At 38.1% G+C, this 60,948-nt stretch overlaps 1 protein-coding gene across 1 annotated transcript; it reads right to left on the bottom strand.

Annotated features, from left to right (window-relative positions):
- Window positions 1-2,948: 2,948 nt before the first annotated feature.
- On the bottom strand, window positions 2,949-26,181 carry NAF1 (nuclear assembly factor 1 ribonucleoprotein). Its single transcript, XM_005149003.2, has 8 exons — window positions 25,929-26,181; window positions 21,080-21,221; window positions 18,431-18,524; window positions 15,963-16,045; window positions 14,793-14,953; window positions 10,914-10,965; window positions 6,531-6,636; window positions 2,949-3,645 (listed from the first exon to the last, which is right to left on the bottom strand). Exons 1-8 carry the CDS (start codon window positions 26,156-26,158, stop codon window positions 3,236-3,238), a joined length of 1,278 nt encoding a protein of 425 aa, XP_005149060.1. The 5' UTR covers window positions 26,159-26,181; the 3' UTR covers window positions 2,949-3,235.
- Between the last annotated feature and the right edge of the window lie 34,767 nt (window positions 26,182-60,948).

The raw sequence follows: 60,948 nt of genomic DNA, 5'->3' as shown, positions 1-60,948 counted from the left end.
TGGTTGGAAAGGGCACTGAGTGACATGGTTTAGTGGAAGCCGTTCCTGTCCATGGCAGGGGGGTTGGAACTAGATGATTTTAAGTATTCTATGATTCCATATTTCCACTTATCACCATAGCAAATTCTATTACTAAGGATTGTGTGCAGATTCAGCAGTCCATTTAAGTTAGAGTACGTGTATCACTAAGTTCACTATACAAGAATAACTGACTGTAGCTTTAACTTGCAAAGAAATATAAAACAGAACCTGGAAATAGCTAAATATAACCTACAAACCCCCTGCTTCTTTCTGGTTTTCCTCTGTGTGGTTCAAAAGGTCTCCACGAAGGCAAAAATCCCTTCTTTAAAGAACATTTGGTATAAAATAATTCTCAGGGCTTTTTTTTTTGTTGCTGTTTTTTTCTAAAATAAAAAAGGAAAAGAAACCCTAAAAAAACCCCACCAAACCCTACAAAAAGCAAACAAACCCCCCCCCAAAAAAACAAACAAACAAAAAAAACCCCACTTTTACATTATTCTCAAAATAAAATTTTACAATACAAGATGTTTTACTCCTCCAGGGAAAATGACAGCAATTGAGAATTTCATTAGCATTAGTCCCCAAACAACTAATAAAGGAACAATTCTTAAATCTTCTTTCAACAAGTGAAATGGAAGCAGTCATTATCTTCCACAGCAAGTCCAACTTTTAGCACAGCATGTGTATCTTATATATAAAAATCTGTAGGATAATGAAAAAGCACAATAGCACAAAAGAAAAGCTAGGCTTCCTGAACACCAATAATTCAGGTTGGATATTCATACTTTTAGCATCTATGACAAATTCTCTCTGGTGGAAAGACAGAACTCCAGAGGAATGATAGCAATGACAAGAACAGTTAAGGCTGGGATAGCTTTCATACTGCCTGGTCCACCTCTATTCAAAACAAGACTAAACTGGATATTACATCATACAGCCCCTTGTCCAAAGCCAGCTTCTGTGGACCATGCATTCTACCATTTCTCCGATCAACCTGTGGCAGCTTAAGCTCCCCCCCCTCCCCACAGCACTTGTCAGAATTTTCCTTTAAGAGACTTGTTAGCCCTTTTACTGTTACCTCCAGGAAAAGTTCAGCCCCTTCTCACTGCTGACTCTTGCTCAAACTGGAGCTTAAAGCCAGCAAAAGTACCAGTGCTGGTATTTAAATTTGTTTACAGATTTAGGAGGAACGTTATTAAGTATGTGATTATAATTTTCATTTTCCCATGTTACCATAGTTACAGTCTTTATACAGTCCAATAGTTTACAGCATCCATACTTCTATTTATAAACCTCAGCCTTTTGAGAAATCATAGCCAACCTTTCCCCTAAGCCTCTGTTTTTCCTGGAGTCTCTACTCTATGTCTTTTCACTCATTCTATGCCTTAAGCTTTCTCTGGAAAGCAGCCCATGAAGAAATGCTAAATCCCATGGGGGAATAACTAAAAATGTTACAGAAGTGACAGGACTTTATTACACTCTCCAGGCTGAATCTGAAAATAGACATCATATGAGTCATAGAGAAATACTGGCCTACGAGAAAATACTATACTGAAGACTCACATCTGACCCATCACAGTCCAGAGCCTAGTAATCCCTGCTACTTTTGGCACAAGCAGAGAGCTGGTGGGAGTCACCTCTGAAAACTCTGTCCTGGATTCAAAGTTTTTCAGATGTTGACATTACTTTACTCACCTTTGAGAGAAAAGAATAACCAAATAAGAAACACTTTCTTGAGGTTTTTTACAGGCTTCTCAACTGTATCTCATCAAATGAAAGCAAACTACTGTAAAGTTCTAACCTCCCATTACCTCGTAAATCCTGCCGCTTTTCCTCCAGTCTGATTCATCTTGGACCACTGAACAGCAGCAATTTGAAACTTCTGTACAGCAGTTGTTTGCCATAAAACCCAAAAATCTATACAACCTTCTCACTTGCACACCTTTTTAAAATCTGCATGCAGTGTAAGGATTTCCATTGTAGTTAATCAGAGCCACTACCACAAATACTAGAGAAATACAGTTGCAGGACTGTCTTTTGGACAAGTGGAGGTTATAGCAGGCCATCTTTGGTTGACAATCTCCTAATTTCACAAGAGACAGTTTTGAATGCAAAGACAACAAATAGCAATCTAGTACTACCTGCATTCAGGATGCAAATTTAACCAAGGGCGTTATGAAATGGCAGATCTTCTCCCCCAGAAGGTCTGATAACTTCTTCCTAGAAAGGCTGACTGCATACTTTATGTATCTGTGGTCATTTCTGCACCAGCAGCAAAGACAAGCTAGAGATGTTATGCTGGCTTCAATTTTCCCATAATGTAGAGGTTTATATCATAAATTAATTGCAAAACATATAATCAATAATCTATATAATAACATTATGTATTATATATATTATATATAAATAAATATATAATATATATATAAATATAAAAATAAATATATATAAATATAAAGTATATAAAAATATATATCTATATATAATATAGATATTATCAACAATCAATATAATCTATAGCTATTGTAGGACACTAAACCTGACAGAGTAATTCAGCTGCTGGACCAAATTCTGATCCAGCTACCCCACCTACTTAAAAAAAAAAAACCAAAACAAACCAAAACCCAAACCAAACAAACAAAAACAACAAACCAACCAAAACCATCCAGCCCCAGTATTTTAGTTAATATGAAATTAATGAGAAACTAAAAGTTGGATAAGAGGAACTTATACCTTATATAAATAGTGGCACACGTAGCTTAAAATTTACGTCCCAGGTTTTCAGTTTCCATGCAAGTAGACTGCAAACTTTAAAAAAACTGAGAAAAATAGTTCAGTATAGCAATATACAGCCACGCTAAAATATTTAAGTACAGTTCATGTGACATATCCTCACTTACATAAACTCCTAATTTTTTTTACAAAGATTTACACCACTATATACCAGTCTCCAAAAATTTTTATTTATCATCTCAAACTTGCAGATCTTAGGAAAATAAACCATTATTTAATATTCAGTAATTTTATAACACAGTTTTCTTTTTTGAAACAGAAACCATATATAAAGGTTTCTATTGATGTCTCACAAAGTATCAAATGCTGCATTTGTCTGTTGCAGAAAAATGAAGCATCTCCAAAATAAGAAAATATAGTTTTCACAACCTGCTCTTCCTCCCTTTAAGCTGCAGTGCTCTGTATGGACATTTAGAGAAACTTAGTAAGGTCTGAACTGAGGATGGCTATCTGGTGGAGGTGGAGGTGGTGGCGGTGGAGGTGGCAGAAATGGGTATGGTGGGTTGTACATATTCGGGCCTGTCCAAATCACATTTGGATTTGAAGGTGGAAGGTGGAATTGATGCGTATCATTAACAGAACCAAAAACTGGAGGAGGAAAGGGATACGGTCGCATCGTTGGATTTTCTTTTCTCTGAGGAAACACTGGAGATTCCTGAGGTATTCTGCTGTCTGAAGAGTACGACTGTGTCACTCTTACTTGTGGTCTCAAAAATCCTGGATGGCCTGATGGAGGAGTAAATGGATCCCTGGAGGACCCTCTGCCACGATACCCCCTTGAATAACTCGAAGCAGGCTGTTGCACTGGTTGATGAAGTCCTTTATTCTCACCTTAAAAACAAACACACGCACACACACCCCATTTTTAATATTACTTTGTAAAGGTTAAGTTTAGTCCTTACAAATCTTTCAAGCTGAAGTCAAGGAAATTTACCCAGTAATCTTAAATAATAGTGGCAAATAATACATAAACAACCAAATAATGATGGCAACTCTACTGTTTAGAAACTCATCTTGATTTATTTGAGTAACAAAAAGGATGATCCTGAGGGCTGCAAATTCAGTCACTAAAAAAGAAATTTCACTTTCTTCCCCTCCAGGCATTTTTTATTTATATTAATGAATTACAGGAACACTCAAACTGTGAGTATTTTAGGAGCCAAACTGTTGAGGATTTTGGAAGCTTTGGTTTAAAGCAAGATTTAAAAGCAAGACATTTTAAAACTGAAGATAAATCAACACTGCATTGCACTGAAATATGCAGCTTTCAAACCTGAGTTGGTATTACAGTGCAGACACAGGACACAAGAAATAATTCAAATTCAAACTAATAAAATTAGCTTACTCTATCAGAAAAAAGGCAGCCTGTACTTTTAGCCAGTCAGCTTTCAGCATGTCACTATAAGCATGTATTTTAAGGTTCATAACAAATGTACTGCCACTTTACACAAGTACTGTAAGAGTATTAATGGGATAAGTGCTATAAAACTAAGTGCACCAAAGTATTAAAAATATTGCAAAAACCTGCTAAAATATTCAAAAGGCTGTAGAATTTAAACTGAAACCAGGGGCTGTAGTAATAGGACAAGGGGTAATGGGTTTAAACACGGGAGGTTCAGCTTGGATATAGGGAAGAAGCTCTTTACTATAAGGGTGGTGAGGCACTGGAATGGGTTGCCCAGAGAAGTGGTGAATGCTCCATCCCTGGCAGTGGTCAGGGTTAGGTTGGACAGTTCCTTTGGTGACATGGTCTAGTGTGAGGCATCCCTGCCCATGGCAGGGGGGTTGGAACTAGATGATGTTAAGGTCCTTTCCAGTCCTAAGTGTTCTATGATTCTATGTTCTCTAAAGGATTTTAGGGCTAGAAGTAAAAAGATATTTAAGAACATAACACCATTTCAAAATCAACAAATTTTCAGAATCTGTGTGGACCTAAACCTTGGCACTATACAACACAGAAATATCTGCACTTTTAAAAAGCTAAGTCTGGAAAGTTGGCTGGATGCTGGAATTCCTACTCATTTTTATGGTGGATTAGGATTTAAGAGCCCTTTGCATGAATATTTTTGTTCTTCCTTCTTCTATCAAAAAGACTAGCAAATCATTTTTAATGTACTCAAGAGTTTTATGAAGATGCAAGCAAGCAAAACTCCAGCTGAGGCGGTTTGTGCCTCAATTTGCCAGACAGCCTGTTGTTGAATTGCATAGCCAAACTAAATTGAATACAATGTCAATTTATACCTCATTATTTAAAAAAAAAAACCCAGCAAATCATAATCCATACTCCTCTGACAGATTGAGAAAGTTCCTCTAACTGTATTCTCAGTTATGAAACATAGCTCGGCAACAGCCTCACCAAGCCCCAGGCAAAGGCAAGTCTACAGTAAGCTGGCAGAATGAGGATACAGTGGAAAACATGCCATATGCTAGGTAAGTAGAAACCAGGAGAGAAAATAACCATTAGCAATGAAGGTAAAGTATGGCACAACTCAGATCTTTCCCTTAAAGGAAAACTGTCAAAACTACAGCACAAAAGCCAGCCCAAGAAAGATCGCAGCTTTCTTTAAAGGGTACAAGGGAGGAATGTACAGTAGACAGAATAAAAGGGTTAATTGACTTAACAGATGAAGAGAAAAGGGGTTTAGCAGGGCACATCTAGCAGCTTTACAAAGGAAAAGCAGGAAACTCACAGGAGTCAGTCCAAGAAATTCAGTGGGGGGAAGCACTGTGCTGCAGACAGTTGAAGCAACCTGATATTGTGACCATTAGAAGAAGAGGAAGAGGGTATGAGAATCAGCAGTATTTGAAAGGTGTGGTAGGAAAAGCATACAACCGGAGCAGACCAGTGAGAACAAAGAGGGATGTGATTTAAATTATTCAACTAAAATGGCAACCAAACAGAAAAGAAAATATTTTGTCAGTAGAGAGATGTAAGAGAGGACAGATAGGAAAATTGATTACTGCAAACAGAACAGCTGCAAGCATATACCTGGAACAGATCTGTCAAGAGTAGGAGAAAGGAAGGTAAAGATAACTATGTATATTATGAAAAACTGTATTTTAATAAACTACTGTAGGATTGTTTATCTAACAATTGTGTTAGGTAAACAGAGGTTCTCAGTAGGCTACACAAGTAACAGTTACTTTAAAGAAACATTTACATGCCATGGGTGAGGAAGAACTTCATTTTCAGAGGAATAAATTCTGTAAGACTTGCATCATGTGCCTTCTCCCTAACTGGAAGAAACCGAAAGGTTTCCAAATGTTGCACATGGCTTATGTCTATCATCTCCCTGCACTCACGGGATTAATCTGAACTTGGGCCGCCATAACCCCTGCAATAAGCAAGCTCCAAATTCCAAAATACAGCATCTGTTTTCCTCCGTGTGTCAGCCAATACTGCTGAATCTCTAAGTATCCTGCTCCTACGCTACTTCCCTTTCACAGTTTAATGGAAAAAAAAACCAACAACCAAAAAAAAACCACCCAAAAAAAACCCCAAAAAAACAAAACCAACAAAAACCAAAAACCCTACCCCAAACATTTTCCTCTAACAAAAAAAAATGAAAGGAATGTAGTCACAAATTCATGAACTTTACTTTGAAAAACACAGAAATACTGATTAACTGTATGAAAGCTCAATAATTAAGATAAGTATCACTGTGTATATCAAGCTCAGTTTAACAGATAAAAATTCTCACATAGTATTCACTCACTTGATGCATTTGTTTCCGATCTGAGTTTCTTCCTCCCTTGACTCTGAGGCTTCTTCTTCTTCTGCTTTGCCTCTTTTTCTTTTTCATCATCACTGAAATCCAAGGCCTGGTTAAAAAAGAAAAATTGGAGAAGGGGGAAGAAAGGGATGGGTGGTGAAACAAAGCCATATAACGACTGCAGAGAACTTCAGCACTAGCAATAAGTCATTATTTAGAAAACAATCTATGCTGTAATGAGCTTACAGGAAGGAATACTAAAGCTGCACTTTCCTACTATGCATTCAAAGAGCCAAAGTGCATTCAGCTGACTTCTCAACACAATAAATGTATTAACGCTCCACAATCTTTTCGTAAGATAATTACAGAATACTCAGTTATTTCTTCCAATTTTCAAAAAAAACTGCAATATTCAAGTACCAAACACAAATTTTTGATTGCCTATATATTCGTGAGAAAAAAAAAATGGATATCTGAGGGAGCTGGCTAGTTATTGCCAAGAAAATGTTTTTGAAGGCCAAACTGCAGAGTAGATTAATTAAAACATGGATTTTTAGAATAAGTTAAAAAAATTTTGGTAACCAATACTTAGAATGGTGAAACTGCATTAAAAAAATCTCTAGTCTAAAACTGTCACTATACTGGAAAATCCTGTAGTATATTTAATAACACTGTTCCTATTAAACAAGCAATAGCAATGTTATGCCGAAGGAATTTTCAGCTTTGGAGAATGTTGTTATTCACAATAGATTTAATGTCACTGCAACATTTTGTTACTGTTACACAAGTTACCTTTTGAATCCTAGCTTACATTTACAATGAGGAAAGTTGTTAGTAAAAGGAAATAGATCTGTCAGCATTAATGAGGTCCCTGAAAAACAGCTTGCTCATATGACTTAAAGGGGTCACCCTGCCTTTCCCAATTCTGAAAGGAAGGGCTTTGCTGCTTCCTGATATATCTCTATAGTATATACAGAGCAAGGATCTCAAAACCACTGCACTAAAGCAGTGCTAAAAAAGAGCAAGCGGCTGTGTGGTTCTAGGCTGTTGGCTGGGCTTAAACCACGACAGCCACACAAAGTTAATTCTGAAACACTTTCTCTTCCATATAACTGAATTAGAATTTTACTAAAAAACAACAAAAAAAAAACCACAAGGAATACAAGATGATACATGCCATGTAGGAAAACATTTCACTAACTCCTGCTTTTTCTAAGGACTTCACAATAAGCCATCCTCCAGTAGTGCAGAAATAAAATCAACAGGTATCTTCTGTTGCTAGCTAATTTCTACATAACTTTTCATAAAAGTCACTTCACAGAGAAACTGCAGTTATCTGCTCCTGGTAGCCTTTCAGGATACAGATCACATCCTGTGACCCCAAAGACAAGGGCAGGAGACATCATATCACCGAGTCTCCAGTTAAACTGGGCTAATTTCAAACCTGTCAGAAATTAAACACTTGCCATCTACCTTAAAGGAGAAGAATAAAAAGGCCTAGCATGGATTGATTTAACATTCACAAACAAATAAAGCTTCACAGTACCACAAAAAGAACTGACTCCAGCAACTGCATGCAGTTTATCATGCAAGCTGGCCAGAAAAGTTATAGAATCAGCTGCCAGCTGAGGGCATTAAAAAAAAGCCTGGCTGTAAGACACAATTTCAAGCATCAGTAGCATAAAATTTCATCTGCACCCTTGTCAACAACTATTACCTTCACAGCAAAAGCTACTTTGTATCAGCTCACCAGCTGTCACAGTTTGGGTATTTTAGCGTGAACTATAACTGCTAGAACTATCCAAAGATTATTCTAATTAAGGATCACAAGTTGTTAAATCTGGTGTTTTTTCCAAAACAGAGTACAGATGTATCACAAACAGCAGACACAGAAACAAGTGTCAAACAGCAATCAGATTTACCAACCCCTGGCATCTCTGATTTTGTTTAAGCTTCCTTCAGCCCTATAGCAAAGTTGGACTAAATGACTGCTGTAGGTACCTTTCACAGAATCCCAAGGGTTGGAAGGGACCTCAAAAGATCATCTAGTCCAACCCCCATGCAAGAGCAGGGTAACCTAGAGTACCTCACACAGGAACTTGTCCAGGCGGGCCTTGAATATCTCCAACGTAGGAGACTCCACAACCTCCGTGGGCAACCTGTTCCAGTGCTCTGTCACTCTTACAGTAAAGAAGTTCTTCCTGATGTTAAACGTGGAACCTCCTATGCTCCAGTTTACACCCATTGCCCCTTGTCCTACCATTGGATATCACTGAAAAAAGCCTAGCTCCATCATCTTGACACCCACCCTTTACATATTTGTAAACACTGATGAGGTCACCCCTCAGTCTCCTCCAAGCTAAAGAGACCCAGCTCCCTCAGCCTCTCCTCATAAGGGAGGTGTTCCACTCCCTTAATCATCTTTGTGGCTCTATGCTGGACTCTTTCAAGCAATTCCCTGTCCTTCTTGAACTGAGGGGCCCAGAACTGGATGCAATATTCCAGATGCGGCCTCACCAAGGCAGAGTAGAGGGGGAGGAGAACCTCTCTTGCCCTACTAACTGCACCCTTTCTAATGCACCCTAGGATGCCATTTGCCTTCTTGGCCACAAGGGCACATTGCTGGCTCATGGTCATCCTCCTGTCCACCAGGACCCCCAGGTCCCTTTCCCCTTCACTCCTTTCCAGCAGGTCAACCCCCAACCTGTACTGGTACATGGGGTTGTTCTTCCCCAGATGCAAGACTCTACACTTGCCCTTGTTGAATTTCATCAAGTTTCTCCCCGTCCAACTCTCCAACCTGTACTGGTCTCGCTGAATGGCAACACAGCCTTCTGGTGTGTCAGCCACTTCTCCCAGTTTAGTGTCATCAGCGACCTTGCTGAGGGTACACTCAGTTCCCTCATCCAGGTCGTTGATGGAAATATTAAACAGCACTGGTCCCAGCATCAACCCCTGAGGGACTCCACTAGTCACAGACCTCCAGCTAGGTTCTGTGCCACAACTCTCTGCCTTCTTCCTTTCAACCAGTTCTTGATCCACCTCACTACCTGATCATCAAGCCCACTCTTCTTTAGCTTATCTATGAGGATGCTGTGGGAGACAGTATCAAATGCCTTACTGAAATCAAGAAAAACCACATCTACTGCTCTACCATCATCCCTTCACCTAGTTACTTCCTCATAGAAGGCTATAAGGTTGCTCAAACATTACTTCCCCCTGGTAAAACCATGTTGGCTGCTCTTAATGACCCCCTCATCCTTGATATGTCTAGAGATGGTGTCAAGAATAAGTTGTTCCATCAGCTTTCCAGGGATGGAAATAGTCTAGTCTATCCTAAAACTTGTTTAGGTCATACACAGAAAAAAAAAAAAAAAAGGCAAAAACACACCACCCCAAAACCACAAAAAAAAAAACCAAACAAACCCAACAAAAACCCAACAAAACTCAAAACAATCCAAAAACCCCCCACAAAACATAACGCAGAAACCAAACACCAAAAAAACCCACAAAGACAGATCTCTTTAGGAGACTATGGTAAACACAAGGCTTCCAGAAACCTCAGCTATTTTGGGTAAGATAGGCTTAAAGTAGAAATTGCAAGGAAAAGTGGCTCAAGTGTTGAGTCAGAAAACAAATCTTATGAAAACACTTCAATAACAACTACCAGCCTTGTGATTTTTACTGAAGAGAATAGTTATGAAAAGCATAGTTAGAGTGGAGTTGAAGAGCTCTGGTCAGGAAGCCTGGATTTCACTGAAGAAATTTTTACAGATCCAGAGAAATTATCTCAGTGGTCAGCATAAGATCTTACTTCTACATGATCCTGTATTATTGCCTTTGTATGGAAGAAGCTGTCCTAGGAAACCGTACTCAGAAGCCATTCAAAGAATGCAAGAGAAGTTGTCAAGTCAATCTAACAGAACAGACAGCTGAAACACCCCAAGTAATACTATTTGCAGAGTACTAGCAGGCCTTTGAAGACAAACAATTGCTTGTGCAAGATAAAAGACAAAGCTGCAATCAAAAGAACAGCAAGGACAAAATTTCACTAGCAGAAGCAAATGTATTAGGCAAGAAGCCCTTCAAAGTTGAACATTCAGGTTGCCAAACATGTCCTCAAAGGACCAGAGGAACTAACAATAAAGATATACATTTTCCCAATTGCAAAAAGCAAGTAGAAAAAGGCAGGTAGTACTCTCTACACTGATTGTGCGACATCCAAGAAAAGCATGACTGTCTTTTCAATTAAGAGGCACATTCAACTCTTGCCTGCATAAGAAAAATAACCTTATTAATTAGCTACTCTGCACAGATATTTTTCTACATATATCTTGTGTAATCAAAAGAATAAACAATAAAAAAAACCCACAATCCCATAGTTACCTCAGGTGGTGGCTCTTGGTCATTTTTCCAGGATGCATCTGAACCTTTTTCCCTAAAGAGAAAAAAAACAAACCACAAATTAGGCAATCAAGAGGAATGGAGATGGTGTAAGGAGGCTACAAAACATGTCTTTGAGTCATGTTGTAGCAATATTCCAAGTTAGAAATAATTTGCAAGAACTGTACTGTAGTTAAATAGGGTAACACTTTCTTCAAAGTATCAGATCTCCTAAACAAGGACCTGCCTGTTTCTAAGAGACATTTGTTTTTTGTGTAATTTCTAAGTGAGTACTAATGTATGTATCAACTTAAGACTTCACTGTGTATGTCACCTGAAAAAACTTCAATGTTCAGTGAAAGGAAAAATGCAATGAAAAATGTTTGGTGAAGACTGAACATTTCGTACAGCTTATATTAAGCTTAGGTCAATATTCTCTCAACACAGCCTATTGAATATAAATTGCTCTGAACCTGAATTGAGGTTGTTCACTGCAACCTTCTTAAGCTAATTGCTGACTACAGTCACAAGCATTCTCATTCTTCTGGTTTCAGAACACATCTTCAATTAAAAGGACAATGAAATAGTATAGTAGGACACAGGCATTAAGTATAACTATAGTAAATGAAATCAGAATCAAAAAACCTCTAAACTTGGCTTACAATTCTATTAGGACAGTATTAGCTAGATAAATAGGTTTTATCTTCTATTCTGTCGTAAATATAAAATTAAAAAGGTAAAAAGACATTTAAGGAAGAAAAAACTCAATTACCTTCCCTGACAAGCACACAAATTAAAGTGGTTTCATTTATTTGACCCATTACTAAGAACTTTGCTAAAAATCAAGTAAATTTTTTAGCATGAATTTGTGGAACAAATTTAAACTATGCTTTTAAAATTTTGTGGAATGTTTTTCCACACTGCTTGTGAATTTAATATGTTTTGGTCTGAAATGTTAAGACAGACTCCTTACCTATGCAAACAAACTATATAAAATAATGCAATACTAAAAATTCTTACTTGAACCATAGAGTTTAAGGCAATCCTGTTCAGTGTGAAATGTCATCAAGCAGTGCTCTAACAACCAAAGGGTTTTTTATGTATACATGAGGTAGGCAACAATCAAGCAGCAATAGCTACATCAAAGTACAGAACCATTAGCTTTAAGTAGCCTGGTCTGACCAGGTCCTTTGTCAAAGGCTGCCCCTGAGAATGCTGGCAAGTCATCTGGAGGTACTTTGTGCCTCAACCCAAGCAAAAAACTGAAGTTCAATCTCCACATATCACTAGAAAACCATAAAGACACACCACCTTTGTGGTTATGTGCAAATCATATTAGCAAGCAAGCCATTTTAAAGTTCAATTAGAGAAAAACATTACAGAGAGGAAAGGAAGACGAGGGCTCTGTACCAGTAATTTCTCAGCTGCAGAAAACCCTCTACCTTTGCAAAGATGGAAAATAACACCTTAGCATCATTTTTTATCACTATTATTTTGAACCAAATTCTTTGCTTGTCCCTCTCATCTTGTTCTTTTGGTGCAATAAATGTCTGCCAGAAATACCACAACATGTAAGGAACTCTTGAGACCTGTGGTTATTAGGCAATATATAGTACAACTGACAGCAAAAATTTAAACCTTGTAAGTTCTTCAGGCAGCTTATCTCACTCTCCCAAGGCAGCCTTCCCCATTTCAGCAAAACACAAAATACCTTTCATGCTGCGAGATACTTCATAATCTTTTGCAAAGCACAAAACAGTAATTCTTTAATTTCTGATCTAAGACACTGTAAGATCTGGAAGTCTAAAAAAGGTGCCTTGGAGGAATCACGAAAACACATGAGCTTCTTTAGAATTACTTCGTGTTTCTGGCAATACAAAACAAACCTATTTTTTTTTCCAAACAATTATTTTGCATTCAAGTTTTACACTACATTACCATTTATTTTGCTATAGAGTGTAAGACTCAGGGCACTGCAACTTAGTACAATGCAAGCAGACTGCATTCCAGATGTCAGGAAATGCTTCAAAATTAAGGTTTCTTTCAGATCTTAATCCTGATCCCTTTCTTTTTTTGAAGTACCATAACAATCTGGTCTGCACAGAGCCAAACAAAAAGCACAGAATAAAAATCATTGGTCATCAAATTTGCAATATGCTAATGTCCAAAACCCTTCTTGTGAAGCACTGAGCAAAGATTAATTTTTCTACTAACCATGGCATTTTGGTTTCTTTATATTGATATTACAGCACAGGTCAGAAATCAAAAATCTTTATTCTTTTTCAGTGACACCTACTCTGTGAAATGGGAGCTTCGAGAAACAGCACCATTGCCTCACAAAACCTTAATGAATTTTACTGACAAAACTCAGATATAAAATATTGTTTCTGTGAAATGTAACAAGTCAAATTATTCAGAAACTATGGCTTACATCAGATTTCACATGCATTCACACTGCTCATTTTAACTCCGGACAAGAAACAATGCCTGATGCACTGTTCAACTGTGCTGCTTAAGTCATGCAAGTTTGCAACGTCTTACCTACTGTTTAATTTTGTACCACGTATGATAGTGAAGTACTACCAAAAGACAAGTAGTTCCCAAAACTACTTGCAAAGCACATAAAAGAACTAAAACATGAATGTGGCATCTCAGATGCTGAGCATGACAGCTACTGATGTAGCAAGCAGATGATTAGTCTCTGCAGTTACTGTGCTAATCAACAAAGTTTAATGGCACCAATCAAAGACCAGCTGGCATCAAAATGCTACAGAAAAACAAACAAGCAGCAGAGTGAGAAAGTGATTTATTTTAGTCTTGACTGAAAGGAAGACTTCTGCTTCCACAGAAATGGGAAAGGAACATCCCTCCCCCCAAAAAAAACAAAACAAAACAAAAAAAACCCACAAAAAAAAAAAAAACAAAAAACAAAGCAACAAAAAATTCCTGCAGGCCTGGCCACACAGGCATGGCTAAAGAAAAACTTACTCAGCATGAGTACTGACAGAGTTACGATTAATGCAAACACCAATATTATTTGCTACAGTCAGACAAAAAATTTGCAAATCATATGAGAACTAATCCTAATAAAACAGAGAATAAGTCACTTGTATGACTGAAGTTTTTTAACCTATGGGTATTTCAGACCATTATTTATTAATAATTAGAATACTAATGCCTAGCAGTCATTTACGATGCTTTATTTCTGAATCTGTATACATTTCCTTGTAAACAACAACAAGTCCTATTCATACATGCTGCCTTCCTTAGCAGACTGGGAGACTCACTGCTGGGAAGTTCCTGAGTATCTTACTACATTGCCACTTCAATCTTCTTTCCCCCATCCCTCATTTACAGCAGGTAATTTTCATATTCCAACTTGTTATATTCCAACTGTGTATTTATTTATAATTAAATTTCAGTTCTTGCCTTGTAACATGAAATAAAAATAGCAAATAAATACAAACTTGTTCAGAATTTAAACAAGTTTATTTAAGTTATGAAATTAAACAAGAATCTGAAGAACAACACAGCTTCCAAAACCATCATGTTTTTATGTATGTGTGACGGTGGGGCAGGGATTTGTCAATGATATTTTAGGTAACACAGCAGCATGAAAAGAAAGAACACTTAAGATACTGAATTAAATAAGAAGCTCCTAAAGTTTAGCAATTATAACACTTTAAAAACTTGTAATTCACAGCTACTCTGAACTGTTCTGAAAGGCAAAACAGTACAAACTTATTACAACACAATTGAGTATTTAAAAAAAAGTTTTAGTGCCAAGCATAGTCCTACAGTTTCTCACTCAAGGCTAAACTGTAATCCAGTATCTTAACTACATCCAAAATGCATTACAATCATATTAGAATTCATACTCACTGTTTAAGTTTCTCTGCAAATATATACTGGGTGAAGTCCTCTACTGCTGGAGCAAAATACATGCTATCTTGCACATTAATACCTTTTGCTTTGATATGCTCAGAGGTGTTAAATCTTATCACATAAAAAGGATGTAAAACAGGACCAAATACCTCAAATATCTGAAACACAAACAAAAGTAAAATGTCTACATAAACCACCAAGAGTAGATAGTTTCATTGTAGATACTCATGAAACTTTAAGATGCTTTGTTTTAAGAAGTGTAATATAGTTGCAAAATGCAGCAAATAAAAGTTACTTTCATGTTTTAGTTTTATTATCACATTTTATTAAATAGTGTATTTCCCCAGTTGTTTAAAGTTATAATGTGGAAAAGTTCTCACATGCTAATGTTGCCTTTACACAATTACACTGCTGCTTACACTGTCTGCTTCCTCTGCTGCGGTAATCTTTCCTTTTGTCAAATCTTTTTCTCTACTATGCTTTCAAATCTCGTACATTGAAAAGAATCTTCTGATCATTCATTCTTTAAAGTTCAACTTTACAAGATGCCTTTATGTCAGTTCCCCTCTCTTTTCCCCAGTTCCGTAGAGAATAGAGAATTCTGAGATTTTTGCACAGAACATCTGTAATTTCAGGCTGAGTTTTTGTTTCACTCACATGTAGCATTCAACGATATTATAGTAGTAACCATTCTAGATGACAGCTTTCTCTCCCAATAAACATACAAAACTCAATGAAACATCCCTCTCAGCAAACATCTTCATTATACTTGCATAAAACAAACACTGGCCTTAAACTGGAGCACCAAAGCTTAGATACATAAATATTCCCCATCTTTCCTGAAACTTGACTCTAATTTCTCCAATCTTTGCTCCCATCTCCTGGCAACAAAAGAGCACAGTCATAATACAGCTGAAAGCAAGCTCTCCTTCTCCAAAAGCACTCTCATGAGCTGAAACTCATTACATATTGTAATTCATTAGATTTTTTTCTTAAAATTTAAAAAAAAAAAAAAGATTATTATAGCAAGAGTCAAAAGCACAAAGATAAAATGACATATCAAGAAAACATCTTTAATTTAGTTGATTTCAACACTACTTGTTGGAACATTAAAAAAAATACTTTTAATTTTATATTAGAATAATATATTTTTTATTTTATACACACCTTTCCTGCTACTTGACGATCTTCTTTAAATATTATGCTTTCCTCATTTACAGGAGGTAGGCCACGCAGCGATTCAATTATTACTAAGATGGAAAAAAAAAGCAATTAGAAGTTTGTTTCAACAGCAGCATGTAGTTAATTGCAAAGAAACATAAATCATGCCATTATTTGTCTACTAAAGTTCACAGAGATCCTAAAAGGACACAGAACCATGTGCCTCCTCCATTAAATACATGATCTGATATAGAGCCTACTTCAGTTTTAGGTTTTCCAGATTCAGACACAAAAAGAGCTTATTCTTCACTGACATTTTAGAATAGGTTACTCTTCCTTGGTAGTAGTTCACACTTATTGCTTTAGTTTACAGAAATACTGAACATTTAAATTCAGCAGGAATTACATTTAAAGCTGTCAATACAGTGGCCTAGTAGCACTGCACTCAACAATTCCAACTCTGAAGGTAATCTTTTCTACATCTAAAAAAAACAGAATGCTCAATTAAGCATTCTCAATGCCTCTCCATCAGCAAATAAAGTCACTCAAGCACTTAGTGTCACTCAGACTCCAAAAAAACTAAGAAGATTATCATTGCTAAACTTACATAACAGGATTTAAAGCAACAAACACTTCATCAAGCTAAAACTCAAACTTTGCTACTATTCAAGTCTGCAAACAACTTGACATGCCAAGCAAACCTGTGACAATGCCACAAGCTTAATAGTTCACTGAATCTCAAAAGATTAGGCAAATCAGTTTATTTTGTATCTACCTATAACATGAAATGTAGGGAAAGAACCCAGTGTGTTCCTTAACCTTCATGAAAATATCTTTGAAAAAAAAACCAAACAAAAAAGCAAACAAAAAAAAACAAAACCACAGAAGCCCAAACAGAACACAACAACAAAAAACATCACCACCACCACCAAACTAAAACACAACTCTCCAAACCAAAATCTTCTGAAAAATGTCATGCCAGTCACATGGAACTCAGGAGAAGCATTATCACCTACAGCCTATTTGAATTCTCCTACCTCAACCCATCCAAAATCCTCTGATTCTGCTCTTCCAGGGCACAAAGTTCAGTCCCAGGGCAAGTTTCTCATATACACCAAAGCTGCTTATTGCCTAGACTACAACCTATACAGTGATTTTTCTTTTTTTTTTCCCCATTTCTCTAAGTACTCTGAAGCAAAACATAGCAAAGTTCTGTTAAATTCTGATACAGTCAGCAGTTCACAGAAAAGTGCTATCATCTTGGTTTTAACTAGTAGGAAGCAAACATGAAGCTATACTGTCCCAGCCTTAAATTCACCTCATAGTATCAAATACCCAACTTACAGGTATCACATGTTGCAGAATGATGAACCTGGAATCTTGCTACAGAGAACAGCAGAGATTTCCAATAAGTTAAAGGGACAGAAAGTGTTCAGAATGCTGATCGTTGTGCTAAAACAGTATCTGTGGTTTCCAAATGAGACCTCAACTCCCCTCATACTAGATACAAACATGGTATACACAGGTATCAATTTAGTTCAAAAATGAAAAAACAACCCACACGTAACTGGCACAGTCCCCAACACGGCCACAAATCTATTGAAATTGAGGACACTCAGATACCTGTTGCCAGAATAACTGAAAATAAAGGAAAACACATAGAAAGAGCAAGTCATAAAGTGAGACAGTAAAACCAGAAAAATAACACAGGTATCTTGCACAGTTTTATAGACAATTACTTTGAAAGCAGTTCAAGCAAAACAGAACAGTTGAAATAAGCTTAAATACAAACATACTATGCAAGATTCTCAGCTTCAGCAAAACTTTGATTCCTTATATCAAAAACTGAGGCTTCAGGTAGATCTGAAAAGATCTTTAAATGCATATCACCTGCAGCTAAGCTTATATCCATTGTATCTCAGTCTCAAGCATGTTAGTCATGCTGTCCTATGACTGCTGACACTGGCAGCTTGCATTTAGTCAAGGTGCCAATAGTGGGTTGAGTATATATATAAAATAAATAAAGAACCACCTGCACTGCTAAACAAACAGTCTTCATATTAACAAGCAAACACTTGGCACTGCACTGCATCTGTGCATTCAGTTATGCACCTCCTTCAAATATACATGTGCAACTGCAAGATTTTCTTGTAACAGCAAATGTTCAATCTTATTGTTGTCAGAATTAATACAAAGATCATAATAGGTGAAAAAAGTCTTTTATAAAAAAAAAGAACACCAAAATCACATACAAGCACACGCATAAGAATTGTAGTATCTTAATTTTTAGAAGATGTAAGCCAGCTAATAGGAAATTCAATGCAAATGTCATTTAGTAGTCTGAGTTGTCATTCAGCAACTATGTTACCCCCCAAAATAGAATGACACTATGAGGGAACAGTTAAGTACACAATTCATGCAGAGATATATAGAAATTATTTTAATTAAAACCAGAGCAAGCTTATATTGTCTACCTAGCTTCTCAATGATGCTGGAAACTGTCCCAAAGAGCTTCAGTTCAACATCATCGGGCAGAACTATTGTTAAGTCTTCAACAGGAGGTAGGTCCTGAAAAATATTAAATCAATGTTCAGAATATAATCTCATCACACTAAGACATTCATCACTTTAGCACTGCATAAATTTGACAATCAGAAAAACCTCCTAGCACTTTGAAGATTTAATAAAAACATCTAGTTTGATTTATCTTTCAGAATAATTCCAAATGAATTCATCTTGGGGGAAAGTCACTTTTGAAGACACCTTGTCTATTGACATGCTAGTTTACATAACTCCATTGCAACTAAAGATAGAAGCCAGCTTCAACAGGAGAAAACCGAAAACTGATAAACATTTTATTCATTTTTTTGACCTTCCAAGATAGATAAATTAAGTTCAACATACAACACAACAGTAAATCAGCAATTAAAAAAAAAAAATCAGACAACTTGTAACCATACTCAATGCATGACAGAAGGAAAGCATACACAGCAAGAGATAAAATAGCACGAGATATGTTAAATGTATCACATGTTTTGACAAAACGGTGTCTGTCCATTTATGCCATGACTCAGACCTTATGATGTAAAGATCATATGAACCCACACAAAAAATTACTTTTAGCTAAAAGTTGTATTTTGGTATAAAAGGATAATCAGAGAACAACAAAACAAACAAAAAAAAAACTACGTTCAAATATCCAAACAATACGCTGGTATACAAACAATATCAATTTAATTTTTTTTCCTGAAATTTTAGCATCAAAATGTGCTATCAAAGGCTGATTAACACTGAACTCATCATCTACCTCCAGTTTACCTACAAACTAAAATTTCTCTGTATATATACTGCTGTGAATTCAAAATAGAATAAAAAAGTAAGGACAACTAGAGTAAGAATTATATTCAAATTGAACGTCTTCTGAATTTGGAGGTACTGTCCAAATCTTAGGACTGAACTGCACTTTTAAAGGCCACCTCCAGAAGAAAAATCCCTCTCCAATGGATGAATCTTATCCTGCCTTCTCAAAATATCACCTGATAATCTTCGCTCTTAACAAAAGTGCTTGCCAAAGGCTTCTAGAGCAACTTCAAGACCAGAGGCCAAGACTTTCCCAGATCAAAAAGATAGCATTAAAGTCAAGATGTAAATTCAGACAGAAACGCCACACTCTTCTGCAAGACAGCAAGTTTTTCAACATTAAACCAAACTTCACTGCTAAGACAACAGTCACAGATGCCAGAGCAATTCAAAGGCCAAAGACTAGAATGGAGAAACCTAACATTTTGATCAGAAATCTCAAACTCATAAACTGTACCATCTGTCATCATACTATATACAGTACCTGCCAATCCTACACTTCAAGGCAGGTTTCTAAAATAGTTCCACTAACTCTCCTTCACATATGCAGCTTTCCCCACCCCTCCACGTACATATTCCAGTCATATACCTTAATCTTTTATTATATCTTTGACCCATGCTTTAGCAATTTACCTATTATTGAAGACTTTTCGATAAAAGATTTATCATAATGTTTCATTTTTAACAGATACATTTTAATTTTTTAATTTTATTCCCTCCAATTTATGTAAGAATCTACAATTTTTTCAACAGACCAATGCTATTACTGTAGAAGAATTTAGTACAAGATACAGTAAATAATGTGATTGCTGGAAATTTGGCTCTTATTAACTATCGCTGACAAAAAGCCATAACTTTACTGAAATTAATCAGGCCAGAACTTGAAAGAAAGATGTTTTGTAAACATTTGGACTTCAAGCTAGTAAGCTAATCAGACAAACAAGCAGATCAATAGATCACTTTCAGACTAAGAGATTAGTTTCACTTCATAAATATTTGAGATAAAATGAAAATAAAACCTGAAAAGTACATCTATTTGAGCATTTTTTTTAATTAACAGATAAACATATACTGTTAATGTAAATTGATATTACAGTGTTATATTGCAACATGGCTTTTATTTGCAAGCCATTAGAAATGATGCATAGCTAATAATGTTAGCAGATTATTATTAAAACTCATTCCTTTAAGCCTCTTAATTTTGAGATAAGGAATAACAGCAGCAATACTTAATGAGCATGTTATTTATGAGAACCAAAGCCAAAAAGACCGTATATTGATGCAAATAAAGGTTCTGATCTGCAATACATAAAATAGTCCTGTAACAAAAAATGCAGAATAAAATAAATAGTAACCATTTCTATGACCACTACAGTAATTTTGCTTAACTTTGTAGAGCCAACGCAACTTTTATCTGTTGGAGGCTTAATACAACGATTGGAATTTTTACCTCTAGGCTATACATATTTGAAATACATCTGTAAGACACACGAGACCTTCAAGTCTCTCACACAGAGAAAGGATTAAAGCCTGCAACAGGCAAACAACAAATCATGTACTAAAACATCCATATACACATATGAACCTAAAATGAAGCACAGTGAACCATAGAGCGGTCTTAATATACTAAAAAAAAGACATTTTAAATTATCTGTGCTATACCTGAAATAGTATGAAAATGTCCATTCAATCACTACATATTGCAATGTCTTAAAAATATACAAAATATTTTAAGTTGGGTTATTAGAATAAAATGTACTTACATCAATAGGCAACTCATCTTTTGTTTTAATACAGTAAGATCTGTTATCCTTCTCATTTGGATGATCATCTTCATCAGACACTGATAAAGGTGAAAACGAAGAGGAAGAGGATGCAGTTGATGAACTATCTGAATCCGTATAGCTGAATAAAACAAACACAGGAGTTTGAATACAGACTTCTCCATTAAAGAGTGGCCAGATTATACATTACTCAAATACCTTTGGTTAACAATCTTTCCCGAACCTACAAGCCACTGGACAAGATCATTAAAAAAAAAAAAAAAACAAAACACAAAAACATTCAGAGATGTAGTAGCAATTGCTCTGAACTGCTGAAGCTAACAATTGCAATGGCTTTTTTGGGTTCCTGCTGTTCCACTGCTGAATTGTGCATGGGCATGAGAGCAGTCACCTCCAAGTTCACGTAGTCTAGTTTCTCCAACTGGCTGCCCCATGCAAGAATCCAGCACCAGCATCCTCTGTCAGACATACATGACAGTCACAGTTTGGGACGTATAATTTACTGCTTAACAAATGAAATGACACATTAGAGTCACAGGATGATCACTTCAGAACAGTACCCTAGGTAAACACTGCCAAAATTTCCAGGTTTATGCACCACTTAAAATTCCCAGCATTAAGCATCACTTGACATAGCTGAGCATAAAAAAATATTTCAAATACATTAAACTACCTTCTATAGCTTAGTCAGTCTTCTTGTACAATCCCAACAGCAGTACAAAGCCAAGCGAAAGCCAAGAAAATATTTATTCCAAGCAATGTACCTAGCACTATGAAGGTTAAAAAAAAAAAAAAAACAAAATAAAACCTAACAGATCAGGAGTTTAATATTTTTCACTAGCACTTGCGTAAGAGATGTTAATTGTCTTAGAGTCTTAATATTTCAAGTCAGGAGCACAGTAAGAACTCAGTCCTTACATCAACATGTTTCTTTTAGCAAGTCTTCAAGACTTTTCTTCAAAAGTTGGGGAAAAAAATTAACACATGGAGAACTGATCATGATGAGTGATTTAGTTTGCTGATGACACCAAGCTGTGTGGTTTGGTTGATAAGCTGGAGGGAAGGAATGCCATCCAGAGGAACCTTGACACACTTGTGAGGTGGGCTGATACCAACCTTATGAAGTTTAACCATGCCAAGTGCAAGGTCCTACACCTGGGTCGGAGCAATCCCAGGCACAGCTACAGGTTGGGCAGAGAAGAGATTCACAGCAGCCCTGTGGAGAAGGACTTGGGGGTGTGGGTTGACGAAAAACTTAACACAAGCCAGCAGTGTGCACTCACAGCCCAGAAAGCCAACCGTATCCTGGGCTGCATCAAAAGGGTTGTGACCAGCAGGTCAAAGGAGATGATCCTGCCCCTCTACTCTGCTCTTGTGAGACGTCACTTGCAGTACTGTGTGCAGCTCTGGTGCCCTCAACATAAAAAAGACATGGAACTGCTGGAACAAGTCCAGAGGAGGGCCAGGAGGATGATCAGGGGACTGGAGCACCTCCCATATGAAAACAGGCTGAGAAAGTTGGGGCTGTTCAGCCTGGAGAAGAGAAAGCTGCGTGGAGACCTCATAGCAGTCTTCCAGTATCTGAAGGGGGCTTATAAGAATTCTGGGGAGGGACTCTTCACTAGAGACTGTAGTGATAGGATAAGGGGCAACAGGTTAAAACTTAAAACAGGAGAAGTTTAGATTGGATATAAGGAAGAAGTTCTTTATTGTAAGGGTGGTGAGGCACTGGAATGGGTTGCCCACAGAACTGTGAATGCTCCATCCCTGGCGGTGTTCAAGGCCAGGCTGGACAGAGCCTTGGGTGATATGCTTTAGTGTGAGGTGTCCCTGCCCATAGCAAGGTGGGTGTAACTGGATAATCTTAAGATCCTTTCCAACCCTAACTATTCTATGATTCTATGAAAAACACATTACAAACCTCACATAAAAATACACTGAGAAAAGGTGTCCTGGGTTCACCTGTAACTTATTTTTCTCCCTAGTTGCTGGTGCAGTACTGTGTTTTCAACTTCAGTCTGAGAACAATGCTGATAACACACCAATGTTTTAGTTGTTGCTGGATAGTGCTTACCCTGATCAAGGATTTTTCAGTCTCTCACGATCTGCCAGTGAGGAGGGACACAAGATTGTGTTGTATTATGCATCACTTGTGTTTATTGTTTTCCTTTTCCCCTTTTAGTTTTATATTCTCTCCCCTTGTTATTTCACTTATCATTATTGGTGGTAGCAGTAATGGTTTGTGTCATACCTTAGTTACTGGACTGTTTTTGTCTCAACCTGTGGGACTTACGTTCTTTTGATTCTCTTCCCCATCTCTCCAGAGCAGGGGGAGAAAAGGGGGGACTGAGCGAGTGGCTCTGTGGTTTTGAGTTACCAGCTGAGTTTAAATAATAACACAAGGGAACTTTTGTAAGATTGCATTGTTTCTTCCTTACCTGCTCCAGCCATTAATAAAGCAGCATTTAGAAACAAAGTGATAAACAAAATACATAAAATCTTCCCTTCTAGATATTTTGATATTACATTGTCTCCTTAACAAGAAAAGGAATGACCTTCAGCTAACTGCTGATTTTTCAACCCCATCAAATGTTGAAAGAGAACAAATATGAGCACCTTTCCAAATAAACCTGTTAAAAAAGCCAAATATGGACTGCTTGGGAAAAAAAAAATTAAACCAACATAGCAGAAAAACAAAAACAGTCAGACTACCAGAGATCAATCAGTGAAGGGAGAAAAAAAAAAAGAAGACTGAGATGAATGTAAACAGCAAAGCAAGTCAAAGCTATCAAAATTTCATCTTTAATATTAATCTGAACAATAGCACAACAGATTTTGATAGTGAGAAAAACTACAGGTGAAGCCCCTGCCACAGGTCAGGAATTCCACTTTCTATCACTTCATGATGTTCTAGGATAACTTTGAGCTGAGCAAAAAAAGTATTTCCATAGTAAAGATTTAACCTATGAATTGTTAGTGAAGCCTGGTCTCTTTTTCTTAAGAGGAAATCCTCACACTTCTTTTCAACTTCCACTAATTAGAAGGAGCACATACCTATCTTTCTGCAGTGACCCAAACAGAAAATACAAAACTTAATGAAACTGGCAGAGCACGCAGTCTTACAAGACCAAAACAGAGGCCACACTTAACCAAAGTTACTGTGATGGGTTGACCCTGGGTGGATGCCAGGTGCCCACCAAAGCCTCCCTAACTCTCCCTCCTCAGTTAGATAGGGAATAAAAAAGGGTTCCTGGGTCAAGACATGGACAGGGAGAGATCACTCACTAATTACCATCATGGACAAACAGACTCAACTTGACAAGTTAGTGTAATTACCAATCAAATTATAATACAACAATAAGAAATAACACCAAATCCTAAAAAAAAAAACTTCCCCAGACCATTCTCTTCTTCCCTGGCTCAACTTCAGTCCCAAATTCTCTACCTCCTACCCACCAGCACCACAAAGCAACAGGGAACAGGGGGTTTGGTCACTTCATCACACATTGTGGCTGCTGGTCCTTTCTCCTCAGAGGGAGGACTCCTCATATGTTTCTCCTGCTCCAATGTGGGGTCCCTCCCAGGGGAGGCAGTCCTCCACAAATTTCTCCAACATGAATACTTACCACAGGCTACAGCTCTTCACAAACTGCTCCTGCATGTCACCTCCCACGAGGTCACAAGTCCCACCAGCAAACCTGCTCCAGCAAGTGCTCATCTCTCCATGGGGTCACATGTCCTGCCAGGACCCTGCTCCAGCGCAGGCTTCCCACAATGCCACAGCCTCCTTTGGGGCATATTCCCCTGCTTTGGCATGGGGTCCTCCATGGGCTGCAGACGGACATGTGCTCCACTGTGGACCTCCATGGGCTGCAGGGGAACAGCCTGCCTCACCACAGTCTTCACCACAGGCTGCAAGGAGAATTTCTGCTCTGGCACCTCAACACCCCTTCTTCTTCACTGACCTTGGTATCTGCAGAGCTGCTTGAGCTGCTTCTCTCACATATTCTCACTCCTCACTCATGCTGCAACTGCTCCTGTCCTGTAACTTTTACCTCTTCTTAAATATGTTACCCCAGAGGTGCTAACATCATTGGTGATGTGCTTAAGTCTTGATCAGCAACAGGTCTGGCTGGCTGGCACAGGCTTTACTGGACATGGGGGAAGCTTCAAGCAGCTTCTCACAGAAGTCACCTCTCTACCCTGCCCTGCTACCAAAGCCCGTCCACACAAACCCAATAGGTAACGCATAACCAACTATACAGAACACAAAAGTATATATACAAGCAGAAGACAGAAACTTACAGGTTTCAGAAACATACAGGTTAAGAAAAAAATTTCCTACAGAGATGCTGAATCTGTGCACAAGATCTTCAGTCTCTTTACCTTGACTCCTACATTAATTTCGTCCTTTTTCAGCAGTAATACTACAGGTTTTTTGCCAAAAGTGAAGCAGGAACACTCTATGAAGACCATGCCAAACAGAACACTCTAACAGCCATTCTGGTCCAGCCAATCATGATGCTCTACAGGCCACCACCGTCAAACTCATGTTCACATATAATCCTATACCCTTACAAGCACTGATTTTGGAGACTTATTAATTCAACAACAAAACCCCAGTGGAAATGTCATCTTTAACAGGAAAGAGAATGCCACAGAGGGTAAAATGTTGGGGCGCGGGAAGGAGGCGGACTCGGACAGGCCGCCCGCGAGCGGAGCGCGGAGCCACAGAACCTGGCTGACCCGGGGCCCCCACAGGCGGCCGCTTCAGAAGAAAGAGACCCGCAGAAAACGATATGCCCGCCTCGCCCCGGCCTAAACCCACCTGTCCGAGTCTGACGAGGGGCCGGCGGCGGGAGGCCCACTGGGGCTCGCAGGCGGCAGCGAGCTGCACGTTCCCTCTGCTGCAGGCGGCGGAGCCTGGTCCTCCCCACCACCCTCCCGGGAACTCGGAGGGTTCGGCGCGTCCCCGGCGCTGTCCGGCTGCGGCTCGGCGGTGCTGGGCTCAAACGCCAGGCTCTCCAACTGCGACACCACTTCCAGCGGCGCCTCCATGCCGCCACACGCGACAGGCAGACCCACCCCCAGCCACACGCTATTTCCGGCTTTCCCTTGCACCCCGCCCCAGCGGACTCGGGGTCTTCCGGGCCTGGGGAAGAGCGCATGCGGGGGGTGGGTTCACCTCCTGCGGCAGGAGGAGGTTAATGAGGTGGGGTTCTTGGGAGGGGGTGGGATGGATAAAAGATGTAGAGGGCTCGTTTTATCTTTTTTTTTGGTCTCGGCTCGTGGCTGAGCTAATCCATTCTATTAAAAGAGTACGTAGGGTGACAGTAATGAGCTCATAATTTTTCAAGTCCTGTTTACTTCAGTCTTTATGTGAGGCAAATTTGATGAATAAATTAAATTGCACACAAGTTTTGGTTTTATGAGGCTTTGTAGAGGTTGTGGCTACTCTTGCTGAGGATCACTCTTGCCATACTCTTGCCACCATACTCTTGCTGGATGGATTAGTTTTGGTATTTTGTAAATATATAACACACGGAAGATTCATGTAATTTAAAAAAAAAGAAAAAGAAAAGCTACCTAATATCAAATGGCTATAGTAATTCCTAATCCTGCCATAGTAACCCCATAATAATACCTAGCTACAAAACCTAAGGGCATCATTAGGATCATGAAACCACTCACTACAACCTAGATGTCCATGAGACCAATGTCATGAGGCCTTACCTGGAGTACTGCACTCAGCTCTGGGGCCCCCAACACAAGAGGGATGTGGGGCTGTTGGAGCGAGGCCAAAGGAGGGCCACAAAAATGCTCAGAGGGCTGGAGCACCTATCCTGTAAAGACAGACTGAGAGAGTAGGGCTTGTTCAGCCTGGAGAAGAGAAGGCTCCAGAGAGACCTTAAAGCAGCTGCCAGTGCCTAAAGGGGGCCTACAAGAAATCAACAGAGGAACATTTTACAAGGGTGTGTAGTGACAGGACAAGAGGGAATGTCTTTAAACTGAAAGAGGGAAATTTAGATTAGGCATTAGGAAGAAAATCTTTACTGCGAAGGTGGTGCGACACTGGCACAGGTTACCCAGAGAACCTGCGGCTGCCCCATCCCTGGAAGTGTTCAAGGTCAGGTTGGACGGGGCTTTGAGGAACCTGGTCTAGTGAGAGGTGTCCCTGTCCATGGCGGGGGGGGTTGGACCTAGATGATCTTAAGGTCCCTTCCAACCCAAACCATTCTGTGATTCTATGAATTCCCCTGCCATCCCCCAGTCTCTATTTGAGGACTTAAAGCTCTTCCCTATGGCAGTAGGTTAAAAGAAAAAACACAAGTTTTCTCTTGAACATGATTTGTCCATGGGAAAACAAAAAAAGACTTACAAAAGACAAGCAGATCAGGAGATCACTGTGACTGTGAGCCTATGAACAAGCCCCTTTACCCCATACTCCAAACTGTAACCTGACAGGTGTGCTCCTGTGCCAACACTGTGTGTTCCTGACCATCACAGAACTTCATCATGCTGTCCTTTGAACTGCCTTCCAAATGAGGAGCTAAGGCTATCTTCCCTTCCAGACAAGAGGGTGAGTAGCAGCATACTATACAGGTCTGAGGGGAAACACCATAAATAAATACATGAAAAGTTACTTATGGGAAAGCTGAGGGTGCCAAAGAGGTCTGGAACTTGAATATCTGGTGGGAGCAGAGGAGGTGATGGTACGTTTTCCATGTAATAAACTTCCCCTCCAGTTCTGAGATAACTGCATGCCCACAACTCAAAGAGCACCCAAAACAGTTACTTCTTCTTTAGAATGTATGGGCTGTGTTGAAAAACCATCACAAAGGTGCTTCACACTGTTGTGCATACCCCAAGGTACCCCACACAAGCTGAAGAAAGCATCTGACAGGAGAAGATGTCTTTCGCTGGTAGTTCCACTCTTCATTTGCGAGACAACACAGCAAATGCAACCAGCAGAATTAATTCAGTAGGAAAACTAAACATACACAAATAGGCTGAGAGAACTGGGTTTGTTCAGGGGAGATCTTGTCACCAGGTTACAGTTTTTACAGGGTGACTACAAAGAAGATGGAGTCTCCCTTTTTACAAGGAGTCACATGGAAAAGATGAAGAGTAATGGGCACAAGTTACTTCTGGGGAGATTCCAACTGGAATTTTTACACTGGAAACAATCAGCCGTTGGATTAATCTCCCCAAGGAAGTGGTGGATTCCCCAATACTGGACACTGTGTTGGGGTAGGGGATGCTAGGACATATAGTTTAGATCATACTTTGCCTGGAAAGATCGGATCAGATGATCCTTGAGGTCCCTTCGAACATGATATTCTATAATTCTATGTACATAACATCAGGTTTTTGTTTGTTTTTTTTTTTTTTACATTTATCTAAAATTATGTATAGGTCAAACAGAATAGAATCATAGAATCATAGAATCATAAAATAGTTCGGGTTGGAAAGGACCTTAAGATCATCCAGTTCCAACCCCCCTGCCATGGGCAGGGACACCTCACACTAAACCATGTCACCCAAGGCTTCATCCAACCTGGTCTTGAACACCGCCAGGGATGGAGCATTCACAACTTCCCTGGGCGACCCATTCCAGTACCTCACCACCCTAACAGTAAAAAACTTCTTCCTTATATCCAATCTAAACTTCCTCTGTTTCAATTTTAACCCGTTATCCCTTGTCCTATCACTACAATCCCTAATGAAGAGTCCTTCTCCAGCATCTTTGTAGGCCCCCTTCAGATACTGGAAGCCTGCTATGAGGTCTCCATGCAGCCTTCTCTTCTCCAGGCTGAACAGCCCCAGCTTTCTCAGCCTGTCTTCATATGGGAGGTGCTCCAGTTCCCTGATCATCCTCGTGGCCCTCCTCTGGACTTGTTCCAACAGTTCCATGTCCTTTTTATGTTGAGGACACCAGAACTGCACACAATACTCCAAGTGAGGTCTCACGAGAGCAGAGGCGCAGGATCACCTCCTTTGACCTGCTGGTCACAACCCTTTTGATGCAGCCCAGGATACTGTTGGCTTTCTGGGCTGCAAGTGCACACTGAAGCCAGCTCATGTTCTTTTCTCATCAACCAAAACCCCGAAGCCCTTCTCTGCAGGGCTACTTTGAATTTCTTCTTTGCCCAACATGTAGCTGTGTCTGGGGTTGCTCTGACCCAGGTGTAGGACCTTGCACTTGTCCTGCTTAAACTTTGTAAGGTTGGCATCAGCCCACCTCACAAGTGTGTCAAGGTCCCTCTGGATGGCATCCCTTACCTGACTTACTGAGGGCACACTCAATCTCACTGTCCATGTCACCGACAGACATTGAACAAGACCAATCCCAACAGCAATCCCTGAGGGACAACACTCATTACTGGTTTCCAACCAGACATTGAGCCATTGACTACAACTTTTTGTGTGCAGCCATCCAGGCAGTTCTTTATCCACTGAGTGATCCACCTATCAAATTGATGTCTCTCCAATTTAGACAAGGATGTCGTGTGGAACGGTTTTGAACGCTTTGCACAAGTCCAGGTAGATGGCATCAACTGCTCTCGCCCTGTCCAGCATTTCTGTAGGCCCATCATAGAAGGCCACCAAATTGGTCAGGCAGGATTTCCCCTTAGTGAAGCCATGCTGGCTGTCACCAAGCACCTTGTTGTTTTTCATGTGCCTTAGCGTGCCTTCCAGGAGGCGCATTATGGACATTTGGTGTTTTTTACTCTGTCTTAAGTGAGGAGCCTGTATATGCTGTAAGTATAGACAGCAGAAGTAAGTTCTATCACTGCACCATTACTCAGAACATCTCAGTTAGGAATCATCACTTCAGTGACAACACAGGGATCCTGGAATGAGGGTACGTGGAGTGTGTGAACATTGCCAAATATTACTACCCTGTACTGCAAGCTCTGTAATGACAGGGTTCTTTAGAATGCAATTTCATGTCAACAACAATTATTTCTCAATTGAACAAAGACTAAATACTAAACAGTCATAGCAATTATTTATATCGAATCTCACTGACAAATATGTTTTAATCCCTAACAAAATGATAGAAATCAGATATATATCCAGGTACAGAGTAGAGGCAGAATCCTACTAGATCATGCAAAAACAAGTCCTGCAAAACCAGGCTTTGTTTTAAAACTAAGCAAGGAGAGTTTATGAATAGTTTAAGGGGGGTTGTCATGGTTTAAGCCGCACAGCTCATTCACTCACTCCCCCCCTTGTTCCCCCAAATCCTGGAGAGTTAGGAAGGAGAATCCAAAGAATGTAGCCCCCACGGATTGAGATAAGAACAGTTTAATAACTAAGGTATAACACAAATCACTACTGCTACCACTAATAATAATAATAATGATAAAGGAAATAACAAGTAAAGAGAATACAACACCTCACCAGCCACCGACCCATAACTCACCCCGCCCTGCCCTACTGAGCCCCGACCAATATCTCCTCCATCCCCCCAGAGCTCCAGCCCTTCCGAGTAACTCCCGGTTACATCCTGGGCATGACATCCTGTGGTATGGAATACCTCTTTGGTTAGCCTGGGTCAGGTGTCCTGTCTCTCCTTCCTCCCGGCCTCCCCTCCTCCCTGGCAGAGCATGAGGCTCAGAAAGGCCTTGGACAAATTCAAAACATACTTGCTATCAGCAACTGTTCCCAGCCCGAAAGTCAAAACACAGCACTGCACCAGCTACCAAGAAGGAGAAAAAATGACTGCTACTGCTCAAACCAGGACAGGGGTTTAATTTATTTGCTTGTTTTTCACAACTGGGGCCTAAGATGTACCTAAAATGGACCATAATATAAGATCTGAGAGTTTGTGTGAGAGAGTTGATCAGTGTGACTGGGAGGGAATAATTTATCCAAAGCAGCCAAAGCCCTTATATTGGCCAAATTATTTTTCTAAAAGCAGGTAAAACAACTGATGTTATAGTGTAGGACTGAATTAGTTGAATGATGAGGAAAGAAAAATTAATTTTATTTGCTAAATATAAACCTTTCATAAATGTAAAAGCATATTCAGGTCTCTGCCTTGCACTTATGTAAGTAAAATTCTTCAAATGTCTTATGAATCATGTCTTTCCTGCTTTTTAAAGGATTTTAGTAAGTGTTCTGTAGCTGTACTCTGGCACCTAGATTGTGTTTTGACAGTTTCCTCTGTGTTTGTGCAGAGCTGGCAGCATCTTTCAAACAAGAAGAGATTTTATTTCATCTGAAAACTGCAGTTTAGCCTTTAACACGTAAGACAGCATTTCTCTCAGAATGAGGGTAGTGAAAGTCGTGATGCATAGTAAACATCACCCTCCATTCAGCAAGGGCATTTTTAAGTAATCTGCAAAGCAGCAGCACAAGCACGATGATGTTCTAGAAGAGTAATTTCATAGATGAACACTTGAATCACAGCAGTTCTAATGCTTGTTTTCAAGGTCTGAGCAGTTAAGAAGTGTCACTGCTGGGACTGGAATCTGACGTCATCTGTCAAGGCAGGGCTAAAAGTTATTGTAGGCTTGTTTTCTGCCTCCAATTTCTTCAATGGAGCTCTCTGGAGGTGTTGTTTCTACATTTTATTTTTTCTATTCCTGTTAAGACAGGTGTGTGTAATTGTTCCCGTCATACTTTTAGAGCTAAAATGACACCATTCAAACTATTATTACAATGTTTTATTGAATGTCTTTGGATGCAATAGAGGAATCTGTTGAAAACCATAGTTTCATTCTGATATCTATCCTGAACTTGAAGGTGGAACATCGCTTAGAGATTTCGGTTTGTTGCTTTTTATGTCTTAATAGGAAAAAGCATGAATAAGAAAGGAAGTGATGATTCCTGATATATTTGAAATATGGAAACAAATACTATTGTGACATTTATAATTTTTTACATGTTATGCTTTCATATTCTAGGGACAATGCACAGTGATATCAGAGATTACAGGTAGTATAAGAACAGTGGACTTTAATTAATAGAAGGAGCACAGTAAATTTGAAAATTACACTTCAAAGAATATTCAGGTTGGTTTATTTGTGTAATTTCACAGTATTCTGTGTGTAACAAATTTTAGTGTTTCATCAGTATAATCAGCAGCTTAGAAATTCCTTTAGATTCTTCTGTCAGTTAAGAATTATTTTTAATCTGAAATAATAAGCAAGAAAAAGAACACCCTAGGATATTGTATAAAATGTGTATAAAAGTAGAATCTGAAAATGAGTTGTTACAGTATCCTGATGGTTTCAATTGCCATATCCTCTTCCCTTGCTTGTTACTGTGCACTTTAGCTTTCATCCAATGTAGCACTGCTGACTGAAGCTGCAGACAGTCCATGGTGACAAATTGCTCCTCACAGTTCTCAGTGTGGTCTCTATTTACCATGAACTGATAAAACTTCTGGGAAATCTGTTTACACATTCAGAGGTGCAGTACTGAATGGATTAACAGAAAAGCTTTTTTTCTTCTTTTCTAATGTATGTGCTGGGGTCAGAGAAAGTCTTCAGAAGATCATTTCTTCCTCTGATGACACTCTTCCCTATTTTGAGCCAAGAAGTGGTGGGAGTTCTGTTAGTATTGATTTAGCCTTTTCATTACCACTGGTCAGAACAGCATTTACTACTCTTTCATATGATGTGGTGTAGTTTTACAGGTTGATTCAGCTGAGGTCTGCACTAGCCCTTTACCTATAAATACAGACAAAAAAGAATGTACGGATTTGATGAGTGCTGGAATAATGGCACTAGAAAAAATAATTTTAAACCCATAAATTGCAATTACAATAGGTCTTTTTGCCAGCATAGTAATACAAAAAAATCCTATCCCTATGTGCCTTTGCTGTGCTTCAGGTTTCAAGTATATACCTGCCTCAAGTGACCCAGAGCAAAAGGCACTTCACATCACTCCTCACAGTACTTCACTTTTTAAATTGATGAAGGAAAGAAAACTTCTGTTATAGTCCCCCAAATTGCTTTCATTTTGACCTACAAAAATAGATAAGTACATGAGCTGAATATGTCTTCTAAAATGACCAGCAATGTTAGAGTGCTGACATCTGAATTGTCACTCTAACAGTGGAGAATAATTACTCCAGAGAATTGAACAAACACTTTAAAACTTTCTTTGAATGGTTTGTTCCTTTTGCAGACTCAAAAAAATCCCTTCAGAAAGCCAATTTTTTTACTGTTACATGAAGTAACCTTAAGCTACATGTCAATGCCACCCATTGAATAGAAAAAGAACAGAGAGACACTGACTTACTACATCTCTCACTAAACAAGGTCAGGAAAATGTTACAATCACCAGCACTTCTCTTGCATTAGACAATCCTTGGTGACATGTCCATATTAGAATGGCTGTGTGCCAGTTTGTGCTGAAGAATCTGATCAAGGGTGCTTGGGTGTTTATGTGGTAGGTGGGCTATCCATTGTGTTTGGTGGTAAGGACTGTGGTTTCCCCATACCATTATACATTCATTTTGTTCCTTATATTTAGTCTGATTTTAAGGGGTAGCCATGGGCTTAAGTTTGCAGCAGTTTTGAAACTACTGCTCCTATCTCAGAGCCTTTTCTTTCACTCATCAGCTGAACTATTGGAGGCTAAGGTATTCATGGTCAGCAGCAGAGGTGGGGGGAAAGGAAATCAGATCAATGGAATTTTCTGTATCGCTATTGCTAGTCATGTTTCATTCCACCCAGATGAATCAATATTGTAGCGTGCACAGCTGAGGTATCTAGTTCTGAAACAAGATTAAAATAGCTACAGTACAGAATGTTTTACTCATTTCAAAGCTCCAAATTATTGTACAGAGTTAAATCACACAAATTCCTCAGTTATTTCTTTGCATAAAGTGTTGGGCAGTTTATATCTAAATGAAAAGAAACAATATGACTTCTATGGCTAAAAGACTTTTTCCAAAAAATGTATTTTTAAATATGGAAAATTACAGAACCTTATGTTATAGTCCCATATTCTTCCCTTACTTTATTCTTCCAAATACAGCAATTTTCTGATTATTGAGCTGCCTGTAGCCAATTGCATCAATAGCAATCCAAATCCCTTCACTGATGGATGGACTGGTTCACCTCCTGTTATTCTAAGAATTTGTACAATTCATTTATCAATTCTTTTATTGGCATCTATTACATTCTTTTCCTAGTTATTATTTCAGTCCAATATTTTAAATTGTATCAATATAAGCATAATTTGGTTAGCTGCCAAACCAACTGCATCCAAGCTGCATCTATAAATGTGATTTTTTCTGGTATGTATAAATAACTCAGAAATTTCAAATGTCAGCATAGCTGAAATCAGCATGTTGGAGTTTGTAGGGAGTTGCATTTGGAGAGATTAATATGTTCTGTAAAATCAAGTGTGGCTTCCCTACAATGACCTCGATATAAGAAGACAGTTTTAGCAAACTGGTTGTTTATCTCTTTAACATAAATTCTTGTGGATTAGACATGTCTCCCACAACCTTCTCTGAAGTGTGTGTGGCTATCAGAACACTTTACCAACTCTCTCTGGAACCTGGAACATGAAAGGTCCTGGCATGCCCTCACACTATCTGTCTCATTTTGGCTGTGCAGCCTAGCATTCTTTCTGTGCTTGCAATAATGTTTTGGCTAGACAGGAACCTATTAGAAAGTCAATATACAATAGGCATTAGGCATGAAATCCATGCAGAAATTACAGAAAGTAATTTTTAATCCACTTATGCAATAATTGAATCTAAGAGATCTTTCTCCCTCTATTCAGATGTTTTGCTGTAGATTTCTGCACACTTGACATCTCAGATTGTCTTTCTTACTTCATAGTTCCATAACTTAACATAATAGTGGCAGCACAAACTGGCACTACCAGCAAAACAGTCATCTTTCACCTTCACCCAGTTCTCATTTTCTGTCCTGTTCCTCATGCCAGGACTAGTGTCCATGCAGGCATGAGTGAGTAAGGGCAGGGAAATCCACTGAAAATTAAACCATTACCACTCTCTCCCAGGTTAGTTTTTACCCAGATCGGTCCCATATCCCATTTTTCCCTGTGCAGCCCTACAAATGTTAGCATCAGCTTTGGGATATGAAATTACAAGACCCAAGAGCTAAGGTATTTCAGAGTTAAGGGACAGTATAAAGCTCCTTGCACTAAAAGTTTTACCTCCTCCCAGTGATGGGAAAGAACTAGTTGTTTGTTTGTGGGTTTTTTTATTTTTTTTCCAAAAGACCAATGTTAAGAAACAGAATAACAAAAGGACTGTGAAAAATTCAGGAAAGTCCCTTTGAAAAAAACACCTGGCTTCTGTGGAAAACCATAAAAAGTAGTCTTCGAAGAAAGCAGTCTAACCTAAGATAACAAGAAGGTTCAGGTGATCTGCAGGTGAGAAAGTTGCGAACTTAGACACATTGTTGAACAACTTTTGGGAAATTGTTATGTACTCAAGAATTCCATGTGTACTCACTTGGCCTTCATATTTCTTTTATTACTCAGGGAGTTTCTTCTACAAAATACACTGATTTTTTTTTTCCTTTGTTTGGCTGGAACATTATAATCTTTCCATTGTATTCAGACTTAACCAGGGGGAATCAATGTACATTTGATGTTCGACTCAATTATTATTGTCCTTACCTAAACCAACAAATCAAGCAACCAACCAAACAAAACCAAAAATCCAACACCAAAACATTACAAAAAATTAAAATATCTCAGAAAACAGAAGTCTTTCTGTCTAGCAAAAAATAGCTATTGAAAGCACATAGTTTTAGTGCTCAACTCTTGTTGATTCCTCACTGATAGACAAGATCTGCATCACACTGCCCATCTTCAGAGCTACAAGTAAATTGCAATCCTTGCAAGTTAAACTTATGTTTATAGAAAGTAGTATTTTTGGAAACCCACTTGATGAAATATGGCATTAATTCTTGTGAGAATTTACAGTGCTTATGAGCTCAGTGTCTTCAGACAAAATGGAAAATCTTGTATAGTCTTCTTCTCATAACATTACCAGTAAGACACAGATGGAAACAAACACAATTGAGATTGCTTAGTCAATGACTATTCTGAAATAATATCACAAAGAGAAAAAGCACATCTCATGTTACATACTTGAGTTGTACCCCATGTTCCAAAATGATCTAAAGAAAGTGGAAAGAGAAACTAGAATGAACATGTTACACAGGAATTCCTAAAATTCCTTGCCTCTGCTTTCTCTATTAACTTTCAGTTTTATACTTGGAGTATTACTTGTAGTTTTATATGCCCTCTCTTCTTTTATCATACCATGTTCCTTTTCTTTTCTTTCTTGTTTTTTCAACTTAATCCTACCTATTTTTTTTTTAGTAGTAATTTATTGTGGTAGATACAAGGCTCTTTGAGGACCAAGAAACAGAGGTGTGGAAGACACGTCTCATCATATCCAGACTCCTGCAGTCTCAGACAATCATATGATTCATGTTTGGTCCAGAGGGACTAGGAAAACACCCACTCTCCACATCACAAAATGGAAAATTATGAACTGTACAGTAAGATGAAAATCAATGCTGCTACAGTGCCTCAGAAAGAAAGTAAAGTAAACTTTATGAAATTATCAAAACCTCTCTTCCTATAGCACTGAGTGATCATTTGTAATGTAAATTGCCTCACTTTTGACCAGACAAAGGGAGAGGTTCTGTGCAAATAGGATCAACAGTGCTAATATGGAGTATCCCCTTATTTAAACTAGTAAAAGCTATAGTGTAACCCATATTATGTTTATTTTCATCCTGAGCCATGTGTCCTGAAACTCTGTGAGAGCTTCTGAATTCTGATCTCTCATCTTTTTGCTGATTCATTTTTAAAAGTGAATTTTGAATATGTGGAAGAACTGAACTTAACCTGATTGTGGCACTTCACAGCCTGAAGCATTTAGTTGGACAATACATGAAAACTTTAGTTCACCTATTATCACAAGTGATCTGGTAAATTACCAGGTGGCAAAATTTGCTGGCTATTGCATTAATTAGGATAGTAAAGGTATGGGTGGCTGTGAAGAACTGCAGAAAAAGGCAGTGATAAAAAGGCAAGAAAATTTCAGAATCAAAATTTGTAAAATCATACATATGAGACAAACCATCCAAATTTTACTATAATAGATTAGATATTCGACTATAATAGATATACTAGATACTGTAGTAGATTGACATATTTACTACAAATCTTGAAAGACACCTTAGGATTATAGCAAATAGGTCTATTAGCTGAAGACTTGGTAAGAATCCAAAAAAGGAAAAAAAAAACAAAGACAGAAGGAGAAAGAAAAAGAGAAAAAAATAGAGAACAAATCAGAAAAATATAATACTGAAGAATAAATCAACTGCTTCTGCATCTTGAATACCATGTGCAAGCTCTCACATCAGAGACGATATAGTAGGACAGATACAAGTGTAGGGAAGATTCTGTACTGAATAGACAACCCTCTTCAGTCTGCAGAAAGACTGCCCAGATGTACTGTCAGAGAGATTTGTGAGGGGTATAAATATAAACCAACACTTGCAGTAACAAAAGGCATTAAAACAATGATGTGAAACATTAAAGCCTTCATAAGAGAGGTCAAAATGAAAAAAGAGAAAGATTGTCCTTCACATAACACATATAACTAAGCTATGGAACTCATTTCCACAGAATGTTCTGTATAGCAGAAGTTTTTACTAATTGTAAAGATAATGTCACTGCTTCAGAAAGTTCCTGAGCCACAGATTGCTGCAGGGTAGGAGCACCTACGCTAGCTTTGTTAATCATGTTTTTCCTTTAGACAGGCACCATCATCTATTGCTGCAGACACGATATTCAGCTAGAAGAGTCTTGGCCTAAACCAATACAGATGTTTTTGTGTTTCCTGAGCACAATATCTCCTGAGTGCTTGATTCCCCTAAGATGCCTCAACATCTAGAACTCCTGAAGCAATGGCTACTGCAGAAGAGCTCTCTGTCTGATCTGCTTATGTATACTAAGTCCCATATAGATGCGATGCTCTGAGTTACTGTACACACACATAGACTTTACCAGTCAGCTTATTAACATATACACAACTGGGCTGACATTGCCTAAGAGATAGACACAATACACGTGCTGCATGGTATATTTACTCTTATTTCTGTGCAAAATTTTCCTGACAGACATACAGGCATTTTATCCAACGATAAAAATAAATTAATCCATTTCAGAAATGGTTTACTATTCCTTGCCAGAAGGTTAACTTTAATCACAATATGGCACTTTAAAACACAAAGCAATTTTATTGAAAAGAAGTAATATAGTATCTGCATTATTGTTGTATTTTAATGATGATAATTAGTGAATGCCTCTCACAAAAAGAAAACCCCCAAAAAAACAAACTCTCAAAAAAACCCAAAACCAAACAAAAAAAGCACCACAAAACAGGAAAACTTGTGCTATGAGACACAACATCCAGTATATTCAGATTGAATTTCAGTTTATTTCGGGAATTGTCATATGTCCCTTAATAAGATTTCTTAGATTATTTAAAATATGTCAAAATTCCATTTGTCAGTCAGTATCTGAGGTGTGCTTTCTAAATTTTGGAGATAATCAATAGACAAGTTGGTTTTACTGTTCAAGTTTGGGTTCAGACAAAACTGGAGAAGTACTGGTTGCTTTATTGATTAAGCTAAAAAAAAAAAAAAAAAGGTCATATGCTAGCAAAAGTTACAATTGAACTGATTTATCCTCATTTGCCATCTGTATGCAATAAGTCTACAACTGGAAGGTTTCATACTTTTGGGTAATTTCTTTTTTTCTTCAGATTCTATTTTCTGTCAAGCTGTTATTGTGAATGTAGACATTCTAGGACTTTGTCTTCCTTATGGGTTGTCGTGGTTTAAAACCAAGTCCACACAGCTCGTTCACTCACTCCCCCCCTCGCTCCCCCAAATCCCGGAGAGTTAGGAAGGAGAATCCAAAGAATGTAGCCCCCACGGGTTGAGATAAGAACAGTTTAATAGCTATGGTATAACATAAATCACTACTGCTACTACTACTACAAATAATAATGATAATGCCAATAACAAGTGAAGAGAATACAACACCTCACCAGCCACCCACCCATAACTCACCCCACCCTGCCCGACCGAGCCCCGATCGATACCTCCTCCATCCCCCCCAGCTCCAGCCCTTCCGGATCTCTCTCAATTACATCCTGGGTATGATGTGCTATGGTATGGAATACCTCTTTGGCTAGCCTGGATCAGTGTCCTGTCTCTCCTTCCTCCCAGGCCCCCCTCCTCCCTGGCAGAACATGAGCTCAGAAAAAGGCCTTGGACAAACCAAACATTTGAGCAGTAACTCAAAACATACTTTCTATCAGCAACCGTTCTCAGCCCAAAAGTCAAAACAGCACTGCACCAGCTACCAAGAAGGAGAAAAATGACTGCTACTGCTCAGACCAGGACATGGGTATAAGCACTACCTACTACCTTCTATCATTACTGTATTTTATGGATGGAACCCTTCATATAAGCTGGCATACTTCCACCAGAAACATGATTTTAAGACAGCATAGAAAAGGAAGCAAAACTTCACCAGAAGTTCAGTCCCTTTTGCTCAGAAGCAATGTGTTCATTGCAAACCAATGTGGTCTGCCCCTGTTCAAGGTCATAATTTCCTGGGTATTGAAACTAAACCACTTTGCTTTGTCCTTCTTTTCTTTGGGGCAAGAAGAGAAAGAAGGAAGGAAGAATGTGCTCCAAAAGGAGATCACTTAAAAAAAAAAAAAAAAAGGAAAAAAAATTGGAGTAGAGAAATAAAATATTATCAAAGCATTTTAGAGACATGACATCAGATTTCACACCCTGTGATGAACTCCTTGGTAAATAATTAGAGCTTAATTCCATCTGTGTGAAAGGCATCCTTCATCTTGTAGTCAAAAGCCAGCACTAGAACTTTAAATTATCATGGCCCTTTCTGGTAAGAGAGGGCTTGTAATTTCCTTCACTGGATTTGCTTACTCAGGTAACTCAACATATTTAAAGGAAATACAATCCAGAGATGCTAATTTGTTTTCTGTTCATCCAGGAATGCATATTTATTGTAAATAATTTAGTTCCATATTCCCACAAAGCTGAAATCACATACACTAAATGGCCACCTGGACACACACATAGGTAAAGCAGCTTTGTGTCACTGCCTTTTAGCCTTCTTAGGTAACCATGTTGTTTGTTCAGTGTTGGAGTAGAGGAAGGAGTTTCAGCTGCAAATGAAAAGAAGAGAAACTTCAGAAGGCAAGTTTATAAGTGATTTCCTCAGACTTGCTTCCTTGTATTTTTAACCTACATCTTATTCATTGAGGTGACTGGTACTTCTGATTTGATTTCTTATCTTTCCATTCTCTAGAATTCAAAGCACAGTGCCTTAATAATCATACTGATATTTATAGCTTTTCTCTCTGGCAATGCAGTAGAAATCTCATAGTACTTTGAAGAGTTCAATACAAGAGTGGGAAAGTACAAATGTTAAGTACAAATGATGTCAGATCAGAGGTCACACTGTCATCAGGGAATCGGTTACTGTAGTGACAGAGAGAACTGACTGAATTGACTGGGGATAAGAGGAAGGCACAAGTCAGCCTTTGTGACAAACAGGCTGATGAAAACACTGGTTTAAGAAGGTTGAGAGAAACAAAACAGTGAAAGGGCAAATATTTCCGTAGACAAAAACATTAGACTTGTGACAGAACATCAAACACTAGAACAAGACTAGAACACCCATGGTAGCAAGGGTAAATCTGGCTACTAGAAAAGCTGAAAGAGAATTAGTAATTGTGAATGAGAAGGTAATCTAGGAACACTGTTGTTTTGATAATGTATTATTGTATTTAATAATTATTACTGACACTGTGAAGTACATGACATTGACATATGAAGCCCTGATTTGTGTACAAATTAACTGCAAGCTACCTAATAAACTATTTGGGAAAAGATTATACACAAGAGCAGGGGAGAGCAATATTAGAGTATTTAGGGGGGTAATAATCAAACAGTAGACTATTTTTTAATGGTTGACATAGCTATGGTAATGTAAATTAAAAAAATCAAAGCTAGGCAGAAGACTGATTAAATTGGAAGTATGACGGTAAAGCAAACATTTCACAACTATATTATTTGAGTGCTTATCTCTTTTTTATCTTTTTAAAATCTGTGTTGTACTTACTTTCAGTATCTCAAATCAAGTAAAAAGATGGCTGAAGTGCATTACTAAAACAAATAAAAAGCATTCTCTTTCTTTGATTTCTTACTTTGTTGCTACATGTAATCTTGCATGTTGCATGTAATCTTCACTCAATTCCTTCTTTGCCATTTGTTGTTACATGATACAGTAACTACTACTCTGTGATTCATATTTATTTCTGTATTTGTATAATGTATTTAATAAGCCATGGCTTTGAGGGCTGGTGTCTTTTGTCAAGCTGACCAGGATCAGGGATAATATAACAAAATACCATATTGCAGAAGAGTTTGTTTAGGTAATGAAATGATGACTCAACTAAATATTCATAGATGTTTCTTACTTACAAGAATACCAAAATAGAAATAGCTATTTGGATTTTTAGGCAAATTTTTGTTCTGCAAAAATTACATTGTGATATTAGTCATGGATCCAAAATAAAGAATATATTCAATAGGTTACAGTAACATTAGTGAATTTGAAACTGTAAATTTCGCATTAAATCAAATTGATGATAATTCCAGATACTACAGTCCTATCTGAAGCATGTTGAGAAGACAAGTTCACCAATTACAGTTACTTGTTCTGAATTAAAATGTTTTCACAGATAAAGTGCTTCATTTTCTGGTCTCCATTTAGTTAACATATAATCTAAATAAATTTGCATAGCTCATCTGTTCTTGAAAGGTAGTATTTATATATTGATGTATTTTCCAGATTTTTTAAATATGGTATTTCCTGGACATTTCTGTTTCAGAGGTACAAAGAATGGCTGAGAGGTCTTCCCAGTGTCTGACAAATAAAAATATGTACTCCAGTCACGTATTCAGTTACTGATATTCAGTTGAAAATAAAAGACAAAGTTAGGCAAGCAGTCCCTAGTCTGCTTACAGCCCAGGATGGCGTTGTCTTTGGAATTGGTTGTGGAGTGGACATCCAAATCCTTCTAAATGTTTTACACTGGCATAGGAGGATTTGTTTGTGCTAATGGCTGATTTGTTTTTCAACAGAAAGCTCATTCTTAGGCTAAGCATGCATACTAGGAATTTCCACATAAACACATGAGTAGACTCATTGATATCTGCAGGAGTTTTTAACAGTTACAGTGACCTCCAGTTTTCCTTCTGTGTGTGTAATTTCAATATTCCTCTTGTCACTGTCACAGAAAATGGGTTAGACCAAGAACATTAGTATCTGTTTCTAATATTTTACAACCTGAACCCTCAAAGAATGCAATTGGCATCTTGATCTCTGTAAATAGGCTTCTTGATCTCTTTGCTATTACATGTGTTGATATCATGCATCAAAAGCACCTACTCAATCACATGCATTTTTTTAATCTTTCGTGACATTTGCTGTTTCATAATATAAGGATTTTTTCTATCTACAAGGTTGTTTTCTTGCAGAGTGATTTATAGACAAAGCTTCTCCAATGGAACATTTTCTTCCAGTGCTTCTCTAAGAATTCATGATGATTCTCTGGGTATGATCAACCTCAGATCAGCCATGACTTCCCAATAGGTGAGCTGACAATTTGGAACACTGCAAATATAGCTGTTTATAGAGGATCCAAACAAGTTTTAGAGTTAATCTTACTGATCGTAATAGATGTGTCAAGTGTATTTTATATAGACAATGTTCTAACATGCCTCTGAGGTACAGCAGTGCAGTACATGTTGAGGTACCTCAGCAGGTTTTCATTTTGTAGTGCCACAGACAGATTTAATAAATATCCTTGTAATCAAAATTCAGTAATTCTATGATGCCCTTTTATCTGAGTGTCCTCAGGAGGAAGGAGGAGGTTTTGAAACATGAAGTGCTCAGTTGTCAGACTGATTTCTGATTTCACTCCCTAATATCTGAAGAGATCAGTGTTCATGTGTGAGTAGAAAACACTGAGATACTTCAGAAGGAATAGTGCAGGATGTGGTTAGAAGTGCTAATATGACACGCAAAGTATAATGAACAGTTTTGGGAAGTAAAACCCGAGTTAATGCAGGAAGAAGGTGATCAAGTCTCAGGTGGGAAGTGCCAGGGTTTGTCTGAGGGGACAGCAGCATGTTTTAGTGGGAAATGCTGAGGTATACCAGATGTGGCATTTCAAAGATTTCAGAAGAAAAAAAGGTTTTGGCTGTAATGTCTAATCTGAAACATTTGTAGATGCTTTTGCCCTAAGATTTCCGTTTTGCACTTTAGATTTGATTTAGCTATGCATTTGCAAAGAGAGATGTATATAACAGCCTAAAGCAATGTGGAAAGTGAAGGTTAGAGACAGTTAAGAAAGATGCAGCTCTGCTTCTCTTTTCTGGGTATGAAAAGGGAGTAGTATCTCAGTTCCTACAATATTCTTCAGAAGAAACTTATAATTTTATTTTGTATGTCAGCTGATATTCAGAAGTTAAGCTTCACTGCTTGTTTTCATATGCTAAATTTCCATAGTGTAAGAGAAACTAGGGCCACATGAATTCTGAGATAATCATCCACTGCTGTTGGTACAAATTTGACATATTGCCCCCTCTTATTCTTGAAAACAGCATGATCTGCTAGTTTGTGTGCAGTTGCCATAATATATGACTTTAAACCTTGCACTTTGCTTCTCACTGTGAAATTTCAAACACTCAAGGCTGTAAACAGGACTTGCTGATGGAGGTGTGTATTGAGAATCACATTGTTCAAGATGAAAAAAACAGCACTGTGCACAGACAGTCCTGAGTCATTTACTTGAGCCCTGTTCAGAGAAAAAAAGAAATGAGTGACACTGTAGATACCAAAGAAATTATTCCTGAGTAGAACTCTTGGAAGTCCTTAAGAAAAGAACTGATCTTTATCCCTGCGAAAGAGAGTATCAGCTTTCATTAAGCAAACAAAGCCTTGAAATGATAAATTTATATAAATGGAATGCTAAGAACTGATGGCACTGATATGTCAGCAGCAGTCACTGGACATAGTGGATAGCTAAACTGCACATACATAGATGCGGAGTCATATGGTTCTCACACTTACATGGAGCCTGAAATCTATGGAAAGCATTATATCTAATAATATGATAGGATATAGCCTGACTGCAATATCCGTTTGTAATGTAGTGTGATCCAATTTCATATCGTAACCCATGCTGGTTCAGCAGCAGCTCCCAGAATGCTTTAGTTAGTGAGACTTTTCAGGTTTCTTTCATAATGGGGTTGAACAGGTGATGCATAGGTAGCCACTGCAGTGGGCCTGACTCCTTCTATTATGACAGGGAAATGCTCTAAGTTACCAAAATGTAAAATTATGCAAACAAAAGGTAGATCCACCTAGTCTTCGAATAGAAATTACCATCATTCTACAGTTATGTTAGAAACACAAAATGGGCACTTTGTTACACAAATTTAGATGCTCTACACACAATTTAAATTTTCATTCACATAAGCATCCACTGAAAATTTGCAGTGCATTATAAAAAGTGAACATGAGTTGCCTGTGTGATTATAATGCCCCAAACTGAGGTACATTTCTATTGATTCAAACATTAAATGCCTACCATTCAGTTTCTGCATTTAAACTGTGGCTTTTGTTCCTACAAATGTCCTTAAGTGAAAGAGATAAGTACAAAACTAGGGAATTCATTAGACATTTCAAATAGATGCATGCTGAAATATCGGTGTAGTATTTGCCCACTGGCGCCAGGCTACCATCTGTGGGCTTATGACTGAAAGCCTCTAAGTCAGAATCCCGCCTTGACTTAGCGATACCTCAGTGCCGCCGGCACCTTGGTGGGCTCATGGTAGCGATCGCTGGAGAGTGACCCAGGAAATGAGAGTCTTGCTCAGAACATAGGAGAAGGAAAACTCCTATCTTCAAACCCGGGCTGATGGAGCTCATCCAGCCTTGTAAGGTCTGCCATCCAAGAGAAGGACACTCTTACAAAACCTACGGCCCACAGGCTTGAAAACTTCTTTGCTGGAGCCACACATCAGAGCACCAACAGCATTTAGGGGCATCAGGTACTTAATAACACCTAATTGAAATAAAATACAGGTCATCAGTACATCAGGCACATGACTGGTTTTATACAGACGTATATTGAACACAGTATTAAAAGCTTTTCAGCCTTCTCCTAGTTAGAAGTGCATGCAACCTTGCGTTAAAGGTATTTTGCAAAACTGACTACAGACCCTGTGCCATGTTCAGCATGGACTCCAAACTTCCAGGAACTGTCTGTGAGGCTAAACTCTGTGTTAAAAACAACAGCTTGCTCACAAGGCCTAATGTAGCCTACCTCATTTCATTTAATAATATTGAAGCACCTTAATGCTAAATGAATGAGGCAAGACTGAGATCAAAAGTAGCTCTTATACAGTTAAGTGCCAATTGTTGTATTATAGACTTCCTTCATTTATTTGCATTTATAAAAATCAGGAAGAAATCACTGAAAGCCCCTACTAGTTATATGATGAATGTTGTCTGGAATTGTAATGTTAGATAGAATTTTTCTGGCTTATTTTATCACCTGGCATACAGCACAGCTCCCTGAGTCAAAGGCAGCCTGAGCATCCTGCACACCAGCAGTACAGGCTTGTGCAATGTGGCCAGTTATCCCAAAGTTTTCAGTGACCTAGTCTGAATGACCAGTGCAGGTCAAATCTTTTTTGAACCATGTTGCTGAAGATCAGCACATCCTCAGAAAACAAGGTTTCCTAAGTGGGATTGATGTCCTCGCCAGTGCGAGGTTTGCAGTTCATCAAAACTTCATTAAAGATGGATTGGGGGGGGAGGGCAGAAGCGAGTAAATCAAGGACAGTTTATAATGGTAACAACTGTTCCTCTTTCTATTCATTATGCACTAAGCTATTCTGATACCAAAACTTGTTAAATTGAGGGAAAAAATACTGAATTAGAAAACTTTTATAGCTTTATTCACAAATTCAACAAAAATGTTCAACTTTTCATTTTACCAGAAGCCTGCAAAGCCAAATATGTTGCCATTGTCACACTGTAATTTGTGAAAATGCCATAACCTTGAGAATTTATTAGAACTGGCATGTCTTGGTGCTGGGTATTGTACAGCTATCTGGAAAGGCTTATTTGAATCCCCTAACTGTGCCAGCTCTTGGATATATCTAATTATACGCCTATAAGTAAAATAAGGATCATTGTTAGTGCACAGCTATCAGCACCATCACTGATGAAACAGAGGTAAACTCATGCTGTGGATGGTTTGGCTTGAAGCCCTGGATATCTTGTGAAGATTTAGATGTTGTTAAGAAAAATTCATTGTTTTCAGAATAATTATTTCCCTGCTGAGAAAACATCCTCCAGTCTGCAAAACCTGCAAAACTGAGCACAGAAAAACAATCTTATGACATTTATTTCCACTAGGATGCAGGAAACTCTAATGAGAAACCAAATGTGCAAAGACATTTATTAATGGGAAGGAAACAGGCATAGCAAATAAAAGCTTTTTCTTTCTGTTTTTGGTATGGGGTTTTTTAACCAAGTTATTGGGAATTTTATATAATTACACAAACACATACTTTTTAATAAGATATTTAGGTCACACTGGAGTAAAAGATAACCTGAAGCATTTCTGGCAAATATCACTGAGAATTGTTTTTCTTCATATTACACAAGACTGAGATTTGAACTACAGACTCTTTGCAAGAGAATACAAGAACCTTGTGCATCTGTTTCAAGGCTGCCCACTCCTTTCCTGAGATACACTTCCTTACCTAGCCTAGTATGCACTGCTTGGGACCTGCTCTCCTCTGGACCCTTTTGACTCCTCCATATGTGAAAAAAGGGAGAAAAAAATGCCTCAGAGGCATAAATATCCTGTGCTTAACTCCAACTTTGGGCTGATGGATGTTGCACATCAACCCTCTCTGACGTTAGATTACAGACATGACAGAAAAGGCTGCATGCACTGCTTTTTTGAATCCTGCTGTGCCATTATAATCAATTATTCCCAGCAGCAAAGGAAGCAGGCGGTACCAAGATTTATTATAGCATTCACTTTGAATAGAAAGTGGTTGGTTTTCAATAACTGAAGGAATAGTGAAAGCAGTTAAATGAGTTAAATGCTTGAAAAATATTTCAGTCCTGGAACTGAACTCCTGTTTTCCTTTATAGAACGGGAACATGCAAAGAATAAACTTCCCATGTAGTCTCTCTTCAGACTGTCCTGTGCTTTTGTCTGATGGGCTCTTCAGCTGTGTTGGGTACAGTCCCAGCTGGGATGACCAGGCAAAACACAGCCTCTGAGCATGCAAAACCCTTACCTTTTTTTCTGAAGTGTCTAATACTTGGTCTCAATCCTAATTTAGAAGGTTTTTTCCTACAGGATTAACAAGAGATTTTTAGGTCCTCAGGGATTTAATTTCTTCATTTTTTGGATCTTATACCAGTTAAATAGCTTGTACTGCGTGCTGAAAAATAATTTTGTCATGATGTTTCCTTATGTGTGAATCAAGATGGGTTTAGAAGGCATATGTTTTTCAAGCAGTATCTTCCAGTATAAAAGGCAGTTAGGCACCTCAGTGAGATGCATGCCTGTCAGACTGACTTGAAAAATCTATACTTCAAGCAGGAAACAATTTTGGATAATAATAATTTCAAATATGAAATGTAATCGAGGTGAGGGCAGCTAAGATTAATGCAATCTAGTAATGATGGAGGCAGGTGAGAGAGTTATATTATCTCCATAAATTCAGCTTTACTCTTTTTTGTGAGTTATTCAAGCTTTCAGAAAAGTTGTAAGTTAAAGAAGGAAGGAATTCCTGCAGAAATGCTATGGTTTGGGATTTTTTTTAGTATTAAATTATTGGCATCATGCTTTCCTACCCTTTCCTACCTGAGTGCTAGTAAATTCATGAATTTAAAAATGTAAGATTTTGAATTTACTATTTGAGTAGTCAAACCAGTTGGAATTTATGTTAAATTAAAATTAGGGGAAAAGTATGTATTGTTAGGTCAAAAATCTTAATTTCCCTTTAAACTCTGATCCACTATCAATTTGTTACTTCCCATCCGTCAGTCATGAGCTATTGCCCTAAAAACAGCATCACAAAAGGATTCCATGTTGCTCAGTCTGCAGTGAGCCTCTTCTTGCTTTCAATTCACAAGTGCTTGGGGGTGTGTTTTATGTTTAAGTAGTAAAAGATTTGTGAGGAAATGATCTAGGTGATTATGGTGCACAATAATAAATGGAAATTGCAACCTTGAAACAATAAATGAGAACTGCAACCTTGAAAGAAAAGCAATGGCTCTTTTACTTAGACTTTAAAAAAAGTGTGTCATTCTGTCAAAACCAATGTAAAATATTGATTTTGGGTGGTTAACTTTGAGAAAGTTCCTGGTGTTCATAATCAGATCAATCATTTCTATTCAGTTAAAGAAAACAGAATATCTGAATATTTGCCATCTGAATTCTGCACTGATAAAAACAGAGAAAACACAATTTTTACCCTAAATGGTCCTGGTGGGTTCATAAGCAATTATTTTCACCACATGCAGCAATCTGTTTCCTTGTTGCCTAATGACATCTGTCAGTATAATGAAAAATGCAGTTTGATGTATAAAACAAAAAGATCACCTGTGCATCCACAAATAAGGGAGATAAGATGAACCAAGACAGTAGCTTGGGCATACAGGTATTAACTGTCCTTACTGACACATGGCACACACAGTAGCCAGTGAAACAAAGGAAATGAAGGAGCGGTTACATTTATTTGAGTAACTGACACTTCTGTTTGTTTAAATAATCATTTAAGTCTAAGCAGAGAGTAATACTATAAAAAACTGTACTTCCCTGAATTAAATTAGATTTCATATTTATACATGTCCTTCTTGAATGCTGATTATAGCATTCTTATATCATCTGAATGTCTTCCAGTAGCCCACCAGCAATGTGATTAGTACTTGTTATATTTCATTAGAGAGATTGATCTTACAAAATGTTGTACGAGCTCCATTTGGAGCCAACATAACTGACCATTTGCCAGCATCAAAATTTGAGAAGCAGACTTCAAAGTTCATATTTTGTGCAATCTGTTACATTTAATTTCCCACACACATACATATACAGCATAGCTTGTTTCTCTCTCTCCCTTTAAAAAACGAAAGAACTTCCAGTGTTTGTAAAAGTAAGAAATATTTGATGCTTGTCAGCGTGAATGCTTGAAGTGCATAATCTAATTTTTTCTTTCCCACTAACAAGCTGAAATTAAATTATCAGTAATACAAAAGCAATTTGTTCTCCTTTGGTTTCTTTTGATTACTTCTAGAACTTTTGACTAAATGGTTCAATTTATAACAGCCACAGAAATTTGTTCCTTTATCAACAGGAAAGGCTTACATGTAGCGCAAAGAACAACTCTTCTATGACAAAGGACTTGAACCAATATCTCAGATGGTCTCTTCTAGTACTGTATCCCCCAAAAGAGCCCAGAGGAAAGCACAACAGCCTGGGAAGCTGTGTTTTTAGGAACCTTTTACTGCTATTTTTTCACTGTTATTAAACAAATCTAAATGATAGCAGCAGGATGGTCAAAATTAAGCAAGATGCAGTAAACTAGCTCTGAACTAGCATTCAGTTTCCAAAAAGAGCAAGTGGCACTAATAGAATAATCATTACAGTTCAAAAATTGTTCTTCAGAAGTTTTTCATGATGGCAATGTAATCAATCAGTGGGTATTTAAAAGTATAATCTCTGTACACAGCATTGTATTACAGGGTTATGCAGCCATGGTTATTAGCCTAAAAGAAAATAAGAAAAACCCTTATCTAATGTGTATGTATATATATGTATATATATATATGTATGAGGATTTATAAAATCATATAGTCACCTTTATTTTACTGAGTAAGGATTGATGCCATTGTTCCACTAATAACTCATTAGTATGGCTGAACTTTAAAGACAGAACATGCATTTTTTACTACATCCTGGCTGTTGCTCGTATACAACTGAATAATTTATTAAATAATCAAAAGCCTATGAACAGTGCTGTCAACAATCCCAATGGGAATGGTAGCCTTCAGTGAGCGAACTATAACATTCAGCCACATGCTTGAAACTAAGCAATGAGTAGAAAGTGCATTTCATTCCTGCATTACACAAAACTTCGGAGTAAAATTAACTTAAATATCTGCTGAACAAAATTAAATTAACTCTTGTACAGCTGAAGCTAGCAAAACTGTTGTCAAGAAAGACTGATAAAGTACCATGCAAGTATTCTCTCTCATTTTTCTTTTTCTCTTTTTTTTCTCCTCTTTCCACTTATGTATGTTTCTCTTAATTTTCCAGCACCATGGGTATCTGTGCATTAAACCTGATGCAGATTGCAGAATCGGGATGTAAATCAATACTTATTTGTTCCTTTATTGTTTGTATGTTGCATTTAAAAAAAGAAAAAGAAACACTGGATTTTAAAACCCTTAGAAAGGCACATAGCAAATTTAAGTTCATTGCCATAGAGACTAGAGCTTATGTCTGAAGCTTAGTCTTTCTACAGTAACAAAGCTATCGCCCACACACCTCTCAGCTTATTCTTCCTCATATAAACGTTCTAATACACAGTACCACAGAATAAGTACAGTTGATACTGTACTTTGTTTTTTTTGTGAAAAATCACAGAAAAGTCTGTGAATTGCATCTGTGGTGAGAGTTATGGAGGAAAAATGCACAAAGATAGGAGTTAGCCTACTGAAAAGAGAACTGGATTTACAAGGGATTCGTTACTTTCTAGTTTTTTGAGTTTTTTTTAAAAAGATTTCTAGAAACTTCTGGAAAATGAAGATCCATCACATTTTTTTCCTCATTTGCTTAAGTCATACTAATCTTAGGCAATTTATAAACTTATTTTTTAAAGTTGCAAACATTATTACAGATACTAGGATGAACGTCATCTCAAAGTCATGGTCCTAACCTTCTTTACTATTTCTAGTTCACAAGCCCTCTGGTTATGCTGTGTTTCTCTTGAGTTACCCACTCCTTTAGTAAGAGGAGGTGAAAAGTTGCAGTAGGGACATTCTGTGTCCTTTAATTCTCTTGTTCAGTCCTGCATAGGTTTGTTATAATGACACTTTATACTCCCATGCCATTATTCAGATGATATTGGATACTAATGAGATACCCAGCTAAAGTCTGATATTTCACATACAATTCTTGTAGCAATACAATAATATTTCAGCACCCACAAACACAGAATGTGGGGTAATCCATGGAGTAAAATTATGAAAGAAGACAAATGGTTTGCATTTACACTAAAAGGGTTGTAATTTATTGTAAAGTTACACTTAACATCTAGCATGTTATAAGAGTGGGTAAGAACTGGATTAATGCTAAGTAACAAAACCACCAAAAATGTAATTTGTTTGGAACAATGTTATTCACAAAATTTGGATTCATTCAACCAGTATGTTTCTTTCAGGGGGGTTGAAAAGATTTTGAATGCCTCTTGGTGCTTACTTTTCTGGTCTTATCAAAATGTTTTGTTTGAAAAAAGCTGAAACAACTAATTTTGAACATTCAGATCCAGAATGTAAATTTCTTGTTTCACTATGGCATTCTTCATTGAAATTCCATCAAGATTGAGAGAAAAACATGTTTTAAAAGGTTAAATAATGCTGAACAGTATAAAAACTTCCTTTTTGTTGCTGTTGTTGAATAAAATCCAAAACTAGAATTCTCATGCAGTCCAAACTATGTATTTCTCTGATTTATTTTTTCTGTTTGATCCTGAAAAACAAAGATCTGTAATTATTCAGTGTCCAATGAAGCTTTTACACATTTTCTTATCCATTCATTACACTGGATCTTTACCAAAGGATTTACAAGCTCTGTTGGCTCTATTAGCAATCTGGTGCCTGCATGGAGATAGATGCAAATGTTTCTCTCTCTAGCCCATAGTCAAAAAAGACACTGGCACTCAATCCAAAAGTTTTTTTACCAGAGCTGCTTTTCTAATCCTGTTTTATCAGTTTCTTATTTATAACTACCTTTATTAACCTTTGATTTTTTTCCTTATTATGCATAAAGTTGTCATAATGGAACATTGCAGGTTCATAGAATCATAGAATAGTTAGAGTTGGAAAGGACCTTAAGATCATCTAGTTCCAACCCCCCTGCCGTGGGCAGGGACACCTCACACTAAACCATGTCACCCAAGGCTTCATCCAACTTGGCCTTGAACACCGCCAGGGATGGAGCATTCACAATCTTCCTGGGGAACCCATTCCAGTACCTCACCCCTAACAGTAAAGAATTTCTTCCTTATATCCAATCTAAACCTCCCGTTACTCCACAGTGCTTACATTGGCAGATTGACATTACTCATCTTGGATATACAAGTATTTCCTTCAGCCACAAAACTTTGGCAATTCCAGGTTCACAAAGAAAGCTTTTCTAAAAGAGCTGTTACTTCAATGGCTGGCTAGCTGTATGGACACCCTGCCCCTTGAAGAACTATTCTGTCCATCAGATCGAGATACCATAAATCACCTGTGTATGGAGGGAGCTCCCATCTGGACACTTCCAGGTGCTGTCTGTTAGTTCCATCATATTTTGTAGTCTTACTTCTCAAATTACACAACCAATACTGCTTCAAGAACTAGCAGACAGGCTGGCAGGATTTCAGAGCTATAATTACATCTACTCAGTAGGCTGTAGGAAAACCACTTGTATTATCCAGTACTCACTACAATGGTTTCTTTTGTCTTCTCAATATTAAGCATATTAGCTTGTGCCATATGTTAAGGTTGCTTGGAATACTATTATATTAGATATTATATATCTAATGTGGGTGTTGTTAGTACTGCAACATAGAAGAATATGTATAAATATCCCAGTGCCTTATCTCAGACAAATTAGAACTGTTTCTAACCAAGATGAGGTGATTAATTCAAGAACAGCATCCTGACAACATGGCTACCAGCAGCCTTCTGGGAATACATACACTTATACGATGGTTAGGCCTTCACAATAAAACCCCAAAACCAACAAAAAAACAAAACAAAAACCAAACCAAACAAAACAAAAACAAACAAAACAAAAACAAACAAAAAAGTATGCAACATAGTAAAACCTATGAGAATCAACAGAAAGCTAGTCTCTTGAGAAGTTTTTACAACAGAAAGAATTATCTCTTGTCTCTCCCAGAGGATTCATCCTCTTTGTCTAGAGAGGAGCAGCCCAAGATTTCTTCCAAAACCCTGAATCCAGGAATCTGCAGGACCATGCCCTAATTGTCATTGAAAGGGAGTAAAAAAATTCTGAGCAGGTTTCCTGAAATCATCAGGACACACAAAAAAGTGGGATGCATCATGAAGCACAGCTCATATGCAGCAACAATATGAATGTTCAACAAAGTAAAGAATGCACATCTCATGTTGCAATTAAATGTTTTCCTATGGATTTCTGTAGCCTCCACAGCAGGGCCCTGATATTTAATACTGTGTCAATCAAATGCAACTTAGTATTATATTTAAAACTCTCAGTATCACAGATTGTAGATTCAAAGCAATTCTAAAAAGTTGCCAGATGGGGATCAGCAGGGAAAAATGTGATGTTAATATGAATAGTTAGTGATGAGAGTTGTGCTGATTCTACATCAAGTTACCATATAAAGGATATGGTGAAATATAAATGAGTTTTAATTTCTATTTGAAGAGTTTGGGGGAGGGAATAGTATAGGACAGCATGGGTATAGAAATAGGTCAGCTGTTCTGTATATTGACAAACTTCATAGGTTGTTTATCTTAATCCCCCAGTTTACAAAACACAAATGTAGCAGCTGTTACCTAAATTATATGAAACACATTTGCAGCACAAATGGGACTGTCCCAAAGACAGGCAAGGTACAGAGCTGGAAGTAAACACCACCATAAAACAAGCTGTACCATTTTGAGTTGTGAAAAGGTTTAATTCTTCTACAGACATACATGACACCTAACCAAGGGTTTCAGTAATTAACATCTGGCTAAGAAATTGAAGGTGTGGTTACAGTTCATGCTGGTTCATTTTACTGCAGTTCTCCTTGCTCATGACAGTGTGGGTTATGCCATGTGTTAGTATTTATACAATAAACATGGGGAAGATACTGGGAAAGGCAGCTGGATAGTTACTCTGTGTATGGCTTTTTGGTTGCTAGCTCCTTTAAGGTCTCATGAGTACAGCAGTTCAAGCATACAAGCATACAAGCATAGTTCAAGGCAAGAGACTAACAGGGATAAACATGGATTCCAAGATCTTTTTTTATGACACTGCTCTGCTTACTTTCTCCTTCTTTATTTTCATCACTATTATGTTTATGTAGCAAAAAGAATTTCAAATGCACAAGATACTGCCTTTTAATGAGAGTTAGGTGTCTGAGTTTTTATTGTGTCTCCAGAACTTAAGCCTTTAGTGTTTCTGGGTTAGCTTTCCCAGGATACATGCTGACCACAGTGTAAAACATAAATGGACCCTGTAAATACTGTGAAAGAAAGAACAAAGTAAGAACAAAGAACCCAAAGCCCTGGTACTGCAAAAGGCTATATTCCTTCTGGAAAATACTGATCAATTTCTTCACTCTAAAAGTTATGTTAATACTGTGCTGGGTTTATTTCATACACTGTATAAATCAGACAACATTATTTTCCATAACCATCATAAAATCTATCAAGTTTTAGAAAAATGGCCTTTGAATTGTTTATATGTTGTGAGAAAGCTAGAAAGATCATTTGAGGGTCTGGGCAGAAAAAGACATGTAGCTTAAAAAGAGGGACAGAGCAGAAGGAAAATGATGGAACAAACTCCACAGAAGAAAAGGAGAATACATGGGAGTACACCTGTGTTAGCACATAACCAATAGGCATGGCACATACAGCAAGAGCAGCAACCCCTAGCTGTTGCTTTCCGCTGGAAAAACTTGTACTGAACCCACACAGGAACTCTATTTTGATGTCAGAAATTTTTTATCCATCTTATGAACAAGAAATTACTTAGAGAAAGGATATTATCTAAATACCAGGCTATACTGAGTTCCTTTTAGAAACGTGTTTTCAAGTAGGTGACAGAATACTCTGCATCAAAGTGAAGTTCTGTTTTACTGTGAAACTTCTGAAAAGTTGAGAAGTAACAGTATTCTAAAAACCTCTAGATTTTTATTTCTGTCACACTCTTTCTATTCAAAGCAATCTTTCCAGACCATCTAATGATGGATTTGTATGCATTTATTACACATTTACATGCAAAAGTTGTGATGTGTAATGCAGATATATGCTCCTGCAATTATTTGCTAATATAGTCACTTAAAAGATGTCAGCACTAGGTATTAATGTAGGTATCTGTATCTTAGGGACTGGACTGAAGCTCAGTTAAAACAATTTCACATTTCAGATTTTAGTTATTATTTCTCTCTTTCAAGAATGCTGCTGTTCAAACTTAAATGTGACACAAAGCAGCCTCAATGAACATAGTAAATAAATTCATACTTAGGCTCTCTCATTTTATTAGGATCACATATCATAGTCTCTGAGCACTTTACACAGGAGACAGGCTGAGTCATGTATGATTTCATAGGTCAAGCTTAGCTAAATCACGTTAATTCCAAGTTAGAGCTTTGAAAGTGAGCTGAAAATTGGAGTTTGCCACAGTTCAACACAATAATTGCTGGTAAAAGCATCCCACACTGATTTAAGCACGACAGTTTGAACCTGCTGACATACCAGAATACATTTGGAGAAAGCTCAAACACCAGGGCTATGGTACTGCTTAGCCTATTCCTCAATCAGAATCTTAGCCACTGCATTTTCCTGAATACAGTTCTATAGACTCAAGGGCATAACTCTTTATTCATTGGATGTAGCCCTGCAATGATCTGTTTTTCCACCTAGTTTCATAGTAAAGGAAAAAAAAGAAATAAAAATCACAGAAATACCAGCTTTTGGAATGCCAAGACCCACACCATGGGTCACTGCCCATAGTTGTAGAGTTTGCTAGAAAATGTGCACTTCCGTGATTATTATGTTTCCTGAAACAGAGCCTACAGCTTCTACAGTATGGCATGCATGAAAGGTGGCTCTATATAGAAAGGTAGTAATGGTTGTCAGCATGCAAAGTTTAAATCAAAAGGCACAGGCTCATTTAAAGCAGTAAGCACTAGACAAAGTCCAGTTGAGTCTTTTCATTTAGCAAAACCAGCCGTTCACTCAATGGTGGCCACCCAAAATAGTAGACCTCATAAAAGGTCAGAGCTAACACTGATGGATTAACAAGCATTTTTCTTATTAAAAAAGTTAGAGAACAGTTTGATGAGCATCTTTATGTGGCCATGCCAGCCTAAGCACTCACTGTGCATTCCCAACCCTAGTCATTCACTCATTCTTCCCATTAACCTCTGCCTTTCACACCAGAACAAGTGTTTGTGTAATCAGGTGACAAATTGGACTGATTCCCTTATTCAAAACCCTTCTTTATTGTTAGGTTTATTATTTAAAAAATAAACCTAACAATAAACCTTGTTTAACTCAGCTGAATTTGCCCTTCAGTGTCACAAGCGATTGTGATATGTAGGCGTGGGAAGAGAGGAAGGTGGGGAGAGGGATTGCTTAATCCTGAACTGTATCTACAAGAGGTCTGCCTGATCATTTCTGTGACTGCAATATCAGGTGCTTGCAATGGGAGTAGAGAGGGTCAATGTAAAGAGCTGCAAACACAATGCTGAAAGGAAACAGACAGAGCTTCTTAAACCCAGGCACACTTGGAACTTATTAAGGTTCTTGTTCTGGAAACAGTACCATATATAAGATATTTCTTAATAAGCAATACACAAAGAATGTGTTTATATCAGTTTCTGTCTAATGAAAGCAGTCCTATCTGCTCTCAGATTCTGGCTAACTACTAGGGCACAGTAGCAGAACAGTTTGAGTTCTAATTAAATACACCTGCTAGCAGGCATCCTCTGCTAGAGTGCACCAAAACCTCAGCCTAGATTTCAGAATGGGTCAGTGTGTGTAGAGGCCTTCAGTGAGAGTTTTAAAGTCACCAGAACTCTCTCTTTGTGCTACCCAGAATTATAAGCAAAAGTTGGAGAGGTGTTTGATATAGAGGGGGAAGGGTTAAAAAAATTGTGTAAAAATACACCTCCTGAGCAGAGAGGTTTTGGTTGGCTCCTTTTTTTTCCCCCTAGATGTAATTATAGTTATTGTACAAACAGTGCTGCATTTCTAAGAAATACATGTGAGAAATCAAATGGCACTATCCAATGTGGTGGGGCCAGCACCAGTTTTTATTAAAAATGTATTAATGCACTTGTGGTTTTATTATGCAGCTACTGGTATTGCATATATATTAATCAGAAACACTGCTTCATCTGTAGCTTTCAAATATATATATTAGATCAAGTAAGCAAAGTATATTAGAGAAATCAGAACTCTTTCAAATTCAATTAGTTTTACAGTTGCAAAAGGGTAATTTGTACTGTCAGCACCTTCGCTGATAAGTTCTCTAACACAGGAACCATGCTAAACTGGATTTTACTATTCAAATAATTGTGAGCTTTACTAACAAAACCCAAACTTTGACAAACACATGTACTATAGCTTTGCCCAGAAACTGATAATTGTCATATATTTCCTACCACAGGTTATCTAAACAACAAAATTACTAAGATTTGCATTCCATGTCTCTATTCTCTATATCTGCTTCTCAGCCCACTACATTTGCCTCAGGTCTAGCCACTTATTCCCATGCAGACTGATGCTGCATTACCACAACTCTTGGTTGTGGTCCATAACCCCTGGATCCCACGGTCCTCCTTCCCATATTGCCCTGCCTGGCTCAGACAGAAGAGCATATTCGTTGCCCAGATAATGCTGGCTGGATGGCTGATGCCAAACATAGCAGACAAGAATGAGTTTTCCATTATTTTCCTTATTCAGGCATTGATAAAAATGCTTTTATCTGTGTACCTGCCAATCTTCCCTAAATTTGTAAAAGTGCAACTGTACCCAGTTACGTTTATATTCAGTGCTTTTCTAACAGTGTTTATGTAAAGCAAATATTGTTTAACAGGTCTAAGAATTTATTATACCAAATTTGGACATCAGAGTGAAGTAAGTGGCAAGATTTCCGTATGAAAGGTTGGTTGGATCAAGCTTAATGGATTAGTAAAAGCAATACATCACTTAATGTGTTAGTGATGTATTTTACAAAGTAAAAGGGCTTTTTCAGTGTCCAGTGTCTTTTAAGAGGTTAGTGAAATCAGATTGTGGTTTTCAACGCAGTGACAGAACTGATACTTGAGAACATTTTGTCTGTTATAACACTGGAGTAAAATAAATGGAAATCTAACTAACTAAAGCATAGTAAATATAATTGCAAAAAGATATGGTTTAGAAACACACAATAATTCACAGCTTGGAATCAAAACTAGCTTTTCTGAAAGCTGTACCAGAAGGGAAAAAGAAGCTCTATTGTGTGGGTAAATTTCTGATGCTGTCATTCACAGACTTACAGAATGGCTAAAGCTAGAAGGGGCTTCTGGAGGTCATCTAGACCAACCCCCCTGCTCAAGCAGGGTCACCTAGAGAGGGTTGCCCACAACCATATTTAGGTTTTTAATATCTCCAGAGATGCAGACTCTATAACCTCTCTGGGCAATCTGTGCCAGTGCTCAGTCACCCTCACAGTAAAAAAGTGTTTCCTGATGTTCAGAGGGAACATCCTGTGTTTCAGGCCCATTGCCTCTGGTTCTGCCACTGGGCACTGCTGAAAGGAGCCGCTTATCACCACCTACAGGGCCTGACCATTTTGCCAGTTTTCAATCCATCTTACTGCTTATTTATCCAGCCCATACTCCATCAGCCTCACTATAAGCATGTTATGGGAGGCAGTGTCAGCAGCCTTACTGAAGTCAAAAAAGACAGTATCCACTGTTTTCCCTTCATCTACCAAGCCAGCAGATGGCTTAGTAAGATAACCTTCATCATAGAAGTTTATCAGGTTGATTAAGCATGACTTCATCTTTGAGAACCCACACTGACTACTCCTGTCCTTCATGAGCCTGAAAATGGTTTTCAGCATGAGTTGCTCAATCATCATGAGGTACAGCTGTGTCCCATCAGGGCAATGGACTGTCCAGTTTATGGACTTTATGTCCAGTTTGTTTAAGTATTCCCTAACCTGATTCTCCTCTATCAGGGGCATGCCCTTCTTGTTCCAGCCTTTCCCCCTGGTTTCCAGGCCCTGGGAGTTCTGAAGGCTGGTCATACTACTAAAGACTGAAGGAAGATTTTTGTACTTGAGCCTTTTCAGTGTCCTGTGTCACCAGGCCCCTGCCCCATTTATCAGCAGACACACATATTCCTGAGTCTTCCTTTGCTGCTTATGTACTTACAGAAGCTCTTCTTGCTGCCTTTCTTGTTGCCTTGTTTTCTTATCAGAGGGAGCTTCAGCTGCAGTTCGTCTTTGGCTTCCCTAACCTTTGCATTCCCTTCCATTGCATGCTCAAGCAGTGTCTCTGTATTCCTCTCATGTCACCTGTCACTCCCTCCCCTTCTGTATACTTAATTTTTGTGTCTGAGTTTTCCCAGAAGCAACTTGTTCCATCACAAAAACACTCCAGTCATGGGAGCCATCCCACCACATTGCTGTGATTCCAATAAGACCATACCCTGCAATCGCACACAGATCTCTACTTACATTTATCTGCCATGCTGCACACATAAGTGTACAGGCAGCTCAGAGAGGCTTTCCAGCATGCCTGTTTCCCAGAAATGGTCTGTGAATCTTCCACAAATTTGTGTCCTGTAGGCTCTTCCTTGCTTACCTACAAATGCTTGAGGCAACACCGTTTAAGCTCTGTTTTGTTGGTTTTATCTTTGTCTTCATTCATACCACCTGAGGGCCTTTGCTTGTCAGCCTTGTCCATCACTCCTTTGCAGGTTGTTGGTAATATTCTTCATCTCACATCACTCCCGAATTAAAGACCTTCTTACCAGGTCAGCCATCCTGCTGGCAAATATACCTTTGCCTCATTTGTGAGATGGATTCTATCTCTCCCAAGCAGATGCTGATCCTCAGACAGGGTGCCATGGTCACAGAAACCTAAATCCTGTTTCCAGCACCAGCTGCAGAGCCAGCATATCTGCACAACTGGCACAGCTTGGTTTGTTCCTTCCAGAAACATACCCTCAGCATAAGAATTGCTAAAGGTTTAACACTGTTTTATAAATACATAAAATTCATTTAAAGTCAGCATTTTAAAATGTTTCTTTTAGTGATATTAAACATATATCTATATTTTACTATGTAGCGTACAATACTTCAGATGATAACTCTTTTATTGTGCATGTCCTACTTAAAAGAATGAACATTTAAAGGACAGGTAGTCAGCTTATCCCATACCATTTCAGCCTCAAAAAGCTTTGGCAAATCTCTCATGTCTAAGTGGAAATTATCAAGGAATTGAAAAGCCAAAGAAAAGAATGGAAAAAGGGCAGACAAATTAACTCATTTCCTTAAAGAACAGCAGGGTTAAATATTCAGGATGCTCTTCTGATCCTAGGTAATATAAAATCTATGGGTCTAAAAAAACAGTCTGACAGCCTTCACAGACTTATCTCTTTTACCTGCCTCATCTACAGCATAATCTTCTGAACATTAGAGATGTTAC

This window comes from Melopsittacus undulatus, chromosome 7 (genome assembly GCF_012275295.1).
Source record: "Melopsittacus undulatus isolate bMelUnd1 chromosome 7, bMelUnd1.mat.Z, whole genome shotgun sequence".
In the NCBI taxonomy this organism is placed as follows: domain Eukaryota; kingdom Metazoa; phylum Chordata; class Aves; order Psittaciformes; family Psittaculidae; genus Melopsittacus; species Melopsittacus undulatus.
Note: the sequence above shows the minus strand (reverse complement) of the source record. Positions and strands in the feature narration are given on the sequence as shown.

Excerpts from the sequence above, each read along its gene's own strand:
- NAF1 (XM_005149003.2), bottom strand. The coding sequence starts at position 26,158 with ATGGAGGCGCCGCTGGAAGTGGTGTCGCAGTTGGAGAGCCTGGCGTTT. Across the intron at positions 21,222-25,928 it reads CCCTCGTCAGACTCGGACAG|CTATACGGATTCAGATAGTT; the intron begins GTGGGTTTAGGC and ends TGTTTTATTCAG. Across the intron at positions 18,525-21,079 it reads AAGATGAGTTGCCTATTGAT|GACCTACCTCCTGTTGAAGA; the intron begins GTAAGTACATTT and ends AATATTTTTCAG.